This window comes from Ascaphus truei, chromosome 20, assembly GCF_040206685.1.
Source record: "Ascaphus truei isolate aAscTru1 chromosome 20, aAscTru1.hap1, whole genome shotgun sequence".
NCBI lineage: Eukaryota > Metazoa > Chordata > Amphibia > Anura > Ascaphidae > Ascaphus > Ascaphus truei.
This window is the reverse complement of record NC_134502.1, coordinates 9705337-9777425: the sequence shown is the minus strand read 5'-3', so window position 1 is coordinate 9777425 and position 72089 is coordinate 9705337. Positions and strand designations below refer to the sequence as shown.

The following is a 72089-nucleotide window of genomic DNA, read 5'->3' as shown; positions in this document are numbered from 1 at the left end:
GACAACCTGAGTTGTCGAAATAAGGAGATGTCTTCAGAGAGGGAAGGCAGTGGGGAGGGTGGGGGAAGGGGAGTATATTCATCTTGATGGTTATCATCCTCCAGATCCATGAAATCTGGTAACCTTCCCACTGATATAAATCTTTTTTGATCCTCTCCCATAGCTTCGGGTAATTGTCCCGGTATAAAGCTTGATAGTGTCTTGACACATTAATTCCAAGATATTTAATGTATGAAGAACACCATCTGTAGCTGAAATTTAGTTTTGAGTAGTTTTACTTCGGGATCTGGGAGACTAAGATTTAGGGCCTCTGATTTGTCGCTGTTTATTTTATATCCTGATATCCTTCCAAAATCCGTCAGTTCCTTTTGAAGGTTAGGAAGGGAAGTTTGGGGTTTAGTCAAAGTTAGAATGATATCATCAGCGAATAGGGAAATTTTGTACTGTACTTTTCCAATGATAATACCCTGTATGTTTGGGTTGTTCCGTATTTTGGTCGCTAGTGGTTCGATCGTGAGAGCAAAAAAGAGGGGGACAGGAGGCACCCCTGCCGTGTTCCATTTTTAATTTGGTACCTCTCGGAGCCTCCACCTGGGAGTCTGACCGTGGCAGACGGATTTTGGTAGATTGCCCGGACTCCCTCTAAGAACGAGTCTTTAAAGCCAAATTTTATCAATGTTTGGTCTAAAAATAGCCAATCAATTCTGTCAAATGCCTTCTCTGCATCTAAGCTCAATAACATTGCTTTTGATCCTGTCAGATGGACATGGTCGACTATATTAATTATTTTACGGGTATTGTCTGAGGCCTGGCGACCTGAGACAAACCCGACCTGGTCCGTATGTATTAATCTCGGTAGAATGGGGTTAAATCTGTTCGCCAATTTTTTGCTATACAATTTGAGGTCATTGTTCAACAATGAGATTGGCCTATAGCTCACACTGGGTTGCATCCTTCCCTTCTTTGTGTATTATGGCCAGATTAGCGGTAGACATTGAAGGTGGGATAGGACTTCCTTCCAGAAATGAGTTGAACAAGTTCAATAAGTGGGTGGACAGTACGGGTAGGAATTTCTTATAGTAGACATTTGTGAAACCGTCAGGGCCCGGCGTTTTGGAAGTTTTAGATGCCTTTACAGCTGCCGTCAATTCTTCTATCGTTATTTTTGCGTTCAGCCTAGTGTTTTCCTCCTCTGTCAGAGAGGGGAGCGTGCAATAGTCTAAATAGTCTATAACTGACGTTAGGTCAGTAGTACTTGGGTTAGCAGAACGAGCCCTTAGATTATATAATTTAGTGTAAAATTTGGTGAATTCTTCTGCAATTTTTTTCTCGTTGTATAGTATCTCACCAGAGCCATTCCTGATCGCCGTTATTTGTGACCCTTTTTGTACTCCTCTTAACTTACTAGCAAGAAGTCTATCAGCCTTATTCCCTTTGTCATAGTACCTCTGACCCGTCCATTTGAGAGCCTTTTCTACATTTTCCAATTGAATCTCTTTCAGATCGTTTCTAGCAGTTGTCAGCTGTTTATAAATTCTCCGAGAAGGGTTAGTTTTGTGCTGCTGCTCTAATTTAATAATGTTGGCTGTGCGCACTTTGGTTAGTCTGATTTTAGCTTTCTTCCTGTGGGAGGCAATTGAGATAAAGTTTCCTCGTATTGTCGCCTTATCGGCTTCCCACAGGGTTGCTGGAGACGAGACTGAACCCGCGTTTATTCTGAAATAATCCTTAAGGGAATTTTTGATCTCCATCTCTATCTCGGTGTGATTTAATAAGGAATCGTTCAGTTTCCAGTTATACGAGACTAATTTGACAAATGGGATGGAGAGGGTCAGGTTGATGGGAGCATGGTGATTGGGCCTATATCCGAGTTAGCAGCAACCTCTAGGATATTCTTGGTTGCAAGAAAATAGTCAATACGAGAATAGGTCTGGTGAGGTGCCGAGTAAAAGGTGTAATCCCTTTGCCCCTGATGTTGTGTTCTCCAAATGTCCACCAAAGAAAAATCCCCCATAATATCTTTAATTTTTTTCCCCAATCTTTGGGACTGGGTGGAATGTTGACATCCTGGGGTAATCGATTTGTCTTCGATCGGGTTGAGAGCCATTTTAAGGTCTCCCGCTATGAGTAGCGATAACAGATAAGCTGGGTCAATTTCTTCCAGGACTTTTTTTAAGAACTCTGTCTGATTCTCATTTGGGGCATAGAGGTTAACTAGGGCGATTACCGAGCCCGAGAGTGAGCCATAGACTACAATTAATCTTCCCTCTGGATCCGTCTTTATTTTTGTTAGATTAAATGGGATGCCCTGACGAATCAGAATGGCAACTCCCCAATGTTTACTACTAAATGATGAGAAGTAGCTCATCGGATATGTGTTTTGAAATGTTTTGGGGGGATCTTGAGATGTGAAATGCGTCTCCTGAAGGAAAACAACGTCGCCACCTGACTTTTATATCTCCTGGAGAGCAAGTCTCCTTTTCCTATTATTATGCAGGCCCTTTACGTTCAAGGAGACAATTTTGATTGCCCCTTGATGAGCCATATTATCTAAGTTTCTTACTGAAGTGTAAGAGCTCTCCCTTCCCACTAGGGACAGTCGGGTTTGGATTTATATAAGGCGTCACTGCTGGGTATCGAGAATCAGTGTACTCTTTTGTCAACCTAGGACTAAAAGCGGTCAGCCAGGGTGGGTGGGAGGGGGGGATGAGGGGGGGGCCTGCTGGGACAGTAACAGCGGGGATAGAGAGAGGGAGAGAAAGTCAACCCTATCGGGGTCTAAAAGGTTAAAGTCCGGCCTTAACTGAAGGCCGGCAAGTAGGGTTTAAAACCCTTGGGGGGTGGGACCGGTAACGACCTCCGGCAGGCTCAGGCAAGGTGGAGACCCTTGGGTATCCTTGTTTTCGTCCGGGCCATTTTCATCATGGCGACTATGGTTGTTGGGTTTATCAAGGAAGAGGACAGAGAGAGAAAAGGTTTAGGGCATTCAGTCTCCTGGACCTGTTTCGCTTCTTGTCTAAGGGGCTGGGTCCAGGTCTACACTCTCGGTACTCCCACCTGGGGGGGGCACGGAGTTGTTAGTCTGGGGGGAGGGTGGAGTAAGGGGCCAAGGGGGACTAGGTGGGGTGGGTTGGAGGGGAGGGTATGGTAGGAGGGGGGGGCAAATGAGGGGTGGTGAGGAGCAGAGGGGGAAATGTCGGGGGGGGGGGGACAGTAGTGAATCAAGCTGAGTTGTCCCGACTCTGAGAGGCGGTGCTATAGGGCTAGGGCCTGTGTTAATGTGGGGTGGTGGGTGTCTCACCACCCTCCACCTTGTGTTTTCCCTTTAATCTTTATAAAGCCCATTTAGGATATATTATAATCCTGGTTAGGGGTCCCTCCGGGCACGTCTTGTTTTATCGGAGAGAAATCGTATGAAGGTGGGGGGGAGAGGGGGAGATGGAGAGAGGGGGGAGAGGGAGGGAGAGGGAGGGGGAGAGAGAAGGAGGAAGGGTGGAAGGGGAGGGGATATGAAGTACATTGCTTATAAAAATACATTTCAGGCCTTGTATACATTGCGCATGGTTGTTTGCATATATTTCACGTATTTCAATTGGAGGGCTCCTTGGCCTCCTGCACTAAACATGCTGGATTGCTTTTCAGTGTCTTGACCCGGTATTTGGACATAAACCTAGGGGGGGGGAGGAGGGGGAAACGGGGTGGGTGGGAGGGGAGAGCGGACATGGGGTGGGGGAAGTGTTGTAGAGAGGGTATCCCCCCCTTTTTTTTTTGTGTTTGCACGTTTATAGCCGTGGCAGGGTTCACCCGTTCATAGCTGGGCTAAGGAGCCTTATTACAATCTGTTCGTGGACCGTTGCTCCCTTAGGTGAGTGGAGGGAGAGGGAGGGAGTGGGGCAGGGGGGAGCGGGGAGGGGCGGGGAGAGGTAGATGACAGGGAAGGGAGAGGAAGGGAGGGGTTGGGGAGGGGGGGAGAAATCTGAGACAAATTTTAATAACTTAAGATAACTTAATCATTTCTTAATCATTTCTAGCTAACTGAGCTTATGCATAGCTCCCCACTACAGACCCTGTCGGTTAGATGTCATCTTTGAGTGTTCGTGGGGTGCAACAATCAGGGTCTCAAGTGTCCTGGACTGTCCTTCTCTGTGACGGGTCCCGAGAAACACAGTAGCTGTCTCTCTGCATCTCGAGGGTAGAAACGCCAGTTTCCCCTCAGCCGAGGGGAAGGGAGAGGGGCCAAGTGTAGTCTGCATCATGTCAGTTGCCTGGGCATTCCTTGTGACAAGGCCTCTCAGTATCTGGTTGTCCGCAGCGGTTAGTCCCGTGTAGGATGGTGCGGTGCTGTCAGACGGTGATGGATCATGCTAGAGGGCATCGTCAGCCTCTCCGAGCAATACTAGGGCACCTCTTGACAAAATAAGGCACTCCGTGGCTCCGCTGTTCTGGCACGAGGGATTGTCCGCGTCTCCAGGAGAACATCAAAACAGGTGAGTAGCGCGGGAGTTGTTTCACTTGTCCCGTGTTTGCCTCTGCTCCTCCAACCTCTCTGAGGCTCTTACTGGCGGGTCTTCCATATCCCTGGACCGGTTCCGGGTTGGTTCGGAGGCTCGGGGTAGCAGTAGGGTGAAGCCCAGGGCTTTCGCCAGCTGTTCCATGTCCTCGGGGTAGCGAATCGTGAGGAATTTCCATTTATTATTTATAACAAGCTTGAAGGTAAATCCCCACTTATATTTAATGCCCTTCTCCCGCAAGAGCAGAGTGAGGGGGCGCATTTCTTTCCGGCGATTGACAGTCAATGTCGACAGATCGTTGTAGACCTGGAGTGGCTCTCCACGGAACAGAACTGTGTCCCGCTCTCTGCAGGCTCCGATGAGCTTTTCCTTGGTAGAGTAGCTGTGGAGCCGGATAATCACATCGCGTCGGCGGTTCGTATCATCAGACCGCGGCCCCAGCGCTCTATGTGCCCTGTCGATCTCTAGGTCTCGCTGATCCAGGTCTCCACAAATTGAGGTAAACAGGTCCGTTAGATATTCTTTTAGGTGACCGGGCAGGACCGCTTCTGGGATGCCGCGGATCCTTAAGTTCTGGCGGCGATCCTGGTTCTCTTGGTCCTCTAGCCCGTCCCGTAGTGAGTGGATTTCGTGACCCAGACGGATTATTTCCTCGTCTGCGTCCGATTGATGTTTCAAGGCCTCTTCAAGCCTATTCTCCTGCATTGTAGTCCGTTCTTGAAGGCCTTGTATATCTTGTTTGATCTCAGACACCGCGTCTTTAAGATCAGCTTGGAGGGATCTATGTAGCTTGGCATGTAGCTCCTCAATAAAAGCTTTTGTAATTCCCCCCGTCCGGGGCCAGCTGGAGTGGTCGTCCGTCAATGGCCTCAAGGCCAACAGGGCTCTTCCTTCTACCGTATCAAAGACTCAGAAGGCCGGGTAAAGGTAGGCATAGAAATCACCTCCTTCCCATACCTCAAGTAGGGGATAACGAATTGGAGGTGCCCACTTTTTCGCTGGATGGAGAGTCAGATGTTACAGAGGATGGTCCAGAGACTGTAGTTAATACCACCTCTGAGGATCCTATGGAGGGAACCTCTCAAAGGGGCCTTCCGACCGCGGGGGCATCTCCCGAAGGAGATACGGGTAAAGGGCCTCTTGGTCCAACGCCAGATACGCTGACTCCAATGAACCAGCCTTTAGACCCACAGAGCCCATGCTTTGTGCCTCAAAGAGACTGTGTAGAAACATTGAGCCCCTCAAGGGAAGAGACTGAATTGCCAAGCGAGATTTGTTACTCTCCAGAGGGAGTAACGGAAGAGCACCTGCGCAGAAGCCAAAGAGCTGGTCAACCTCCCATGAGAATGACTTACGATCAATTCGGGGCACCCCATTATGAGGCTCAGCAGTGGGCTCGCAATAGAGTGAGATCTGTGATTGGAATGATCAATGAAATGTATAACCTCATGTAGAGTATACATGGATAAGTTGTATTTCTCATGTATGCATTTTTATTGTGTAAATATGTGTTTTGGTTACGTTCCAAGCGGGGTCGTTGGATTCCACGAGGGGGAGAATGTAGGGGTGTCTGTTTTCTCGCTGCACCTCCGCTGCAGGGTACTATCGTGGGTGGTGCCGTGAGGGAGCGTTCGGAGGTTCCGCGGCGGCCCGGTAGCACAGGGCGCCGCCATGTTGTTGGGCATTGTGCAATAGCCAGGCACAACTGAGAAGGAGTGGAGAGAGTTCGCGCATGCGCAGTGCAAAGCATGCGAAAGGCTGGCCAAATCACCAGGAGGCTCTGAAGTTAAACTACAAGTCCCATGAGCCTCAGCAGAGCCACCTGACACCAGGGAACGAATAGGAGTGCAGGGATTGCTGGCAGGCAGGAAAGGGAAGCGTGGGAGAGAGACCACGCTAGTCAGAGGGCACCGGAGGAGCACTGGGTTGAGTGACCAAGGGACTGAGTATATATATATTGGACACGGTGTGGGGTGCACGCGGTGGTGGGAAGTGACATTACTTTAAGGAGAGTGGCCGAGCCACCGGTGTATATTACTACATGTCAGCCATTCATATACGGTAATATATGCGTGTTATCCCTAATGGGTATAAGCTAAGGTTATGCAATTACGTATCAGTAAATGGTTACAAAGTTGAAGTGTGTTATCATTATTCTTACATAGGGGAATCTCACTTATTGGGGATCCTGGGTAAGTGGAGGCACTGCCAAGACCCTAATAATACCCCAGGCTCCCAGTTAGCGGAGGCCCAGATCTCGCTGAGCCAGCAGGTACATGCAGCACTAGTAGTCACTCTAGATCAGCAGGAAAGAGGGCTACACATAAAATAATAAACCACGTGTCGCCGGCCATCTTTGTTTTGATGACATCATCTTAAAGGCAATTGAAACTCAGCCATTCTGATTGGTTGGCATCATTGCCTTTAAATGACGTCATCATTTTTTATTTTATTTTTACAAATCACATGTTTTTCACGGACCAATCAGGACCGTGGGAAACATTTGACCAAAATGTGACGTCATAGGCCTATAAAAGCCTATGTCGCCTCATTTTGAAGCCAGACGCCGAGGAGGGAACACCACCCCTCCTAAGAAGAAAAGAAGGGCGTGGCAGAAGAAGATGGAAGAAGATGGAAGAAGACGGAGAAGACCCCAAAGAAGAAAAGAAGACCCCAAGACTGACGGAAAGGATTACAAATAGAAGAAAGAAGACACCGTTGTGGATTGTAAGGGTTTATTTTTTTAGGGTTACCTGTGGATTGGTTCCAGTGCTTCCGGGTCGCCTGGATTTCGGTGAGTGGGCATCTAATGGTAATTAAACAAAAGAAAAGTTAATTATTTTTACTTTTACAGGTTTTTGTGATTTTTATTCATGTCTTTTATTTTTTTAAGTCCCATTTAATGCCCCTGAATGTATCTATGTACCTATGGATATACATACATTCACGGACAATTGTGTGGCATTTCATATACATTTGTGTAGCTGCTGGTTTGTTGTTTTATTTTTACAAGTGCTGCTGGATTAATTGTAACATGCAATGTGGTGATTTTAAGATTAAGAATTCATGTTTTGATTTATGCATGTTTTATGTGTTTCATAAGGGGCAAATAATCTATTATCCATATCTGGATAATAGTTATTTTGCACATTATTGTACTGTATGTGTTGGGGGGGGGAGGATTGATGTATTTAATGTATAGGTCAGGTTTATTTTTTTTACATACAGGGTTGGATCCTTTTGGTCTGTGGGAGACCTCTGGAGACCACCTGCGGTCTCCTCGGGCTTTCTACGGGTTGCAGGCTGCCGGGTCCACGGGGGACACCTGCGGGGAAGAACCGGTGGCCCCACATCTGTGGGGGCACCGCGGACCCGTAAGAACCACCCGTTGGTCCCCAGACCCCCGTGGGAACCACCCGAGGCCCCTCAGACACCTGTGGGTCTGACCTGGGGCCCCCAAGACAGCCACAGGCCTACCCGTGGGGACCCCATTGTGGCCCAAGGTGACACGCGGAGACCACCTGGTGGACCAGGGCGCCTGGCGGGGACCACCCACAGACTTCAGACCCTGTTTGAAACATGGTGCTGGGCTACTGTAGGTCTGTGAGGTGACCCGTCAGTCCCACCGGGGACTCCCATGGGCCTGGGGGATTAACCCTGTATGTAAAATAATAAATCATGTATTTATGGGGGGGCACAGGGGGTGGGTTATGTATAGAATAAATATACTGATGTTTATTGTGAGGCTGTGTATTGTTTTTCTTGTTGGTACTGGGGTTGGGGGAAGGGGTTATTGGCCCCAAGGGTATGTGAGTAGGCCTCCCGCCTGGGTTAGTGGGCTAGTGGGTGAGGGTGGTTAGGCCTCACGGGATGGGTAGTGGGGGAGGGTGATTTGTGTGAAGAAACGCGTTGGGAAGTTAGTGTGAGCTACTGACATATTTTAATATATACTCATTTGCTGCTGGGACGTTGGGACGCTGCTGGGACACTGCTCAACTTAATTATACTTTGGTGAAATTGCGACGCCAAACCATATCGTATTGCGGGGTCACGCGACCGGTTTCTCCCATCCGGAGTTGCTGTATTGAGAGATCTGCATCCGGTTCACATCGTGAGAGGTCGTGGCACCCTGTGAAAGCCCTGTTGGTCGGTGGCTGAGACACTCTGGGACTCCATTGAAGAGCTGGTTGGCGTGTGAGCAGAGCAGGACTATCCCACAGTTGGCGAATGAGTATACTCATTACATGCTTTATATTCACATATATTTGTGAGTTTACATCTATTGAATTTAGGACTAGTTATTAAATGTTTTGTTTCATATTACACTAGGATTGGGCGCTTTCTTTCTTGTCTTTCTATATATATATATATATATGTATCCTGTACACTGGTATAGCATATTCGTTATTTTTTACCATATCATATATATTTCTTTAAAGGTTTATTATTTAATTACCTTTAGTTCAGTATCAATATTTACGGCCGGCCGGCCCTTTTTTCACTGTGGGAACCAAGTTCCCATAGTGATCAAATCATCTTGGATACTGTATAATTCATGCTTGGTTTATAATATGGTAATTTTGCTATTCTTAGGTTTATTTACATGAATATTTTTCTAGTTAGGCAGGCTCTTCAGTCAGCTGTTTGTGTTTTTTCATTATTTTTCTGATTTAATAAATTACTATCATTATTTTGCATATATTTGTCTGAGTGCTCTTTAGAGGTTTTCTTTTCTGTGTTTATATATATATATATATATATATATATATATATATATATATATATACAGTATATATCTTTTTTATTCAGATGCCCAATACAGTTTTTCATGATTACTGAACCGAGTGCAGTCTTTCTTTACCGGACGAGAGAATGGTAATGTTGTTTTTCTATTATTTGAGACTAGCACCTGTCTATATGAACCAGTACATTGAGTGCAAGCTGTGATGTTTGTTTTTATATATATATATATATATATATATATATATATATATATATACCATACTTTTTAAGTTATGGTTGGTGAAAAGGCGACAGAAAACCTCCACCGTTAGCATATAGCCAATAAAGAATATCACTTGTGTGCATATTCACATGTCTTAGACAGGTCTGCAACCCTGCCTTTCAACCATTATCAACTCGCATACAGTGCTCCCACTGCAGCAAGGGATTCTGGGAAATGACATATGGTGGGTGAGAAAGGCGACAGAAAACCTCCACCGTTAGCATATAGCCAATAAAGAATATCACTTGTGAGCACATTCATATGTCTTAGATAGGTCTGCAACCCTGCCTTTCAACCATTATCACCTCGCATACAGTACTCCCACTGCAGCACTTAAAATGTATGGTAAGAGGCGCATGCGCGGCGGCAGGCTGAATGGGAGCTTGAAGTAGAGCTCCGCTCTAGCAGGCACATCAATAGATAATAAACGCACCTTTTACAGCCCGATAACACCCAAACAACGAGACATAGTACCTTGATTCAGCGGCGATGTCGAAAAGGCCAAAAGCAAGAAAAGAGGCGTCGCCCCTTGTCCGATACTTTCGAAAGGGAGATCTGGCGCTAATGAAGATCCCTGAGTCGCCGGCCCATCATGGCGACGGGGATTCTGAAGAAGAATTGGAAATAGCAGGGGAGATACCAGAAATCCCAGGGGGAAGCCGGGTGATGACCCGCGATGACATGGGGGACTTTTGTAGGGAAATAAAGCTAGATGGGTTAGAGCTGGAAGAACTCAGCCTAGAAACGGAATTATCGGTAACAGAATACTGTAGGTATCCCTGGGTTGCGGAGGATCCTGTTTTAATCTACCGGAAGATGTGTGGGAATTATGGCTGGATGTATGGTGTCATGGTACTCTGAGGATGTATGAGGTTATGAGGATGTATGATGTCACGAGAGTGTGAGGTATGATGATATGAGGTTAGGATGATGCTATGATGTTTTACTGTTATGATGTAATAAAGATAAGATATTAGGATGTTAAGATGTAGGAGGCTAGGAGGATGGGATGATATTATGTTGTTAAGAGGTTAAGAATATAGAATAGAATGATATATGAGGTTTTGTTAAGCTACGTGTGTTAAGTTAAGTTAGAACGTTAAGGTGACGCTATGAGGATGAGAAGATGTTATGAGGTTGTGGATATGGTGTTGGGATGAAAGAAGTGAGCATGAGGATATGTGTTTAGGATGTTACAATGGTATGATACTAAGATGTGGTAATATGGGAGGTTAGGTTAAATTCAGTATGTGACGTTCAGTTAAATATGTTCATATACATACCACATGAACTGGATTAGGGCTGTGAACATTTGCAGAAGTGCCGGCGGAGTTTTAGCCACAGTCGTTCGCCGGCGCCCCACTATGAGTGCTCGGGCACATGCTCGACCACCCACCAAAGTCCTTTGGGAGGCTAAACCCCGGGCCATCCCGGATGACTGGTCGCACACTGTTAGGGCACAAGTCTTTAGCCATTTATCAAAGGCAAGGGACCAAGGGGTGTACCCAGTTAAGTTCCCCCTCAGTGTCTTGTCCTCCCCTCCCACTTCCCCTTCTTTACTCCTTATAGGCTGACTCACCTCGGGGTGGTAACCCAACCCAGCAGAGAGATCCTCTAAGGTGACTGCGAGTACAGATAGGATAATCAACATAATAACATGGCCTTAGTAGTCTTAACACATAATGTTAAAGGATTTAACTGTCCAAAAAAAACGCAGGGTGGCTCTAGCAGAATATAAGTGGAAGAAGGCAGACGTGATCATGCTGCAAGAGATGCATTTTAGTGTCAGGAGCCACCCTGGGTTTATAGATAAACATTACAGGCAAATATACATGTCCTCAGCCACAGAGAAAAAGAGAGGGGTGGCAATCCTAATAAATAACAAGCTCCCACTCCTCGTAGAGACAATAAAAAGAGACTCAGAGGGTAGATTCTTTCTACTTGTGGGTTCCATCAACCAGCAACCCATCTCCCTGGCCACAGTGTATGCACCATGTGACCAAGACCCCCTCTTTTTTAGCAAGATCTTTCGGACACTCAGAAAACTGGCCAAGGGAGCTATTAACATGGGGGGTGACTTTAATACGGTATTAAACACCCGAATGATTAGTTCAGGCCCCTTGAGGGCAAAGAGCTCAGAAAAGTCGTCTACTCTAGCTAAGTGCTTGAAGGATATCCAGCTGGTGGACATATGTTGGGAACTTCACCCACTAGATAGGGAGTATACCTTCTACTCTAACCCCCACAACACATCTAACAGAATCGATCACTTCTTTGTCTCTAGTAGACTGGTTCCACAGATCACCCAGGCTGGGATCCACGATATTTTGTGGTCTGATCATGCACCTATAGAGCTAAGGTGCACCCAAATTAGTCCAGATAAACCTGGAGCAAACTGGAAGCTCAATGAGTCCCTCATTAAAATCCCAGAATATGGAGTAAGGTGAATGGGGAGATAGATCAGTTCTTTAGAGAGAATCTGGGAAGCGTGGAGTTACCCCTGACCCTCTGGGAGGCACACAAAGCAACATTACGAGGGATTTTAACTAATATTGCAGCAAGGAGAAAAAGGGAGCAAAATAAAAAAAGTCCTTGAACTACAGTCCATGTTGGGAGTTCTCTCCTCCCAGCATAAACAGAGCCTGGATCAAGAAGCCCTTAGAAAAATGAAAGACACCCAAATAGAACTGAACCTCCTTCTAACCTCCCAGGCGGTGAAATCATTGAGCTGGTCAGAGAGGAAATTTTATGAAAAGGCAAAGAAGCCAGATACCATGCTAGCTAGGCTATTAAAAGAGAAAATCCAAAACTTCAACATTCAGGCTTTTAGACTTCAATCGGGGGGTCGGGGGGGGGGGGGGGGGGAGGGTTCTGCCAATCCGAAAACAATAGTGGGGGAATTCAAAAAGTTCTATGAAAAGCTTTACGACGGGGACAAAGTGGCACATAATAATCTTACTAAGAAAGCGATGAAGGACTTCCTTCAGAGCGCGGGCCTTCCCAGGCTGAGGGGCTTGGATGGGGAAGTGTTGGGGAGAGACTTCTCCTTAGAGGAGATAACAGAGGTCATTAAGAATCTAAAACCCTCTAAAGCCCTGAGGCCTGATGGTTTCTCGAATTTATATTACAAAAAAATTACTAAACAGCTGGCTCCCCATCTCCTCCGTATGTTCAATGCGGTGCTGGGGAGGACCCCTTTCCCGGAACACATGCTCCAAGCGTCTATATCCTTAATCCATAAACAGCGAAAAGGATCCGTTGGACTGCAAGAGCTACAGGCCGATTTCCCTTATAAACACTGATGTGAAGATATATGCAAAATTGCTGGCCAATAGATTGAGTGTCATCCTGCCCAGGCAAATACACCCAGATCAAGTTGGTTTCATTAAGAATTGGCAAGCTGCAGACAACACCCGACTTATTATTGATCTGATAGAGATAGCCAATTCAAGATCAATACCAGTTATAGTGTTAAGCCTGGATGCCGAAAAGGCATTCGACAGGATAGACTGGCCCTATTTAGAAGCTACGCTTGGAGCGTTTGGGTTTGACGGGAAATTGATAAAGCTAATTTTGCATTATATTCGGGGCCATCGGCAAGGGTTACCCACCAGGGTTTCCCTTCGGATCGCTTCAAAATAAAAAGTGGCACGAGACAGTGCTGCCCGCTTTTCCCCCTCCTCTTTGCGTTATGTATGGAGGCTCTAGCAGCCCAGATCCTCACTAGCAAAGACATACAGGGCATCACATTGGGGAATCAGACGCATAAAGTTGCGGATGACGTTTTCCTGACAGTCTCAAAGCCCCTCACTTCTTTACCATATCTGTTTAAGTTAATAAAAGTTCAATAGGATTTCAGGTTTCAAAATAAACCAGGCAAAGTCGGAAGCACTCAGCATCAGCCTTCCTAAGCAGGTAGAAAAGCTGATTGAGATCAACTTCAATTTTAATTGGCAAAAAATATATATCAAGTACCTGGGAGTTCATATCACCAGGGACTACAAAAGTATATATGGCGCAAATTATTCAAACGTAATCCAAACTTTAAGAGACGACATTGGCAAATGGGCCGACAAACGGATCTCATGGATAGGTAAAATATATAGTATCAAGGTGAATCTGTTACCTCACCTTCTATACCTTTTCCAAACTCTACCAGTGCCACTCAGACTAATGGACTCCCTCTCGCTTCAGTCTGCAATATCCAAATTTATTTGGAACGGTAGGAAGGCCAGAATTAAGAAGCAGATCCTGATGAGAGTGGGTAATGGGGGTCTAGCAGTACCTGGCTTGTTACACTCCTATAAGGTGGCTCATTTATGCCAAATCGTCCAATGGCACTCTGACCCAAATTCGAAAAGATGGGTGGCATTGGAAAAAGAAGCTTGTTCCCCATTGGAATTAAGCAACCTAATTTGGCTCCCCAAAACGGCAGAAAGAGTGCCACATTGCCGCTCTCCTCAGTGGCAAATTCTTTCTCCGTCTGGGATACAACAAAATTTCAGGTGCTCACTGACATCCAAGACTTTGCTGATGACCCCACTTTGGGGCAACCAGTTGTTTGCTCCAGGTTTAAATAGCGCTGACATTTCTAACTGGAAACAGAAATTAGTTAGCAGACTCAAGGATCTGGAGGGGCGTAGGGGCATCCAAACATTTGAACAAATTAGAGCAGATAAATTTATACCCCAAACTGACTTCTATAAATATCTCCAGATCAAAGGCTAAATCCAAAGTCAACCTTGACCAATTTTTAAAAGCTCTGTCGGAATGGGACAAACACTAAGGGACTTACATCGCAGATGTACAGAGAAGTGACCGGTTCTGGCCCCGAAGTTTCGGAAAAATTACAATACATCATACAGTGGGAGACGGATCTGGGGGAGATCCCTGGACACGGAGACCTGGTCAAAGATTGTGGGAGCCACCGCAAAGAGCTCTATATGCACGACATTAAAGGAGAACGCATCTAAGTTTCTAATGAGGTGGTACCTCACCCGCTAAAATGATCTAAATTCCTGCCAGGTTACTCTCCATTGTGCCCCAAGCAATGCGGAGAGCAGGCAGACTTGTTACATATGCTGTGGTCCTGCCCCCACGTAGCCCGGATTTGGAACGATATACGAGATTGGCTAATAAGGATCCTTGGCATCCAAATTCCGCTAGACCCCTGGCTATTCTTACTGAACAGACCAGGGGAGGGTCTATCCAAAAGCATGAACAAACTTATAGCGCACTTCACTATAGCGGTGAGAGGGGAGATTGCAGCTATATGGAAATAGAACACGATTCCTTCAATCACAAAAATTCGGCACAAGATTTGGTACGTACAGTATGCCAGATGGAAAAATTGACGAGTTAAGTTAATGACACTGGCGCAAATTTTCTAAAGGTCTGGTCGCTCAGGCTGGCACAGACAGATATCCCCAGGGTAGAAAGGGCCACAATTTGGCTCTGATAGATATAAGTGCGTTCTCCTTTGATAGTGTTGGGCTACGCGGACAGAAATGGGCCCAGAAACATAGAAATTAGTTCCTTAGCGGAAACCAAGAGGATCTCTCGCTTAAGCGGCTTGAACCATGTGATTCTGAAGTCAACTTAGAAACGACGCAGACATTAAGGCGGCCTCCCCTACATGCCCCCCCCCCTCCTCTACCCTCCCCCCCTTGTCTTACCCCCAATGTGTCATTCACCCTTTTATTTATTACCACTTATTGTTCTTATTATGTTACTGTTATGATATGTTTGGAAAATGGCCTCATGTACAGACCAATGTATATATATTGTCTGGCAGCAATGTATGTTGAAATCTGTGTACGGGACTGTAGACGGACGTTCACAGAGGTACACAATTGGAGACTTTTATAAGGTGAAATTATAATAAGGCTTTATTGTGCCTTTTCCTTTTCATAAGGAAATCCATCCAAACACAGGGGGGGGGGGAACAAAGCTTCTATTCACTTGGGAGTATTTCTAGTGAAACACTATGCAATAATTCCCATCTCCCTTAGTCAAGCATTTCTCCCAGCCCCAAACACATAGCATGAAATAAGCAGATATAAGAAGTCTCTTAAGAATTAAAGTCTTATCTGTTTCTTGGAGGGAAAATCTTCTCAGTTCCTGGTTCACTCCCTGGTTCACTCCCTTCTCTCAGGGTGTGTCAGCTTCAGGTTTAGTAGTTTTCCCTGTGTCTTGAAATCAGCTCTGCTGTGTTTTCTGGCAGAGCTCAAGACAGGTCAGCTCCAGAGATCTGTGTTCTTCTTGGTCAGTCTCTCCTGGGAGACTCAAGAACCTCTGCTCTGTCTCCAAAGGTCAGCTCACAAGTGAGCTAAGGAGTCCCTTCCTGTCTCAACAGACAGGCTTTTGTAAGCAATCTAAATCAGGCAGGTGGTGTTTATTAATTGACTACCAGCAGTTAACCACCACACTGCTAGATTAAAGGCACATTACTTGAACAGGGATTACTCCCCTGTTACAGGGACCAATAAAAAACTTATGTTATAAAATAAAAAATAAAAAAGTATGGTATTTGTATGGTAAACCTACCCAGCCTACAAATATTTCAAAGCAAGTATAAACCGACCTCACACTGATGATACCCATCAGCCGGAGTGAGCGTGCTCTGGAGGGGGGGAGGAGAGTGGGAGCGATCTGTAGGAGGGTGAGTGCCAGGGAAGGGTGAGCGCCGGGGAAGGGTGAGTGCCGGGGAAGGGAGAGTGCCGGGGAAGGGAGAGCGCCGGGGAAGGGTGAGTGCCGGGAAGGGTGAGTGGGCTCAAAGGCGTGGAGTGTGTGAGGCTGCGGGTATGTGGTATGGTGTGTGAATGCAACAGTGGGCTAGAGCACTGGCCAATGAGAGCCGTGGGGGGGTGGGACACGGGGGGGGGTGGGCAGACACACCAGCCAATGAGATCCGTGGGAGGGCAGGCGAACAGACGGACCAATCAAATGGTCTCCAGACACTCACAACCAAGATTTTCAATTATATATATATATATATATATATATATATATATATTGTGGCAGGATGGCCGTGGTAAGTGAGGAGACAACACGACTTTTCTGGTGAAATAGTGCTGGTGGATTTATTTGTCCAAAAAAGGGTAACTAAAACAATGGGTACTCTGTCCCTTTAAATGAAAACGTAAACTAAAAACCTAACCCCGGTCGGGGCACTGACTAAACAAAAGTGCAGACTATCTACCTGGCTGGCTAGCTAACCTAGTCCAGCCCAACAATGTTCAAAAATACCAGTTGGCTCCTTACCTGGGAGCTTTATTCCCCCCCTTGGGACAGGATCAATCTGAGCAGCTTGTGTCTGTCTGTCAAAACTCCTCTGTCTTCTCTCTGTGCCTGAGAGAGACTGCCGCCCCAGAGGCATTTCCTCTTCCTGTTTTAAAGCAGGTAAACTAGTTTAATTTGAATCACCTGTTGACTGCTTAATCAGCTGGGTTAACCCCTCGTCTACTGGAAAGAATGCATACTGCCATCTCCTACTAACATAGTCAATGACCCTGTCACATATCCCCCATATATCCCAGCATAACGTTACAGAGTGGAGCGGCCTGTGCACCGAGACTGTGCACCCTAGAGAGTGCATCAGCATTACCGTGCAGTATGCCTGGCCGATGTTGGACTGTGAAGTTGAAAGGTTGCAACGACAGAAACCAACGGGTAACTCTCAAGTTCTTTTCTTTATTTCTATGCATCCACTGTAGGGGTGCGTGATCTGTAACGAGCGTAAAAGACCTGCCTAAAAGGTAATACTTCAACGTGTCTGTTGCCCACTTTACGGCCAAACACTCTTTTTCTACTGTGGCATATCTTTGTTCGCGGGGACACAATTTGCGACTTAAATAGAGGACCGGGTGTTCCTCTTCTCCTACAAACTGGGACAGTACTGCTCCGAGACCTACATCGGAGCAGTCCGTTTGCAGAAAAAACTTCTTCGTAAAATCCGGGGCTACCAAGACTGGGTGACTACAGAGCGCTGTACGTAGGTCTAAAAATGCGGTCTCTGCATCACTGTTCCATTTTACAACATCAGGTGCCTTTGCCTTTACTAAATCTGAAAGCTGTGCAGCCCGGGTTGCAAAATGGGGTATAAATCGCCTGTAGTAGCCTACAATGCCTAGAAATGTCCTAACCTGTTTTTTTTAAAGGGACGGGGCCAATTCTCAATGGCTTCAACTTTATTGACCTGAGGTTTTACTGTCCCCCTCCCCACAACATAGCCAAGATATTTTGCTTCTGCTAGGCCGACTGAACATTTACACTGGCGACACACTTTATTCGAGCTCGGCTAGTCCCACGAATTCGGGTATACCCGGGTGTATTGAGGTTTGTGACTGTTTTCTGCCCGAGTGCATTGAGTTATTTTCCAGGCAGGGATTGAAGCATTTTATTCCCGCTGGCTGCAATACTGCACAGTATATATATATATACTGCATTACAATTCATGAATTTATGCCATCTGGTAGACACGCGAAGCATTGCAGCCTATTAAATCCTAATCATTATCATTTAACAGATCAGCCGCCCATCAGCCAGGCATGAACCCAGGCTGGGAAGGCAAATGCAACGGGGCTTGTCAGAGGTGAGGAGCGGCGCATTCCAGGTATCTGCCAGGTACATACCGGGTATTTGCTCGAATAAAGTGTGTCGGTGCAGTAGCTGGGTTGGCTGTAAGACCCACCTCCCGAAAGGTTCTCAACACTGCCTCAACCTTTTGTAGATGTGAGTCCCAATCTGGACTATGAATTACCACATCGTCTAAGTACGCTGAGGCGTAGTTCGAGTGTGGGTGTAACAACTTATTCATTCACCCTTGGAAGGTTGCAGGTGCCCCATGAAGGCCAAAGGGTAAGACAGTATACTGGAAAAGGCCATCAGGTGTGCAGAAGGCTGTTTTCTCTTTTGCTGAATTTGTTAAGGGGATTTGCCAATAACCATTTGTAAGATCTAAAGTAGTTAGAAAACGGGCCCTCGCCAACCTCTCAATTAACTCGTCTACCCGCGGCATAGGATAGGCATCAAACTTCGAGACTTCATTGACTTTTCTAAAGTCATTACAGAACCGTACTGACACATCTGGCTTAGGTACCAAGACAATAGGGCTGGACCATTGACTATGGGACTCTTCAATTACGCCTAATTCAAGCATCTTCTTTACCTCTGACTGAATAGCCCCTGTTCTGGCTTCTGGGATTCTATAAGGTCTTATCTTAACGGCTATGCCCGGCTTGGTGACGATATCATGGGAAATCACCCTAGTTTTCCCTGGTACGCTGGAAAATACATCCCTGTTCCTTTTTACCAAGTCTACAGCTTCTCTGTATTGTTCAGGAGTGAGTTCTGCCGATATTCGAACGAGTGGATCCTCCCCTTTCCCGGATTTATTAGCTACAACCGTCAGACATACCTCTCTATCCTTCCAGGAATTTAATAGACCATGCTGAGTATAACGTTGGTTTGTGACGCTGCATCTCACTGCATCCAGTACCCTGCCTTGCCTGCCTCTTACCCTTGCTTCCTGACCCTGCCTTGGACCTTGGACTCTGTGATACTCTCCTGCACTGACCCTGGCTTTGGAATACAATGATCCTGTTCTCTCCTGCGCTGACTCTGGCTTTGTCTTTACGACGACTCTACTCTCTCCAATCCTGACCTCGGCTACGTACCCCAATGATCCGCTACTCTCCGCTTCTAGACCTGGCAAGTACTACGTTTACGCTGTCCTCTATAACCCTGACCCGGCTTGCAAGACCATCCTACACTCTAGATGCGCCTTCGCGATTGTGGTCGGCGTTCTATACAAATCCCTACCTCAGCCCCGCGGTCACGCCTCGTTTGTGGTAAGCTACGCGTTACAGTCACGCACGAAATGCGTTGGAGTGTTGCACCCTCCACCATTTATTTTTTTAATGCAGCTTCGATAAATATATTTTTCATTACCAAGACCTGTTCTCTGTTGCTGTGCGCCACGCAAGTATTTTTTGGGGATATCTCTGGACCCTGGACATGGCTGCACGCTTGAGGAAACCACAGGGGAAATACAGTGAATACCTTTATTTAGTTATGGCCATCTCAATGAGGAGGAGAAGATATCATAACATCACTCCCAACCTTCAGGGAATTATGGAGCCTAACTGAAGACTGGAATATTAATTACCGATTATAATCCCCATATATTGTTACCTCTGTTGATGAAAAGAACATTATTATGGGACCAAGCACTTGATCACCCACCAATTACCTATATACACTGCATATAATAGTGCATGTTTTGGGCTGGCAACCAGCTTAGCTGGCGGTCTGGTTAGAAAGGACAGGAGTGTTTAGCTAGGTTCCCTAAAGGGAAAAGGATTTTATTTTATGCTTTGTGCTTTGCCTTAAATGGGCATTGACCCCAAATGTGTTGTTGTTTTGTGGAGAAATAAAACCACTCAATGTTATGGTTTACCCTGAAATGTAGCTTGTGGACTCTTAACTGACTTCACCTACAAGCCATGCCGTCACAACTCTCCTAAAGCACTGTCAACCCCCACAGCCCTGATTGGTCCATCTCAGGTGAGCCCTCACTCTCTGATTGGCCAGCAAAGACAATCTCTTTGCTGACACTCAACCTTCCAAAGAAGGCTAGAAAAGTATGTAAACCGACGCTGATCAGAACTCCACAGATAATTCTTGGTTAAGATCTAGTCTGTGTTTAAGAGACTAGCACGAGATTTGAACCTGCAAGCAAGTGGCTCCAGTTCTGGTATTAATAGTATCAGCTCCGGGGACCCCCGGCATCAATCCGAGGCAGGGAAAAGGCCAAAAAAAATCTAAGTGCTGTCTCGCCGCTTATCCGCCGCCTCTACCCACCTTCATGCTAACTTTTTGAGTGGGGATGGTTTGGAGAGGAACTAGGCATTTTAGAGCGTCCAGAAGCTGCTCAGGGCTTTTAGAATGCAGCGAGTTTAAAAAAGTGGCGAACAGCGGTGAAAAGTGGCTTTTCGCTGCGTGGCTGCCGAAAAAAAATTTCTGTAAAAAAACTGGCGACTTTTGCTCTTTTTGCCAGCTTCTTGGGGCTTACTGAATCGCAGCAGGCATTTTTGATGAGAAACTGGCGAAAAGTGCCTTTTCGCTGCTTGCTGCATGAGGCCCTTGGTTGGTTATAATCTGTATGGATTCATCAAACTTTGCCATTGGAACCAATCAGTTGACGCATTTGTAGAATCCAACCTGCGGATTCAGCAATCATTGGCGGATTCTTAAAATTCCATCATTGGATAGCTAAATCCATGCTGTATTGGTAGTAATAATAACAAATCTGCAAAACCCAAATCACCCTTTTTGAGATTGATCCAATGAAATACGCGGGCCAAAAGAACAGGCTGATCCGCTGGAGATCCAAATCTGCCCCAAAAAATTGCCCTTTTCTACTTGCAGTCCCAGTGTAATCGACTTCTCTTCTGTGACAGTGACTGCTAGGACAGATGTGACCTCTAGGAATGGACACTGAACTCTGACACATGATATGTAATGAGGTATCATCACCTTCTGAAGTTAACTCTGCATATTAGAGCTTTCGGAGTGGATAATTCCATAATGTGTTGCTGTCATCTCGAGCAGTGTAATAGTTAAGTGATGGGGAGAAAAAAAGATGCAGATTTTCTTGCGTACCTCCTGAGATTAATTCCCCAGAGTGGAACTTGTTATTGGAATCCTATAAAATAGCAGATAATTTATTAATTTGGGCTCAGACTGGTAGTATTCCCAGGCATATCGCAGGTCTGTATGTTCATTATTCTACAGTATCATAATTACAACTATGACAGCTTATGAATGATCAGCGAGGGGACTACACCACAAACACAGAATTCAGAGATACACAGAGTTTCACTTTGAAATTCCTGTTCTTTATTTGATACTACCTAATAAGGAAGTATTCTTTATTTTAACATCTACAGAATATTTTTCATCTTGGGATAAGTATCCTATACAGTTTGAATGAATATTTATTAATGGTATAGGTCTTTAGAAAATACCCTAATAATCATTATAACCTTTTCAAGACATCTTTAGAATTGCCTCATCAGCCTTTATATAGCATATAAACCTGCTCAGTAAATATTAAGCATTACAAATGCTGTTAAATAGCTCAGTGCATAGGTAATTGGCAATGCCCATTTAAATATCTTTTTGACAATATAAATAATATGTATTGATTAGTTTAACAGAGTCTTCACACTCTGCAAAGGTATTTCATTTGAAACAATACTGAATTTTTATATATCAATGATACAATTTGCAAAAGCTTTTTTTTTTTTTATCAAAATTTTTTTATTGAACATTTCAGTTTTTGGGGTACAGAAAAAAGAAGGATGGGGGGAAATCATTGTAACAAAACATCAAATAATATTTTACAAAAACACACGAACATGAGGGATCCAAGGGTCGCTTGCCCCCCACCCCCTGGCCGCCACTGTCACAGCCGGGGGAGTCCCGTCGTGATGGAGAGGTGAAAAGGCGCCTCCGATCTCCCCAGATACTGCAATAAAAAAACAAAACAACATAAAAGACATCCAAGGGGGGGTGGGGTCATCTTGCCAGCCTCCTTCCATCCAGCCAGCCGCGATATGTGAGGGGTCCAGAGCTCTTCCCCCTCTAGTCTTATCCATATCCTCCTAGCCCTACGGTCTGAACTCGATTCCTTAAAAATGGAAGCTATCCTATCGAGATATAGTCCATGGTTCCCAGATTTTGTCATGTGTCTTAGTTATGTGTCTCAAACATGTTCTCAGTCTGACCATTGTCCTGACCTCATTTATTCTTTTTATTATCATGTTCATGGATGGAGCCTCTACCTTTTTCTAGGCTGCGGCCATTGAGCATCTGGTGGCAGTGAGAATATGGGAGCTGAGTTTGCGTTGGTGATGGCTCAGTGATTCAATTGGCTTGGCTAGGAGGAACGCCAAGGGGTTTAGGGCTATTCGTACCCCCAACAACTCCTCCAACCAGTCTCTTATCTTGGACCACAGTTTCATTATTTTTGGACACGTCCATCATATGTGTATCATGTCACCCACCCTTCCGAATCCCCTCCAACAGAGATCTGGGTAACCTGGGTAACCTTTGTGGTGTCAAGTACCATCTATAGAGTATTTTGTAGGCATTTTCTGTCGTTTTAGTACAGATGGATGTCTTAGACACTCCTTCCCATATGTCACCCTAGTCCTCACCCGAGATCTCCGTTTGTAGATCGTGTTCACAACCCTCTATGTATTTGAATTTATTTACTTCACCAACTACTACCAACTCTTTATATATTGAAGAGATGAGACCTTTTTGACCTTTTCTGTTGCTACATAGCTGTTCAAAACCTGACGCTTCCTTAAATTTTGTTCCCTGTTCGACTTGCCTTATAAAGTGACTAACTTTAAAATACCGGAATACATCCTTGGGGGGCATATCGTATTTTTTGACTACCTCTGCAAATTCCATTTTTTTCCATTATTTTTCCCTTCACTAGGACATCTCCTATTTCTTTTATGGTTTTCCTTTCCCAGTGCTTAAAATTGTTATTTCCCAGGCCTGGTAAAAAGTTTGGATTTCCCGATAAGGGGATTAAGCTAGAGGGGTACGGAGTTAGTGCGTATTTGGCCTGAGCCGCTCTCCATATCTTTAATGTGTAATATATTATATTACATGGTGGTCTGAAGACAAGATTCTGTTTCTTTGTGAGCTACAGTCTCGCTTGAAGTGAAATGTCTCCGGACAGATCACTTTCAATCTCTACCCATTTATGTTGGTGCCCGACCACATGCCACATTATTATTTGTTTCAAGTGTGAGGCTAGGTAATATTTGGTGATATTTGGCACCGCTAATCCACCTCTATCTTTTGAGGACATAAGTACTACTCTAGCTATTCTTGTTTTTTTGTTCTACCATATGAACCCAAAGCACTTGTTTTGTATCTTGATCATATCTTGCATCAAATGGGCAATGGATGGAAGGGAAGTAAACATAATTATGCCCCTTTACAAAACATTAGAAAGACCACACCTTGAATAGGGAGTACAATTTTGGGCACCAATTCTAAGAAAATACATTATGGAACTAGAGAGAGTGCAGAGAAGAGCCACCAAATTAATAAAGGGGTTGGACAATCTAATTTATGAGGAGAGACTAGCTAAATTAGATTTATTTACATTAGAAAAGAGGCGTCTAAGAGGGGATATGATAACTATATACAATATATTCGGGTACAATACAAGGAGCTTTCAAAAGAACGATTCATCCCACGGGCAGTACTAAGGACTCGGGCCATCCCTTAATGTTGGAGGAAAGGAGATTTCACCAGCAACAAAGGAAAGGGTTCTTTACAGTAAGGGCAGTTAAAATGTGGAATTCATTACACATGGAGACTGTGATGGCAGATACAATAGATTTGTTCAAAAAAAGGTTGGACATCTTTTTAGAAAGGAAAGATATACAGGGATGTTGATCCAGGAATTAATCTAATTGCCAATTCTTGGAGTCAGGAAGGAATTTATTTTTCCCCTTATGAGATATCATTGGATGATATGACTCTGGGGTTTTTTGTTTGCCTTCCTCTGGATCAACAAGTAAGTATAGATAGATATATGATAAAGTATCGGTTGTCTAATTTAGCATAGGTTGAACTTGATGGACGAACGTCTTTTTTCAACCTCATCTACTATGTAACTATGTAACTATGTATGTCCCCTAGGGTCTTATAGGACACTGGGATCAGGAGTGTTTGAAAGTAGTATAACAGTCTGGGTAGGATATTCAATTTTAGGGAGCACACACGACACAGCCAGGAAACCTGGTAGTTGTGCCATGAGGCCAGGTCTTTCTTGATCTGAGTTATTAGGAAACTTATGTTTGAATAATGTTCTAGGTGAATTCGTCAAATATATGCCTAAATATTTTAGCCAGGACTCCAACCATCGGTACTTAAAATTCAGTTTTATGAGATTCAGCTCGCTACTAGGGAGTGTCAGGTTTAGGGCTTCCAATTTGTCTGAGTTTATCTTGTATCCTAAGAGGGATCCAAATTTTGTCAGCGTCGCATGTAGGTTAAACGAGGTCGTCAGGGGCTGGGTAACTGTCAGAATTATGTCATCTGCAAACAATGACAATTTGTATTCTTTGTCCTCTATTACTACTCCCTTGATTTCTGGGTTCCTCCTTATTTCACAAGCCAGGGTTTCGATTGTCATGGCGAACAGAGGTGGTGAAAGAGGACAGCCCTGTCTTGTACCATTTCTTATTTGGAACGCTTTGGCGGTTACTCCTGAGTATTTAAGGGATGCAGAGGGGTTACGATATAGGGCCATGATTCCTTCCTGGATGGGACCTTTGAAACCGAACCTCTCTAGGGTTGCCCTCAGAAAGGTCCAATCTATTCAATCAAATGCCTTCTCTGCATCTAGGTTAATTAGGATTGCTTTCTCCTTTTTTCTTTGCACTTGATAAATAATATTGACAAATTTTCTTGTGTTATCCGAGGCTTGTCTATTGATTATACAACCCACCTGATCTGGGTTTATAAGTCTCGACAGCACCCGATTATTTCTATTTGCCAATATCTTGCTGTAGATTTTGAGATCACAGGCATAATAAACCCTGGAGTATAATTTTTTTAATGTGTGGGGGGAGGGGGGGTTCGGGAGGGGGGGACCAATGTGTTAAAGTGTGTTTCCTGCAGCATTACTATGTCTGCATTTTGAACTCCACGAGGGCTAACTTTCTTTTAGAGTTTGAGTTCAGACCTTTCACATTCATTGAAATGATTTTAATTTTAGTGTTTATCGCCATAAATTACTCTTGTGGCTAGAAGTCTCTTCTATTGTGTGGCTGTGGCTGGATGTACTTGAAGACGATAACCCGTGGATTTGGAAACATGGAAGGGGAAAAGGAAAACACAAATAAGTAGTTAGACAAAACAATGAAACATTTGTTGTGGTACCCTTAGTACCTTCCCTTTTTCGCCCCGCCGGAGAATAATTCCGGCATGTCGAGTGATGAGCTCAATAGGAGGGCATGTAGACTATGCATGTACAGTAGACTATGTAGACTATGTACTATGTAGACTATGCCTATGTAGACTATGTACTATGTAGACTATGTAGACTATGCCTCCTAAATGGACCGTCTTCCCACCCCCCACTACTGACCCGCTAACTGCTGTAAACATCCTTAAAAAACTAATGTTTTAACGGCCAAGAGTATTAAACTAATGGCCCAGAGCCCAACTGAGAACCCTCGACAGCTCCAGTTTTTAACCTTTATTGAGTCCTATGTTAAAACTCATTGTTTTTAAAACCCTTTAACTGAACTTTTGAAGACGTAACACAGCCTTCTGTGAAAGCTACAAACTGGGGCCCACTACTTCTGGACAGGGTGTCCCTGTTCATCATTCCCCTCGCCTTCATCCCACCTCTCATCCTCTCCCCCCCCCATCACCCCACCCCCCTCGATCAACCCGGCGGGCAAGGGTAAGGTCCCTCACGGAGCCCGTTACCGTCCATGATTTAGTCCGAAGTGGTTAAGTGGCATTCCTCATGGGTCTTCCTTGTCCCGCTGAGAATTCTGCCCCTCCTGCTGTCTTGGAGGATTTCTTCCTGGGCTGTATCCAAGGCTCTCGATCAGGCCATCTGTCTCCTCCAATGTCTTGAAAGATAGCTGCCTGCCCTCCCTCATTATTATTAGGCAGAAGGGGAACCCCCATCTGTACCGGATTCCCTTGCTTCTGAGGGCTGCGGTCACTGGTCTCATTTCCCTTCTTCTATCAATGGTGATGCGTGCCAGGTCACTAAAGATCTGTAAAGAGGCCCCTTCAAAGGTCATTTCTGTTCCTCCTCTTTTCCTGCAGGCATTTAGGATCAGCTCCTTGGTTGCGAAGTAGTGCATTCTTATGATAACATCTCTGTTTCTGTTTGGAATGTTGCTCCGTAGAGCTAGGGCTCAGTGGGCTCTGTCCATCATTAGAGTATCCTCTTTGAGGTCTGGGACTAGGGATTTGAACAACCTGCAGATGTATTGTTGTAAGTCCTCCAAAGGAACAGATTCAGGGATATTTCTGATCCTTAGATTTTGGCGTCTTTCCCTGTTCTCCAGGTCTTCTACGTTATCTTTGAACCAGGTGAATTCAGATGAGATCCTAGCAACCTCCTCCTCCAGGTTGGTTTGTCTTTGGAGGGAGTCTTCAATTTTAACCTCCAATTTTCCGGTTTTGGTCCCAAAAGCCGCTATTTCTTGTTTAAGGTCAGAGAAAGCCTTTTGAATTTCTCATTGGATTGTTGGCGTATTTATTTGGAATAATGCTTCCAGATCTGCTTTTGTTATCCTTGTTTCTTCATGTCTTGCGTCTGGGTTTGGGGATGACCCTGAGCGTCCACTCTTGGGACCCTTCTTCTTGACTATTATTCTTTGTGAAGTATTTGGTCACTTCTTGAGTGACTGGTCTCTTGGCTTTCATTGTTGGCATCTTTATAGACAACTTACTTATATTTATTGCATGTGGCTTTAAGGATTATGCTTTTCTTTCATTATATGCTTGTTGGTCCATGTGGGTGCAGGCTGACGGTGCAGAAGCTTTAAGTTGCCATCACCTTATTTAGTATATCTCTCTTAGACTTCCTGAAACCCCCAGCCCAGAACTGGCGGTGGACGTCACCCTCCGCCCACATCAGACTAGTCCTCCCCTCATCCAGTCGTGGGCTCCCCAGCAATATGCACTACTTTTCTGCAACTTTTAGTTGTTTGTTTCATTTTTCATTTATTTTTTGGCAGCAGCTGACTTATACGCTGCTCTTATGCTGACTTGGGGCTTCCAGCAGCAGTTGCCCCTTTTCCCTCTCTCCAGTGACGCTACCAACGAGGCGAATACGTGGAGGGTGGGGCGGGGCAGCAGTGTTTGTCTCCTTACCCTTGTTCTTCTTTTCCCAGCTGCTCTCTCACCTCGCAGTTCTATTGCAACCCTGATTTTCTGAGTAGGGGAGTGCCCCCCCGGACCAGCTTTAAGCTTTTTTAATGAAATGAAGTAATGTTAGACAGTGTATCTTTGTTTATAAGGGTGTATACCTGGAGGGGACGTGCAGGCAGTGCACTGCTTGGAGGTGCATATGGAAAAAAGATGTGATACATGCATTTTCTCTGAGCACAGATACAGAGCTTGTCTCTAATATTGCCTTCTTTGTCTATAGGTGGGAGTTTGCCAAATTGTAAGTATTGCTGTGAGACCTGAGTCTTTATTATACTTTGCGAGAGATTTTTGTGAAGATATTTGCCCCTGATAGTTCTGAGGGCCTCTGTCCCCAAGGTCAGCTCTTCTCCTTGAATAGTCAGTCTCTGGCTCCGTGATTACGCTGCCTTCGCACTCCAGGGCAGGATCATTGGTTTTATTTTTAATGGTGTAAATCCCCTTTGCTTTTGCAGGATGGGGTGTTTTTTTAAACTTTTTTTATTTATTTAAATTCTTTATCTTTTCTTTTTCTCTGTGTAATTATTACAGTATAGTTCTTATGTTTTTTGACTGTCTTTATTATTTATTTGTTGCAATCTTTTGTATAATGTGGTATCTTCCCTCCTGGACAGCCCTTAACAGCCTGTGCACAACTCCAGAGCTCCCTCAATGGACAGGCAAGTGGCAGGTGTGTGTGCTCAGTTTCCTCAAAGGCCCCCAGACCTCAGTTGGGCTCTGCCGGTTCTCAGGGTTGTGAGGGGCAAGTGTATGCGACCCGGGGAGGGGGGAAAGGGGGAGGGAGAAGAATTGTACCGCTTACACCCAGGGTTAGCAGGCTCCTCGGAGTCAGTGCAGCTGCCCCCCCCTCTCTCCGCACCGGTACTCCCCCAGCAGGGTGTTTTTAACGTTCTGTGGGTGGTAGTTTTCTCCCGACACTGCAGACCCCCCCACCCCCAGCGGTCCCCAAGCTCACGCCTGATAATGCAGGGGGAGAGAGACAAGCAGTACCCTCTGGAGAGCATGGAGTACGGAGCTCCGCTCCCCTCTCCTCTCAGCCGCCTGCCTCGTTCTCTCCCCGGCCGATGGCGGCAATTTTGGAATGCGGCCGGATCAGGACTCTGTCAGGGACTCCAGCACCAGCCTAAGGCTGAGTCCCCGCAGGCGCTGAGCGCGCTCATGCTTAGAGCATGAGCGCCGGGTGTCCTGCAACTTGCGTGGGGGGAGGAGGGGGGGTGCATTGCAGGCTATCGAGCGAGCGCCAAAGTTTAAAATTTTATTTACTAAAGCGCCGAGCGTGTGTGCCCGCGCATTTGCGCGCGGGAACATGCATATATATATATATATATATATATATATATATATATATATATATGCATGTTACCACTCCAAGCGCCGCAGCGCTCAGCGAGCTCAGCGTTAGCGGGGACACAGCCTTACGCACTCTTCAGGGGGTCTTCCACGGTCAGGGGGGGACCCCACTCCACCTCAGGCTCAGTCAAGGACACGAGCCCGCTATGGGAGGAGGGAAGCACTCCTCTGACTCTCACTGCTCCCGCATATAATAAGTGCAATTAGCGCTTGTGTGAACAATAATATACAGTGATGTACAAACGATAAACCAAAACCTGTGATACAGTATACGATGGAGGTAGTCCTTGAGCTGCCTGAAAGGTTGATCCGGTATCTTCCAACCAGATGAGAAGTTTGTGTGGAGTAACCTCCTATGGCGCTGAGGCTGGAAATGGAAATAGAGTTTTGTGCAAGAGTTTTCTTCTTGTACTGGTAACCTCAGAGAGGGAGACAAAAGATATACAAAAAACACCACAATAGTGTATTACCCTTGGGACAATAGATAGTATGGTGAATAAGGTACAAAGAGCATTTATTGATTAAAACAATTGTTACTACAATTGATGTAAAATGTATTAATAAAACAGTTGATCAATCTACTGATAGATAAATGAAAGAATGACTTCCAAGCGCTTGTGCTTAAGGAAGGTGAACTGCTCCGCCGTTGGTAAAACTGAAATCCTACTCACCGTCCATGATTAGGACATGTGCAATGGTTCGGGGTCTTTTACTCGCCGTGGGGGGCAATCCTCGTGGTCTCGTTGCCGACAGAGTTTCTTCCGAACGTCTCCTCCGCTGACGTCACCGCCTGGTTAGCACTGCTACGGTGTCCCTGGATGGCCAAAAACCTTCCTACGCGTTTCAAAACTCCAATTGATGGGTTTCTTCGTCAGGGAATCCTCTTTGTACCTTATTCACCATACTATCTATTGTCCCAAGGGTAATACACTATTGTGGTGTTTTTTGTATATCTTTTGTCTCCCTCTCTGAGGTTACCAGTACAAGAAGAAAACTCTTGCACAAAACTCTATTTCCATTTCCAGCCTCAGCGCCATAGGAGGTTACTCCACAGAAACGATATGTGGTTTGCTGGAGGGGGAGGTTGGGGGCTTTTGGTTAAACTTTATTATGCGCTTGATTTTTTAAATTGCTTTGTGTGTTGGCCCAGGGGAGCATGCGATGGCTACCCAGTGACTTATGAGCACATGGCCTCCCCGGCCCTCGGCTGTTAACCCGCCACTCACCCCTATTTCTTGGGACTTGTCCTTCGACAAGCGTCTCTCCTGTGGTCGCCTTTCCTGATGAATAATCCCTAATGGAGGGAGGGTTTTTTTTGTTTGCTTAGCGTTGTTATCTGGTGTTGGTAGCCAGGGGCAGAGGTGCGTGGCCCCAGTCTGCTAGGCCTCCTGCTGCATCGTTTGGTTTTTGGGCTAATTGATGATCGATTAGATCAATCTTGGGCTCAAAATTGTCCTCTTTTCGAGTAGCCCCTGATTTTAATAGAAGTTATTTATTTTATTTATTATTGAACTAGGATTGCTCTGGATTCACATTCTTTTTTGAGGAGCTTCAGATAACAGCGGCCATCATTGTCAGGCTCCAGACCACGCCCCATTTACAAAGGCTTTTGATACGGTTCCACACAAGAGGTTGGTGTACAAAATAAAGAAAATTGGACTCAGTAATCATGTATGCACCTGAATTGAAAACTGGTTGAAGGATAGACAACAGAGGGTTGTCATAAATGGAACTTTTTCAGGTTGGGCTGAAGTCATGAGTGGAGTACCTCAGGGATCGGTACTGGAACCCCTGCTTTTTAACTTGTTTATTAAGGACCTTGAGGTTGGGATCGAGAGCAAAGCCTCCATCTTTGCTGATGATACTAAATTGTGTAAGGTAGTAGAATAAGAGCAGGATGTAATTTCTCTCCAGAAGGACTTAGAGAGACTTGAAACGTGGACAAATAAATGGCAGACGAGGTTTAATACAGATAAATGTAAGGTTATGCATTTGGGATGCAAGAATAAACTGTCGAATTACACATTAAGGGGCCTATGCAGAGAGCAGCGCTATTTCGAAATTCGCCATTTTTTGGAGAAAATCGCGCAGAAAGCAGCAGAAAATGGCGAGTTCCGAAAAACGCGCCAATTTTTCTTTTCTATTTGTAAAACTCGCCTCGCGGCTGGCGAGAACCTCAATCTCGCCAGTTTTAAAAATATCCGTATGCAGAGAGGCGCGAACGGCATCTAGCGGCTGTTCGCGCCAATAAAATGGCGCGATTGTCTCCGTTTTGCCTCGCCAAAAAAAACTGCCGCTCGCGGCCATTGCAAAGGGGAAAAAAAAGGCGCGAATTTGTTTTAACACATTTCTGAAGCGCGCATCTCGCCAATTTAAACTCGCCACACGCATCCATGTTAAACATAGCAGAATTCGCACTTTTCTGCATATGGAGATTAAAACTCTCCAAAAAAGCTACTTTTTAATAAATTCGCCAATTTTAAAATTCGCTGCTCTCTGCATAGGCCCCTAAATGGGGATAAATTGGGGGAATCCTTGATGGAGGAGGATTTAGGAGTGCTTGTAGACAGCAGGCTTAACAATAGTGCCCAAAGTCATGCAGTAGCTGCAAAGGCAAACAAGATCTTATCTTGCATTAAACGGGCAATGAATGGAAGGGAAGTTAACATAATTATGCCCCTTTACAAAGCATTAGTAAGACCACACCTTTTGTATGGAGTACAATTTTGGGCACCAATCCTAAGAAAAGACATTATGGAACTAGAGAGAGTGCAGAGAACAGCCACCAAATTAATAAATGGGATGGACAATCTATCTTATGAGGAGAGGCTAGCTAAATTAGATTTATTTACATTAGAAAAGAGGCATCTAAGAGGGGATATGATAACTACAGTATATATAAATATATTCGGGGACAGTACAAGGAGCTTTCAAATGAACTATTCATTCCAAGGGCAGTACAAATGACTCGGGGGCATCCCTTTAGGTTGGAGGAAATGAGATTTCACCAGCAACAAAGGAAAGGGTTCTTTACAGTAGGGGCAGTTAAAATTTGGAATTCATAACCTATGGAGCCTATGATGGCAGATACAATAAATTTGTTCAAAAAAAGGTTGGACATGTTTTTAGATGGGAAAGGTATACAGGGATATACCAAATAAGTATACATGGGAAGGATGTTGATCCAGGGATTAATCCGATTGACAATACTTGGAGTCAGGAAGAAATTTACTTTTCCCCTTAATGGGGGTTTTGTTTGCCTTCCTCCAGATCAACAAGTAAGTTCAGATATAGGATAAAGTATCTGTTGTCTAAATTTAGCATAGGTTGAACTTGATGGAAGTACGTCTTTTTTCAACCTCATCTAATATGTAACTATTTAGCTATGTGGTCCTACATGGGACTGACGTATAACCCAATAAACATGCCACTACCACTAGGTTACTTGTATCCTACAGTATGTGAGACTGACTGTAACAGGGGATTTGTCCCTGTTCAAAAAGGTGCCTCTAATCCAGCAGTGTGGTGGTTAACTGCTGGTAGTCAATTAACCAACACCACCTGGCTGATTAGAGGTTGGTTAGAAAAGCATGCCTTTGAGACAGGAAGAGAGATTCCTTAGTCCACAACTGGGCTGACCAAGGAAACAGACAGAGCAGAGGTTCCTGAGTCTCACAGATGAGAATGACAGAGGGATCACAGACGTCTGGAGCTCACAAGACTTCTACATCTGAATGCTGAGATAACCTGAGGATAAGGCAGCAACCCAGAAAAATAGAGAAGCCTTCCCCCTACAACTACGAGACAGATAAGACTTTTCTTATAAGACTGATTATCTATGTCTGTCTATATATATATATATATATATATATATATAGACAGACATAGATAATCAGTCTTATAAGAAAAGTCTTATCTGTCTCGTAGTTGTAGGGGGAAGGCTTCTCTATTTTCCTGGGTTGGAGTATATTTACACTTGTAGTCCAGCGATTCACCAGCCCAAATCATAGAGACATTTATATATATATATATATATATATATATATATAAATATATATATATATATATATATATATATAAATGTCTCTATGATTTGGGCTGGTGAATCGCTGGACTACAAGTGTAAATATACTCCAACGTGGAGCAGATTTTGATTGATTGTGTATTTTCACATGTTTGCTGTGTTTAAAACAACCGGCGCAATAAAGCCTTATTTAATTTCACCTTAAAACCAGTCTCCATTGCGTACCTCTGCACATATCTCTTACATATGGTGTCAGAAGTTGGGATGAGAGGTGGCCCTTGAAGTTAAAAGGGGCCCCGGAGATTGCCTGTGAAATTTGTTGTGCTTTTTGCCTGCATACAATCTTAGAAACAGCCTGAACAACATAAACAAAGATTCACCTGCAGCAGAGACCAGAATTAAAGGGATACACATTAAGGCAGGAAATCTACACTACACTAAAGAAAGCCACAAAACCACAGATGGACTCTTTTCCCCAATCCCAAGAGGAGAGAGAGAGGCTGCTGAAGCAGGTAAACATAGTTACATAGTTACATAGTTACATACTTATTTGGTATAACCCTGTATACTTTTCCCATCTAAAAAGATGTCCAACCTTTTTTTGAACAAATCTATTGTATCTGCCATCACAGTCTCCATGGGTAATGAATTCCACATTTTAACTGCCCTTACTGTAAAGAACCCTTTCCTTTGTTGCTGGTGAAATTTCCTTTCCTCCAACCTTAAGGGATGGCCCCGAGTCCTTTGTACTGCCCGTGGGATGAATAGTTCTTTTGAAAGCTCCTTGTATTGTCCCTGAATATATTTGTATATAGTTATCATATCCCCTCTTAGACGCCTCTTTTCTAATGTAAATAAATCTAATTTAGCTAGCCTCTCCTCATAAGTTAGAATGTCCATCCCCTTTATTAATTTGATGGCTCTTCTCTGCACTCTCTCTAGTTCCATAATGTCTTTTCTTAGGATTGGTGCCCAAAATTGTACTCCATATTCAAGGTGTGGTCTTACTAATGCTTTGTAAAGGGGCATAATTATGTTTACTTGCCTTCCATCCATTGCCCGTTTAATGCAAGATAAGATCTTGTTTGCCTTTGCAGCTTCTGCATGACATTGGGCAATATTGCTAAGCCTGCTGTCTACAAGCACTCCTAAATCATTCTCCATCAAGGATTCCCCCAATATATCTCCATTTAATTTGTAAGTCGCCTTTTTATTCTTGTATCCCAAATGCATAACCTTACATTTATCTGTATTAAACCTCATCTGCCATTTACCTGCCCACGTTTCCAGTCTCTCCAAGTCATTCTGAAGAGAAATTACATCCTGCTCTGATTCTATTACCTTACACAATTTAGTATCATCAGCAAAGATGGAGACTTTGCTCTCGATCCCAACCTCAAGGTCATTAATAAACAAGTTAAAAAGCAGGGGTCCCAGTACCGATCCCTGAGGTACTCCACTCACGACTTTAGCCCAACCTGAAAAAGTTCCATTTATGACAACCCCCTGTTTTCTGTCCTTTAACCAGTTTTCAATCCAGGTGCATATATTATTACTGAGTCCAATTTTCTTTATTTTGAACACCAACCTCTTGTGTGAAACCGTATCAAAAGCCTTTGAAAAATCTAAGTAGACCACATCAACTGCATTACCCTGGCCTAAATTCCTACTTACCTCCTCAAAGAAACAAATAAGGTTCGTTTGGCAAGATCTATCCTTCATAAATCCATGCTGACTATTACTAATAATTTTGTTTTCTATTAGGTATTCCTGAATATTATCCCGTAATAAACCTTCAAGTAGTTTCCCTACTATTGAAGTCAGGCTTACAGGTCTGTAATTTCCCAGGTTGTGATCTAGCTCGCTTTTTAAATATAGGCACCACATCTGCTTTACGCCAATCTTGTGGTACTGAGCCTGTGGAAATGGAGTCCTTGAATATTAAATATAATGGTTTGGCTATTACTGAGCTTAACTCCTTGAGAACTCTTGGATGTATGCCATCGGGGCCAGGTGCCTTATTAACTTTAATTTTTAAAAGTCGCTTATGAACTTCTTCCTCAGTTAACCAATTGTTCATTAATATGGAGGTTGTGGCTTCCTCCTGCAGTACTACTATTGAACTTGATTCTTCCCTGGTAAACACAGAGGCAAAGAATTTGTTTAATACCTCAGCTTTTTCCTTATCTCCAATAATCTGCCTACCCATCTCACACTGAAAGGGTCTTATATTTTCTTTTCTCATTTTTTTGTTATTAAGGTACTTAAAGATTTTTTTAAGGTTGACCTTACTTTCTATTGCAATCCTTTTTTCATTATCCGTTTTTGCTAATTTGATTGCCCTTTTGCAATTTTTGTTACATTCCTTATAATTCTGATACGATGTCTCTGTCCCTTCTGACTTAAAGAATCTAAACGCCTTCCTCTTCTTGTCCATTTCCTCCCTACCTGTTTATTTAGCCACATTGGTTTTGACTTATTTCTTTTATACTTATTACCCAAGGGTAATTACACACTGATAAGTGTGCTTTTCTAACAATGTTTTAAAGACTGCCCATTTATCTTCTACATTTTTCCCTGCATAAACATCATCCCATTGTATTACTACTAGATTAGACCTCAGTTTATTAAAATCTGCCTTTCCAAAGTTGAAGGTCTTTGTTGAACCCAAGTAATCTGTTTTTTGATAATTTATTTCAAACGAGACCATGTTATGATCACTGTTACCCAAATGTTCCAGGACTTGAATATTTGTTATTACTTCTACATTGTTTGATATGACCAAATCCAAAACTGTCCCTCTCCTGGTTGGTTCCTCAATAATTTGGGTCATATAATTGTCTTTAAGCACCCCCAAAAACCTGTTCCCTCTTGTTGTAACGCTAATCTCATTGCCCCAGTCTATGTCTGGATAATTAAAATCCCCCATTATGCAAACATGACCCAGTTTTGATGCCTTCTCCATTTGCTTAATGCGTATTTTAGCTTCCTCAATCTCACAGATATTTGGTGGTTTATAGCATATTCCCACAAACATTTTATTTATACTTTTACCTCCACTACTAATTTCTATCCACAAAGTCTCTACATTTCCATCATTCCCTTCATAAACATCATCCCTTATAATAGGTTTTAGATCCGGTTTAACATATAAACATACTCAACCTCCCCTTCTATTTGTTCGATCCTTGCAAAAAAGAGAATAACCCTCTAAATTAACTGTCCAGTCATGAGTTTCATCCCACCATGTTTCAGTAATGCCTATGATATCATACTGCTCCCTTGCAGCTATTAACTCAAGCTCCCCCATTTTATCTGTCAGGCTTCTTGCATTAGCAAGCATGCATTTCAGGTTTTTTTCAGCCTGTACTATTATCTTATCTGCTCCTTCCTTTCTGTGCCCGCTTGGTTTAGTCTTTAGAAGTTTTCTAGTATTATCTGTTTTTACTATGGGTGTCTCACTGCTTGTCACACTTGCACTTGCCCCCATTCTACCTCCATACCACCTTGTATCCTCATCTATTCCATTTAGTTCATTATCTGTTTCATTCCCCTCCCCCTCCATCCTAGTTTAAAATCTCCTCCAACCTTTTTAGCATTCTCACCCCTAGCACAGAAGATCCCTCTTCATTGAGGTGCAATCCGTCCCTAGAATATAGATGGCACCTCTCAGAAAAGGAGTCCCAGTGCTCTTAAAACCCAAACCCCTCCTTCCTGCACCACTTTCTTAGCCATGAATTAACCTCCCTGATCTCTGACTGTCTCCCTGCGGTAGCGCATGGCGCTGGTAGTATTTCAGAAAATACTACCTTGGAGGTCCTTGCCTTAAGCTTTTGGCCTAGATCCCTGTGATCCTTTTTTAGGACCCTCCATCTTTCTCTAACTTTGTCATTGGTGCCAACGTGTACCAAGACTGCCGGGTCAATCCCAGCCCCCCTCAACAATCTGTCTACCCGATCCGTAATGTGCCGAACCCGAGCATCCGGGAGACAACAAACTGTTCGGTTCATGCGGTCCTGGCAACAGATTGCCCTATATACCTTCCTAATAATGGAGTCCCCTACCACCACAATCTTTCTTTGTATCTGAACATCCTGAGTCCCCACTGTGCTGGAGGAACTATTCCCCTGGCTGCTATTTACGCCACCTAACGCAACTGCAAGTAAAACATGGCGGATACAGTGAAGCTGCTGAAGTTTCAAATAAAGACGGAGACCCCAGTATCCCTGATGGGACGGAGTCGTCAAAAACAAAAAGGCGGAAAACGAAAAAAGGGTCTTCACTTACCGTGGAAGGAAAAGACACATCTGCAGATCCCGCGGAGGAAAAGGGGGTCCAAACTGCCATACAGCCTACAGAAAATGGAGAATTTGTCCCGCGGATGACCGAATATCCAGAGGGCCCAAGGCAGAAGTTGTGTATCCCAAAGAAATGTCTTTCCGGTGCTAATAGTGAGAACCTCAACCAACCATACCAGGGAAGCGGAGCCGGAACCAATGAGTGACGATCCCTTGACCAGCCCTGAAGATGCCCTGAAAATTGCCAGGCGTGACTGTGATCTGCTCTGGGAACAATTGAAACTAAAGAAAGATGATTACGCAGAGCTACTGAAAAATAACATGAAGCTACAGAAGACTGTGCTCACGATGTACTTTTGGCCAGGACAGAATTGGACGATCTCAAGACTGAGCTAGATGCTGCAAACACTACTAATACCACCATGGTGGAAAAGCAGAGCCAATCTGATAAAATGATGGCTAAGCTGAAGCAGAAGTATGAGGAGGCACTGAAGGAGATTAGTCTTTCAGCAAGAGGTTCACACTCGTCGTGTACAACTAAATGCCTCACAACAGGAGGTCAACAGTGTCCGGACAGAGGTGGACGTATCTAGAGGGAGGTTCATACTCTCCGCTTAGAACGGGATGCCTCACACCACAAGATCGGCACCTGCCGCACAAAACTGGAAGTCTCAAAAAAGAAACTTCACAGTCTCGCTGAGGAGCTGGACAATTCTAAGAAACTATTGTCAATCTTAATACAGATCTCAAAGTCTCTCAGAAGGAGCTTCAGACCTTCAACCTAAAGAAGGAAATCTCACACCAGGAGACAGTCAAACAGAGGTGCGAAATTGGAAGGCAGACTACAAGGAGACCCTGAATAGTACAGAGACTGAAAAAAGAGAAAATTTAAGATTAAAAAAGGAAAATTCTGAGTTGAATGAAAAGCTGCACGAGCTTGAAAAAATAAAGAAACTGTTGGAAGATGAGAAGTTTGAAGCAGAGCACCGACTGCAGAACCAACTGCAAGGTCTGCATACACACCTCCAGAATGCCAAGGAGAAGCAACGAACTCTGCAGGAAGAAAATCTGCAGGCTGCTAATGACATTCAAGTGCTGCAGGAACATCTGATTACCCAGTGTGTCCTCGCAAAGCAGCATGAGAAACTGAAGGCTACCCTGAGCATCACCAAAGCATCGCTAGAGGCCAAGCTTAGAGGCCAGGTGTCTCGATACAAGAGGGAGCGTAAAAAGGTCCAGAAACTGAGACGAGTATCGGCGGCCCAAGCGAAGAAGTTCACAGTGCTCTTCAAAATAATGAATGATAGGTGGAAGCAAGCTCAGAGAAAGCACAGGGAAGAAATAAAGACCCTGAAAGGAGAATGGCAGGATATATTCAAGAAACAGAGCGAGTCTCTGCAGACCAGTAACTTACAGTTGCTTACAATATGGAAAAAGGTATTGGCTCTGCCCAAGCATTGGCATCCCACAGTAACTAATGCCCATGAGGACAAGGGTACAGTGAGAGCTGGGGACACCACTCACCTTCAAAACAAGATTACGAAGTTTGAGCCACCTAAGAAAGCACTAGCCAAACCTGCAGCCGCCCAACAGGGTAGAGGTAGGAGTGCAGAATCAAAGCCAGAAGAATCCTTAGCTGAGGAAGCTGAAAAGATAGGACGTTCTCTGGAAATGGAGCTGAAATCGCAACTCAATCCCAAAGAAGCTGAACTGGCAACTACATTGAATGGGAAAAGTGCAGGAAGACAGCTTCAAGAACTGAGAGCTCAGGGGGGTGTTCTTAGGCGCTCTTGTGATACCATGAAGTGGACATTTGGTGCTAAAGTGGAGTACATGGGAAAGATGGCAAAAGAAAGTGATTTGCAAAAACGCTCTACGACTGTCGCCATACAGTCTGCCTACAAAAAGAGGAGTGCCAGACACAGGGGAAAGCTCATGACCACGTGGTCAGTAGAAAGACTGGACTTGGAAAAGATTCTCCTTAGGCAACTGAGGACTGCTGATCTCAAGCACCTTCTAGAGGAGACACTATTAAACTGGAAGAAGGGCTCCAATCCCAGCGGGACTGAGGGTTCTCCTTCATCCACTCTCATTCAAGTCACTGAGATATCTCGAATGAGAGTGGAAGGATGGGCTTTGGTCGTGGCAAGCCCGAGCTTCCCACAAACAGGGGAGAAATGTAACAGGGGATTTGTCCCTGTTCAAAAAGGTGCCTCTAATCCAGCAGTGTGGTGGTTAACTGCTTGTAGTCATTTAACCAACACCACCTGGCTGATTAGAGGTTGGTTAGAAAAGCCTGCCTTTGAGACAGGAAGAGAGATTCCTTAGTCCACAACTGGGCTGACCAAGGAAACAGACAGAGCAGAGGTTCCTGAGTCTCACAGATGAGAATGACAGAGGGATCACAGATGTCCGGAGCTCACAAGACTTCTACACCTGAATGCTGAGATAACCTGAGGAAAAGGCAGCAACCCAGGAAAAGAGAGAAGCCTTCCCCCTACAACTACGAGACAGATAAGACTTTTCTTATAAGACTGATTATCTATGTCTGTCTATATATATATATATATATATATATATATATATATATATATATATATATATATATATATATATATGACATACACAAAAAATGAATACCGCATCAACAACCAACTAATAGATGCATATCAAAACCTAACTTAACAGAAAAAATAACTGAAAAGAAATCACAGAATAAATTAACTGTTTAGGCGGTACTAGAGGAATAAAGTAAATATAAGAACACAGAGAAAGAAACCTCTAAAGAGCACTCGGACAAGTGTTGCAAAATAATGATAGTAATTTTATTAAATCAAAAAATAATGAAAAACTAAAACAGCTGGCTTGAGACCTGCCTGACTAGCAAAAAATAAATAGATAAACCCAAGGAAAATTAAATACCCATATAAAACCCCAAACAAAATAAGAACAGTACCCAGAATAATTGATCACAATAGGAACAAAGTTCCCATGAAGATCTAAAGCCGGCCGGCCATATATACAGATACTGAGCAATTCACCCCCCAAGGCAAATATAAAATAAACCTTAAGGGAAAAACATGGGATAGGGTAAACAGGGATAGACAAACATGCTATAACAGTATGCAGAGTACTAGATAAGATAGACCCATAATCACAGAGCTATGCATGTAATACATGAAATAAAGAAAACATTCCAATAAGAGTACTTCAGTGACCCAAACACAGATGTCAATAAGATGGGTAAAAGAGGAAGATACTCAGCTCCTTGATAATACAGTACTGCAGTCTCTGGTAGGCATGAACACAGTCCAGAAAGGATTTCCAGACTTCCAGGAGTTAATGACAGGAAAATAATATCCAAATAGAGTGCTAGCAGGCAGGGCCAGCAGTGTAAAAGTCCCACCAACGCGTTTCGCCCGCTAAGGCTTCTTCTAGGGTGGTCATATATATATATAAATGTCTCTATGATTTGGGCTGCTGAATCGCTGGACTACAAGTGTAAATATACTCCAACGTGGAGCAGATTTTGTTTGTGTATTTTCACATGTTTGCTGTGTTTAAAGCAACAGGCGCAATAAAGCCTTATTTAATTTCACCTTAAAACCAGTCTCCATTGCGTACCTCTGCACACATCTCTTACACTGACCCTATAACCTATTCATTATGTCACAGTCCTATGTGGGACTGTCCATTTTAACCATTAAACACGATACTGTCACTGGGCAACTTTGCTCCCACGTGGCACTGGCCCTTTAAACCTTTAAACATGTTACTTTAAACTTTTAAACATGATATGCCACTCTGTTCTTATGTTGGACTGACTTTTAAACCCATTAAACATGTCACTATAATTAGTTCACATAGCACCTTCATAGGACTGACCCTTCTACCCATTAAATGTGTAACTGTCATTGTACTATTTCTTTAGGACAGTTATTATAAGTTTAATTTAATAGTCTTTAAATCAGTATACAGATAAGTTTCCAAAAAAAGTCACATATTAAATATACACTAAATTACATAAAAATAAAAATATTAATTAAAAATTAACAAATAGACAGCAATATGTTTACAAAGCTAAATTTATTTGTAATAGGCACATATCAAGTCAGTTTTATAAATAAAGAGCAATAGTTGTATTACATAATTACATTAAAATGCAGCCCTTTAGACCTGACAGTTTAATTTTTGTGCAAGAGGCACAAGGAGATAAAGTGAGTTGCTCAAGGTCACAAGGAGCGGATACTTGGATTAGAACAAATTCCATCTACTGTACTTAACAGTAGTACTACTTCTGGTATATTAGGGATATCATTAAGTAATAATCCCCGAAGAACAGGGCCAATAATGCCCTGGCTGGAAGAGTTGAAGGCCCGAGGCGAAGCCGAAGCCAAAGCCGAAGCCAGTAATGCCCTGTTCTGAGGGGAGTATTATTGGCTTAATGTAGGCTTTTTCATAAATAATAGACACTTTTGTATAATTATATAGATTTTTAAAATTAAAATAAAATAGTAAATACAGTAAAGCACCCCTATATACGCTTAAACTGCAGCTATCTATATTCACACACTGCCGCCCCCTCTGTACACCCACACACACACACCCATACACACTGCAGCTACATACACACACTGCAGCTACACACAAACACACACACACACACTGGAGCTCTACACTGGAGCCACACATACACACACACACACACACACACACACACACACACACACACACACACACACACACACACACACACACACACACACACACACACACACACACACACACACACACACACAGTAGTTATACACACACACACAGTGCAGCTACACACACACACTGCAGCTACACACACACACACACAAACTTTAGCTGCAGCTACATACACACACACACATTCACAGAAACTGCAGCTACAAACAAACTGAAGACAGCCACTTACTTTGCAGCTACACAAAAACTCTCGGGGGAGGAGTCACTGCCTGCTGCTGCTATCTGGCCAATCCCCTGTCCTGTCTGAGAGCTGTTCCGTCCTCCTGACCAATCCCCTGCCCTGTCTCAGAACTGTTCTGAAAGCTGATTGGCTGTAAAGAAACACATTGGAAATAAACACATTGCAAGCTGCAAAAATTCCGGACATTACTGAATGAATAATGCCCAGAATTTTAACCAATCAGAGAGCAGGGATTTCAATAATGCCTGGAATTGTACAGCTTTAACCTATAATTAGAGGTATAACTAAACCAAAGAAGGAAACCCAGTACCCTCAAACTAGTGGATCTCAGACCTAATATTACAGAAGGACAGATAGATATATAACTATACACACTTAAAACATAACTTTGAATTCCTTAGTTTTTAATAAAATCCCACTAGAATAGGTAGGACACAGAAGCTAAACATGTGCTAAACAGCCACATGGTTAGCAGAGAAAATGCTAGTGTATGCAATGCCTGTAGTTAAATTACTGATGTCTACATGAACAATTTGTTAACACAGCCATTTACTTGAAAATAAAAAGTTACTTTAATCAATGATTTAAAGGTGATGAGCATAAGTCATAAGGTAATAAGTCATAACCTTTTCTAAATATTGTGCATCAAAAAAACCTTTGTGAAATGAATACAATTCAGTGATTTGGTACACTTTCATTAAGCAGTAGCTGTTGGCAGTTTTATGGCCAGTCAGCAATGTGGCCTTAACCTTTCTATAGTTTGTGTACAGCAAATACAAATACCACTTGTGGTGCATTTGCATGTCTCAGACAGGTCTCCCACCCAGTCTTTCCCAATTATCGATTAACAAACAATGCTTACACTGCAGCTAGGAATTTGGGGTAATTACATGCAAATGAGTACTCACAGTTGGTCACTCTTTACTTCATATTCATTTTAACATGGACCCTTCTAAGCTTATGCCTGCTATATTACACAGATTTTCAGCACAGCCTGGGTTAAAGAAGTTCATAGTCAGTAAACCTATTCACAGACAGCTATTTCAACCTTTTGGGTCTCACCAAGACGAGGTTGGTTGATGGCTAAGCAACGTGAAGCTTCGATGTGGATATAACAATTAATTACAAAAGTTATGGTGTGTAAAAAAAGTGGCATACCATGCACCATACAGTGTACAGCCATTAAAAATTATGCCATGTGTCGGGCAGATCTGAGTATTAGTGGTCCGTTTCTGATGCTGGAAGGAGGGTTAGATGGTCCACCAGACAGCTGGCATATACTGTCTGAGAAACCAGGTGGTGATGAGGCTCTGGTCAAAATAATGCGAAGGTGGGGGGCATGATGGAGGGAGCATAAGGTTACTATACATACTGTACTGTTTTGACTGGGACACTCAATACAAAAGTAAGGATGTTTGCTGCACACCAAAGAAAAATAACAATTACTTGTGATAAATTTACCAGTGCTCCTTAGCCCAAGGGAAGACCTGCATTTCATCCAATATATCCAACGTAATGCTCTCTCTAACACTTTCTTTCTATCTCGGCCTCTCTTGCTTTCATAGTGGGAAAGTTTAATTTATTTATTAGATGCACATAAGTTAGTTTTATGAATTAAGAGCAATAATTCCATTGCATAATTAAATTTAAACAGAAAAAAGCAGTTACAACATATATTAGTATTAGTTACCAATGTTCAATAACTTGAAGAGAACTTCTAATTTCATCAGTCTTGTATATTTAATGTTTTGATATTTTTATTTATTAGACCATGGGTGACTGTAGGTAATAATTGTATTATTAACTAATAATATTATTATTACTATTATGTTTTATGACATGGCATTTACATTTTATGCAGCACTGCACATAAAATGTTTCAGACCCATGCCCCATAGATCTGACAATCTAACTTTTGTGCCAGAGACACATGGAGATAAAGTGGCTTTTCCAAGGTCTACTAAAATTGGTTTTTGAATGGGGTTCATCAGAGCACTAATCAGCTTTATTAGTTGTGCTTCCTTATGGATGGTATCTATAAGGTACAAACGTAAAACATTTTCCAGCATATAAACGTAGATTTACAGGTTAGGCTCTGATCCTGGAGGGTTGTGATTAGGGTTAAAGGTCAGACTTCGAGGCTTGTAGGAGGGAGATGTGAGCGAATTCTTCTTCAGTGAAGGCTAGTGGGTCAATGGTGTAGTTTCCCAATGGAGGCGGTAGAGACTTATACAGCACAGGAATTGGAATATGGCATGTAATGGGGTTGAGGCTTTACAAGAGCCATTCAGAGTGTGTGGGCCACAGAATTCTAATCTGCAGCCCGCTCCAATAATGGTGACATGGGTACAGTAGCTGTGTAAAGTCTGTCGCTGTCCATGTTTCAGGGAACATGCCAAGAGCCGATGATGGAAATCAAAGCGTGGCCTCCTCCTTCATAATTGTGGGGTTTGAGACCCTGCGTGAGGTACAATTGTTCCTCTTCTCTCTTTTCTCTGGCATGTACCTCCTCACAGTCGTGGCTCATCTTCTCGTCATCATGCTGGTGGCCCTGGACCACCGACTTCACAAGCCCATGTACCTGCTGCTAGTCAATTTCTCCCTGCTAGAGGTCCTGTACACTACAGTGACTGTCCCAAAGATGCTTGATGCCCTGCTGACCAACCACAAGGAGATATCCACCCCTGCCTGCCTTGCTCAGTTTTACTTTCTCTTTAGCTTTGGGGCAGCTGAGAACTGCCTCTTGGCTGTCATGGCATATGACCGCTATGTGGCTATATGCTGGCCTCTCCATTACACCTCCGTGATGACCAGAAGGACTAGTGGGGGCCTGGCCCTGGGTGCCTGGGGTGGAGGGATGCTTGCTGCTACCCCTCCAGCTATCTGGATCTCCACTCTGAGGTTCTGCTTTCCTAATCGTATTGACCACTTTTTTTGTGATTATGCCCCTCTTCTCAAACTCTCCTGCCAGGACACCTCGGTGGGAGAGTTTACCTTTATGATTATGTCTTGGAGCGTCATCCTTGGCTGCTTTCTCCTCATTATGGTGTCCTATGCCCTCATCATCCTCTGTGTCCTGAGGATACCCTCCACTGAGGGACAGAGAAAAGCATTTAGCACTTGTGCATCCCACCTGACTGTTGTGTCCATCTTCTATGGGACAGTTATCTTCATGTACATCAGGCCCACCTCGCACATCAGGTTCCCAGTGGACAAGGTTGTGTCGGTCTTCTACTGCGTGGTGACCCCTCTCATGAACCCTGTCATATACTGTCTGAGGAACCAGGAGGTCAAGAATGCTCTGGATAAAGCCATGCAGAAGTGGGGAGCATGATGGAGAAGAAAGATATATGTGTAGGTGTATTTAAGAGAGCTTTATGTAGGAGAGATGGAGGTGGGGAGTGTGATGGAAGAGAGAGGGAGAAGGGGAAAATGCATCAGCTGCTTTGAGAGGAGGAGGGACTGAATGCAAACGACACCCTTAAGATCTTAATATATGTAATATCCCCCTCCCTCTCTTGTTCCCTCTCTATCCTTTTTACTCTCTCCCCCTTTTGCTCTATCTCTTTTCCTTTCTCTCTGCATCTCTAACTCCCTCTCTCTCTGACTCTCTTTATGTGGCTTATTCTGTAAACTCCATTAGCGCTTTACCGTGCGTTCTGCATGGAAAGCCCCATCTAAGTCAATGGGGCTTTCCATGCAGATCGCTCGGTAAAGCGCTAACAAAGCTTGCAGAATAAGCCCATATGTCTCTCGACCTTTTTCTCCATCCCTACTATCTCCCTTTTTCTCCCTTCCTCTTTCTTCATCTCTCTCACTTTCTTTCTTTCTTTCTTTCTTTCTTTCTTTCTTTCTCTCTCTCTCTCTCTCTCTCTCTCTCACTCTCACTATCTCTAACTCTCTCTCACTCTCTCTTATTCTCTCCTACTCTCACTCTCTCTCACTCGCTCACTCTCTCACTCTCTCTCTCACTTTCTCACTCTCACTCACCTCTCCCATCTCTCAATGTTGTCAGACAGAACTTTCACAACAGTATCTAAAGAGGGTGAAAGTTAAACTGTAAATTCCTTTCTAATTGTCCCAGTGTGTATCAATCTGATTTCCATATTACTCTCTTAATTTATATCAGATTATTCATCACCCTCATCTTGTTGTACTGTGCTATGGAATATGTCAGTGCCATACTATATAAAGAAATAGAAATATTAACGTTTTTGCTACATAAAACAAAATATGTATTCCGTATGGATCCAGATTTGGGTTTCAAGGGGTTAAAAGAAGCAAATAAAGTGAATTTCTTATCAAATATATGTATATAATTGCTCAAGTAAATATACTGTCTACTTTGTGTCCTTGTTACATTTCAGCTCTACTTTCTCATTCCGCTTACAACAGTTTCCTTTCTGTAATTATATCTGCTCTCAGATCACTCCCTCTCTGCTGAGACATGTGTTCTCTCTCTCTCTGCTAAGGGTTGTCTCCTTTCTGTCCTTTCTACTCTCTGCTCAGGGCGGTCTTCTTTCTGTCATTATATCTCAGCTACAATTCTTTCTGTACATATATCTTTGCTCTGCTTAAGGGTCTCTCCTCTCTATCCTCATATCTCAGCCATGCTCTCTTTCGTCTCAGGGCTGTCTCCTTTCTGTCCTTATATCTCAGCTCTGCACAATCTCTGCTCAGAGCGATCACATTTCTGTCCACATACTGTATTTCCACTGTGCTCAGGTCTATATCCTCGATGTTCTTATATCTCAGTTATGCTCTCTCTCTTGCAACTCAGGGCTATCTTTCTTTTATCCTTTAAACTCAGCTCTGCTCTTTCTCTCTCTGCTCAGGGTTATCTCCTTTCTGTCCCTCTATCTCAACTCTGCTCTTTCTCTATGCTCAGGGCAGTTTACTTTCTGTCTTCATATCTCAACTTTTCTCTCTCTGCACAGAGCTGTCTTATTCTCTCCTTATATCTCATCTCTGTTCAAAGCTGTCTTACTTCTGTCCTTATAACTCAGCTCTAATGGTTGTCTCCTTTCTGTCCTTATATCTCAGCTCTACTCTCACTCTCTCTTTGCTCAAGGCTGTCTCACTTCTGTCCTTAAATCTGAGTTATGCATTCTCTCTGCTCATAGTTGTCACATTCCTGTCTCCTCTATCTGCTCAGACCTGTCTCCTTTCTGTCCTTATACTGTATAACAGCTCTGCTCTCTTTCCACATAACTGTCATATTTTTATCCTTATCCTTAGGGATCGGTACTGGAACCCCTGCTTTTTAACTTGTTTATTAATGACCTTGAGGTTGGCATCGAGAGCAAAGTCTCCATCTTTGCTGATGATACTAAATTGTGTAAGGTAGTAGAATCAGAGCAGGATGTAATTTCTCTTCAGAAGGACTTGGATAGACTGAAAACGTGGGCAGGTAAATGGCAAATGAGATTTAATACAGATAAATGTAAGGTTATGCATTTGGGATACAAGAATAAAAAAGCGACTTACAAATTAAATGGGGATACATTGGGGGAATCCTTGATGGAGAAGGATTTAGGAGTGCTTGTAGACAGCAGGCTTAGCAATAGTGGCCAAAGTCATGCAGTAGCTGCAAAGGCAAACAAGATCTTATCTTGCATTAAACGGGCAATGGATGGAAGGCAAGTAAACATAATTATGCCCCTTTACAAAGCATTAGTAAGACCATACCTTGAATATGGAGTACAATTTTGGGCACCAATCCTAAGAAAAGACATTATGGATCTAGAGAGAGTGCAGAGAAGAGCCACCAAATTAATAAAGGGGATGGACATTCTAACTTATGAGGAGAGGCTAGCTAAATTAGATTTATTTACATTAGAAAAGCGGCGTCTAAGAGGGGATATGATAACTATATACAAATATATTCGGGGACAGTACAAGGAGCTTTCAAATGAATTATTCATCCCACGGGCAGTCCAAAGGACTCTGGGCCATCCCTTAAGGTTGGAGGAAAGGAGATTTCACCAGTAACACAGGAAAGGGTTCTTTACAGTAAGGGCAGTTAAAATGTGGAATTCATTACCCATGGAGACTGTGATGGCAGATACAATAGATTGGTTCAAAAAAAAGTTGGACATCTTTTTAGAATGGAAAGATATACAGGGATATACCAAATAAGTATATATAGGAAGGATGTTGATCCAGGGATTAATCTAATTTCCAATTCTTGGAGTCAGGAAGGAAATTATTTTTACCCTTATGAGATATCATTAGATGATATGACTCTGTGTTTTTTTGCTTGCCTTCCTCTGGATCAATAAGTAAGTATAGATATAGGATAAAGTATCTGTTGTCTAATTTAGCATAGGTTGAACTTAATGGACGTACGTCTTTTTTCAACCTCATCTACTATATAACTATGTACTGTAACTATGTAACCTCTTGTGTGGAACCATATCAAAATATTTTGCAAAATATAAGTACACCAAATCAATTGCCATACCCTGGTCTAAATTCCTTCTTACCTCCTGGCATGATGTATCCTTCATAAATTCATGCTGACTATTACTAATAATTTTGTGTTCCATTAGGTATTCCTGAATATTATCCCGTATTAAACCTTCAAATAGTTTCCCTACTATTGAAGTCAGGCTTACAGGTCTGTAATTCCCCAGTTGTGATATAGCTCCCTTTTTAAATATAGGCACCACATCTCCTTTACTCCAATCTTGTGGTACTGAGCCGGTGGAAAAGTAGTCCTTGAATATTAAATGTAACGGTTTGGATATTACTGAACTTAACTCCTTAAGGACTCTTGGATGTATGCCATCAGAGCCAGATGCCTTATTTACTTTAATTTTATCAAGCCGTCTATGCTTCTTTCTCAGTTAACCAATTGTTCGTTAATATGGAGGTTGTGGCTCCCTCCTGTGGCACTACTATTGAAATTGTTTCTTCCCTGGTAAACACAGAGGCAAATAATTTGTTTAATATCTCTGCTTTTTCCTTATCTCCAATAATTTGCCTGTCCATCTCACACTGAAATGGTCCTATGTTTTCTTTTCTGATTTTTTTGTTATTAAGGTACTTAACTTTTTAGGGTTGATCTTACTTTCTATTGCAATTATATTTTCATTGTCCATTTTTGCTAATTTGATTGTCCTTTTGCAATTTTTGTTACATTCCTTATAAATCATTTACGATATCTCCGTCTCTTCTGACTTCAAGTATCTGAATGCCTGCCTCTTCTTTTCCATTTCCTCCACTACCTGTTTATTTAGCCACGTTGGTTAATTATACTTATTACCCAAGGGTATAAACTGATGTGTGCTTTTCTAACAATGTTTTAAAGACTGCCCATTTATCTTCTACATTTTTCCCTCAAAAGCATCATCCCAATGTATTACTTGTAGATTAGTTCTCAGTTTATTAAAATCTGCCTTTCTAAAGTTTAAGGTCTTTGTTGAACCCAAGCAATCTGTTTTTTGATAATTTATTTCAAATGAGAACATGTTATGATCACTGTTACCCAAATGTTCCAGGACTTGAATATTTGTTGTTTCTTCTACATTGTTTGATATTACCAAATGCAGTATTGCTCCTCTCCTGGTTGTTTCCTCCAGGGCCGCCAACAGAAATCATGGTATACAGGACAAATGAAAGGAGCAGGCCCCCCCCCCAACCCATAGCACACCCCTCCCCCCCAAACCCATAGCGCACATACCACGAAAAAATATCTTTTAGCGCGCAACTTTTACTTAACTGTTTTCTTATTGTGATACAGAACAAAAACATTACAATGCAACCTGTTTATTTTTATATTTTCAACAAAAGACATGTGCCTGTCTGCCTGGGTGCGTGGGTGGGTGAATGACGGTGGCTGGGTGGGTGAATGACGGTTTGCTGGGTGGGTGAATGACAGTGGCTGGGTGGGTGAATGACGGTGGCTGGGTGAGGGAATGACGGTGGCTGTGTGGGTGAATGACGATGGCTTAGTGGGTGAATGACGGTGACTGGGTGGGTGAATGATGGTGGCTGGGTGGGTGAATGATGGTGGCTGGGTGGGTGAATGACCGTGGCTGGGTGAATGACGGTGGCTGGGTTGGTGACAGTGAATGACGGTGGGTGGGTTACAGTGAATGACGGTGGGTGGGAGACAGTGAATGATGGTGGGTGGGAGACAGTGAATGACGGTTGTTGGGTGTAAGGTTAAAAATTGTATCTGTCAAGTTTTGTTCCCTTCAGGACCTGAAATGGTTAAGGTGATGTATGTCAGCTTCATTCTACTCAGAGACTTAAATAGTTACATATTTTAGCCTCCGTTAAGTTTTAGATCAGCTGGCTCTACATGTCCTCTGCCCAAGAAGCACGACCAACCAAAGCCTTATATGACCGCACTAAATAGCTGTTACTCAGCAGTAAATGTTTTAAGGTTTACAGAAAAGGCAATATGTAAAGGTTACATGTAAATTTAGATGTGTATTCATATTTGTAACAGATGACAACGGTATTTCTGTCCTTGCCTCTTGTATAAAAACTGCTCTCTTTGTATTAAATGTCAGTTGTGAGAACTCAGCATGCATCCCTTGTGTTACTGTTGTTCTCTCACTCCGAGCTCGTCACTCTCATATCTGAGACAAAATAAGAATATACCAGAAGCCGTGAAAGAAGATACCTGCTCTAAGGTCTAGTCAGGTAGACTGGACCTAACAAATGGTGTCAGAAAAAAGTGGGATTTGCACAGAAAAAAGGTGAGAAAAACGTATTTATTGTTTCTCACCGTTTCTCTGCGAAATCTACAGAACCTAAATTTTATAGGGCAGAGGAATCGAGGGTTAAAGTCCCTATTGTTTAATTAAAAATTGAGGGTTAAAGTCCCTGATTTATATAACAAAGGGTTAAAGTCCCTATTGTTTAATTGAGAATCGAGGGTTTAAGTCCCTGAGCTATATAACAAAGAGTTGTTTAAGTAAAACGGACGGTATATGGTGTCTAAGATATGATGGTAATTTAGGATAAGTTATTTAAAACCAGAGACATAACATAAAACACAGACAAAGCTCAGTGCACATCCAGAAAAACTTATATACGGTACAGTGCCTAAATATACATGTATAAATAACTAATAAATAAAATGGTCTTTTAGTTTAACATTTTGGCCAAATTGTTGTAAGCCCTTAAGCCAAACTTCACGGCAGACCACGTTTCAAGGGTCCCTACACTAATATAAATTCTTAATAACCTGTGCATTGCCAGGAAGAATGATTTATAATAAATCTGTCAATATAAGTTGCAAAAGTTCTAAGTCTGATTGAAGCTTTTATTAACCTGTACATTACCAGGAAAAGCACTCTGTAATAGATTTGTCACAATCACACTGCATGCAGGCAAGTTCCCCTGATAGTTGGAGATGCCATGGAGTAAGCTTTTAACCATTTAAATGTGGGAGGGAGTGAGCTTCAATTGGATAGGAGGTTGCCACCCTCCAAAACAGCCAAGACTAGCTGCACAAGAATTATAAAACATACAGAACACCTACAAGCTCAAATTGAACCCCCAAAATACCCACAACATATATATAAGCATATAAGTTTCACAGAGGAGTGCTACTGAGCATGGCAATATGTATTTAAAACCAGAGACATAACATAAAACACAGACAAAGCTCAGTGCACATCCAGAAAAACTTATATACGGTACAGTGCCTAAATATACATGTATAAATAACTAATAAATAAAATGGTCTTTTAGTTTAACATTTTGGCCAAATTGTTGTAAGCCCTTGAGCCAAACTTCACGGCAGACCACGTTTCAAGGGTCCCTACACTAATATAAATTCTTAATAACCTGTGCATTGCCAGGAAGAATGATTTATATGCACAGGTTATTAAGAATTTATATTAGTGTAGGGACCCTTGAAACGTGGTCTGCCGTGAAGTTTGGCTCAAGGGCTTACAACAATTTGGCCAAAATGTTAAACTAAAAGACCATTTTATTTATTAGTTATTTATACATGTATATTTAGGCACTGTACCGTATATAAGTTTTTCTGGATGTGCACTGAGCTTTGTCTGTGTTTTATGTTATGTCTCTGGTTTTAAATACATATTGCCATGCTCAGTAGCACTCCTCTGTGAAACTTATATGCTTATATATATGTTGTGGGTATTTTGGGGGTTCAATTTGAGCTTGTAGGTGTTCTGTATGTTTTATAATTCTTGTGCAGCTAGTCTTGGCTGTTTTGGAGGGTGGCAACCTCCTATCCAATTGAAGCTCACTCCCTCCCACATTTAAATGGTTAAAAGCTCACTCCATGGCATCTCCAACTATCAGGGGAACTTGCCTGCATGCAGTGTGATTGTGACAAATCTATTACAGAGTGCTTTTCCTGGTAATGTACAGGTTAATAAAAGCTTCAATCAGACTTAGAACTTTTGCAACTTATATTGACAGATTTATTATAAATCATTCTTCCTGGCAATGCACAGGTTATTAAGAATTTATATTAGTGTAGGGACCCTTGAAACGTGGTCTGCCGTGAAGTTTGGCTCAAGGGCTTACAACAATTTGGCCAAAATGTTAAACTAAAAGACCATTTTATTTATTAGTTATTTATACATGTATATTTAGGCACTGTACCGTATATAAGTTTTTCTGGATGTGCACTGAGCTTTGTCTGTGTTTTATGTTATGTCTCTGGTTTTAAATACATATTGCCATGCTCAGTAGCACTCCTCTGTGAAACTTATATGCTTATATATATGTTGTGGGTATTTTGGGGGTTCAATTTGAGCTTGTAGGTGTTCTGTATGTTTTAATTTAGGATAAGCTAATAATTGTTTAGGTTAAGATGATATTAAGAATGATAAGACTAACCTTATTGTATGTTGTTAAGATAAAATTCCTTTATAAATTGTTTATGGGATTATAAGTATATGAAGAAATGTACTGTAGTATGAGTTAAAATTACCCTTATGGATGGAAAATGTTGCTAACTGAATTTCTTTACCATTTAAAAAAAATGTATTTCTATCTCCTCCCCATATGATATCGGGACAATTACCTCCATATGTTGCCCCCATTTACCCCAGTGTCTCAATTCCCAAACCCCCTCAGCCCCTTAACCCTTTCTGGGTCACAGGCACTGAGGCAATCTTCAACTAAGAAGTTGTGTTGAACAAACGGAGAATGTTGGGGAAATAAGATAACTCCAAATTATATTAATAAGGAAAATAAAGGGTTTGTATCCAAATATGTCAAAATCAGCTGTCTTTCTCTCTCACTTGCCTGCATGTACTGTATAAGCAGCTGCAAGTAGCCCCCACCTTTTCTCCTCCAGCTATTTCTTACAAAGGCATAAGAATGTTGTACAAAATCGTGAATAGTAGCAGGGCTCTTAGGAAAAACAAAAGACATGCAAACCCAAATTATTTGTGCAACATTAACCGAGTATGAGTGTATATTAAGTTGAAATTAATAATATTTTCCCGTCTGAATTGAAAAGTGGAAAACAAGAGTATAACAGGTATAGGTTTCTTTTCCCCTCAGAATGTTTTATTTTTAAGTATGGATATGGTAAAAAGGTTGATTGATTGAGTAATCCCTGTGTGTGTGCTTGTAAGTGTAGCCCTTTTTCTGACACGCTAAAGCGACGAGGAGATCTGAGCCTCCGCTAGCTGGGAGCCTGGGGTAACACATAGCGCAGCGCCTCCACTTACCCAGGATCCCCGTGATGTGAGATTCCCCTGGGCAAGAAACATATACACACACATGTATGATGCAACCAACTTTACTATATGCACAATAACCTTAGCACTCTATCATATTAATACACACGCAGCATATAACCCAACACATAACCTATAATGCAATATAACCTTAACGCAGCTAAATGATAATGTCCTTATAACATGAGAGGCTCGGCCACTCTCTTAATGAGTATTGTCCTGTACAGTAGTGGCTCAGCCACGCTCTTAATGAGTATGTCCGGGTCCCGCCACCGCGTGCCCCACACACCGTGTCCTTGCGTTATTAGCTAGAATAACTCCGTGTATTAGGTCTTTGGTCACTCACTAGTGTCCTCAAAGAGTTACGCCTAAGGCGGGATCAGCGCCTGTTGACCGGTGTTGGTGCACTTAACGTAAATACCTTCCGGTCACGGCAGTGACCGGTAATGCTTCGAAAAGGATCAGCTGAATCCTTGCTTGTCTTTGATGTCCACAGTGCAGCTGTCTGGTCCCAAGCAGCTCACCAGCAAACCTGCTCCGCACGCTTGTCCCTAACTGTCTACACAGTAAGGTGACTGATCGCTACCACTATGGGCGTCCCTGCAGCACAGCAACCTACTGTGGCTCAGGGGTTTCTCCTAAGGGCCTGCGGGTTAAAGCTAGCCTATGCAGATGAGTCACGGACCCCCTGCATGCATACACCCTCCTCCTTTACCTTCCAGAACCCCTCTGACTAGCGTGGTCTCTCCTCCACGCTTCCCTTTCCTCCTCCTGTAATTTTAGCCTTCTGATTGGCTCCTCAAGTCAGGTGACTGCCCAGGAGCTCATTTGAGTTGTAGTTCCTTAACAGAGCCTCCCTGCCTTGAGCTGCACAGACTCACGGAGTCAAAACACCAACTGAACACACATATGAGGTTCCTACCACATCCCTACATAAGAATCTGAGTGAATTCTATTCATATAAAAGTGTTATTTGCATTGAATAATAAGAATACCGGTTTATTGTATGTATACAAAATTACTATTCAGGGACTTGCAAATGCTTCTAAACTAAGAATATAATTAATTGCTCATGTTGAAATCTAATTTTTAAAAGGTGTACACCCCCACTATAATATAAACTAATTAACACTGGGCAGTGGAAAGTTTTGGTATCTGTGGAGAAAAAGAAATAAAGAAAGGATTAATTATTTTTGTAAACAGTCCAGTCACTGGAATAATAAGAATGTTTATCGTACTGGCCAGGAGATTTATTTCCTTAAACAGAATAACAATTCTTTTCCTCTAAATCTTCACAGATAAAATCAGGTGAATATGTTATATAGAAATAACCGGCGGAATATATTCTAGATACAAAGCTAACTAGAAGCTCAGCATTTTAAAATTAGTTTAAAAAAGTTCATTATGATATGAAAAAAAAGGATATCTTTATTAATTTAGTCTGCAGGATCAAACTGTTTTGTTTTCCTATTTATTAGAATAGGTGAGAAAATATGTGCCTGTTATTTTTGTAAAAACTGGTTGAATGTGTGAAAGAAGCGTAAAATTCTGTTTGTTTTGTGTCTGCACTCTGTGCTCTTTTTGGGTATAACCAGTAACTAAACTGTCTAAAGTATATGTTAAGCCTATAATTTTCTGTTTAACAAAGATCCAATTTTAATTTTTGAATACCAGTAACATTATCGGGCTGTGTGAGGAGCTGCATATTTCAAGCTGTCCCAAATTGTATTGCAGTAACCAGTAATTAACTTTTTTTTTCCTGTTACAAGGTTTTGGCAGGAAGCCCAGAAAGTTATTTGAGCTTGTTATATGGCTTGAAATGGAAACAGTTGTAAATTGATTAATATAGAGTTCAAATGAACTGAGGACAGTAACCTAGAATGAGCACTCTAAACACCTGGTGGGTGGGTAATGAAGTGGTTAAAACTTAAATCTTTAATATCCGTGTAAAATAATGGGGATTAAAACAAATATTAAACGCTCAGATCCTATAGTATGAACACAATGTAATGTTCCGGATCACTAATGAACTGCATAGAATCACTAAACTAGTGTCTTGCAGTGGGAACAAGTGGAAAAAGTAACCACTAGTCCAATGTAATCAGCACAAAAAAAAAAAACTCTAGTGCTGAGGTACGTATAAGTGTGCCTGAAATAGCAGTAAAGCAACGGACAAGGAAAACGGACCCTAGCCAGGTCTGCCAGTATACTAGAGGGTTCTATATGGAATTATTTTTCTGCAAAGTTGATCAAATATTTAATATTTTATCATTTTAAACCATCTTTTTCTCTCAAATGTGTCCCACCTTTAAATCTGTGTCTATAAGTTTTTATGCTACAGGTTGTTCTTTCAGCAAATCAGATGCTATTTTGTTTTCTAAAAGTTTCTGTCAGAAGACTATAGCAGATTATATTTATATTCAGTAGGTTTTTTTTGAGATTTTTAATGTAAATTTTATACCCAAAGGTTTCAGGTTAGTTTTGCTATACATCAAGCAATTCCATTAAGGTTATGTTTTAAATGCTGTTATCCTTTATGTGATATTGTTCACATGTAATACAAGTGAACAAAAGGAGGGTGTTATTGCTGTTATTATTGTTGGCTGCCCCTGAAACCGTATGGCAAGGGCTGCGAGTGTCAGCTCTTGGGTATAATATTGTACCTTACTATGTTGCCTGTATTTTTTCCCTTTTATACCCCCATATGGGTATAAGCTAGGAACTGTGTATGTAGGGTTAACTGTGTAAGAAGAGTGGGCTAGTTAATGCATTCTCTGTGTATTCCCTTTGCCTCATGGGCCTGCAGCTGCCTGTGCGAGCTTATAAGTGGATTGCCTTGTATGGGTGGCCCATTATGAGAAATAGCTGCAGAGCAGAGTCTCCTGGCACATGGGGGAAAAGGGTGGGGGGGATATTTTGGCCTGTATTGCCTGCCAACAAGGTATTCTTAGCTGGTGTCTTAGAGAAGAGAAGGGTTTAGAACCCCACATGATAGGTGGAAATGGTGGAGTGCAAGCTCTTGTGTCTACATGTTGGTTTTATGTGTTTTAAACCTGCAATGCATTGTGTTTGTCCTGTGATTTAAACCCAGGTTGGTGAATTAGCATGTGAATTAGCATGTGAATTACATGTGAATAAGCATTCCAATGCGCCAGCTCATATATGGATGGCCTGAAAGTGAACTGACCCTGTTATTTCCTATGTCATATTCCCTTAGCGGAACTGTGAAATTTCTTGTGTGTCAGTTTTAGGGGGATATTTGGGTGGAAATATAATTATTTTGGTTGCAGGATTTGGGGGGCCAAAGTGCTGGTAGTCATTTAATTTTCCCCAGCAAGCAGGCATGATTAGACGGTGAGCAGGGTGAATTACACCAGGGCTTACCTGTGTCCCCCAGACTCCTGGATTTAGAGCCGAAATCTCCCCAAGTTATTTCCCTAATAAGTATAAGTTTCCCCAAAGTATATTCCCTTTTTCTTGTATTGTGTGTTTTCGAGGTCTTATCCGAATAAACCTCAGTTTGTTTTTCTGTCTGTTTTGCCTTGTGACTGATCCCTTAAATGTAAAGGTGTATTTGGCCTGGCCTAATGTGACAATCAGAAATATATATTTTTCTCATGGGAAGACCAATGGTCACCCTAGGTACCTTGTAGATTTAATGTTGTATGATTACACTCTAAGGGCATCATGCAGTAAGCAGCGAAAAAATGCATTAGCCAGTTTTGTAATTAGCCATGTTTTGGCGTGTTAAACTCGCTGTATGCTGTAAGGGCCGAATCCCTGGCGAATGAATGCACCACCACCATTTGATTAAATGGCTAGTAACCGGTGGCGAGACGGCTGCCTAGCGAGAAGCTGCCGAGAAGCCGTCCCCCGCCGCTCTCTCTGCGCAAACATCGGCACATTAAAAAAATTTTTTTTTACCATTTTTATTCATAGTGTACATGTGCAGGGGGTCTCCGGAGCTGAACCGAATTGGTTTCAGGTCCGGGGACCCCCTGCTTCCCGAGATACAGGTCCCTTTATGAGGTGCCGGTATCCCTCTGCATTTAAAGGTCCCGATCACGTGACCGCAGAATGTGAACAAAGCAGAGGGATACCGGCACCCCCTAAAGGGGCCTGTATCTCGGGAAGCAGGGGATCCCCGGACCTAAAACCAAAGCGGTTCAGCTCCAGAGACCCTCTGCACATCTACATTATGACTAAAACACACATATCAATAAACACTCGTTCCTTACCTTTGCGGCTATCTGCTATGGTAGCGAAGCAGCATGAATATTTTTTAATAATACTGTACAGTGAGCAGGGGGTCCCCTGAGCTGAACCTCATAGCTTTGTGGACCAGGGACCCCCTGCTTCCCGAGTTACAGGCCCCGGTATGTGTGATCGGATGGGCAGTGTCGGCGCCATGTTTATAGCGTCCCATACGCTACGTGCCCGCAATAAATATGGTGTCGACACTGTAACCGATGCCCCAAACCGGGGCCTGTAACTCAGGAAGCAGGGGGTCTCTGAGCCACAAATAAATGCGGTTCAGCTCAGGGGACCCCCTGCTCCCGCACAATATTATTAAAATACATTAATGCTGCTTCATTACCATAGCGGATAGCCGCTAAGGCAATGAAGGGGTTAACGCATAATAGTATGTTTATTGGGAACAATTGCCCCCAATAAACATTGCAATACACAACATACAATACAGTAATGGGCAACAATACTATTATCCACAAATGGATAATAGTGCAGTTGTCCATTTAAAATACATACAGAACAATAAATACATTAAATACATATAGCACTCACCCATGTCCGACTGCCACGATGAAGGCCATCCTTATCTTCATCCTGCTAATGCCCCATCTGCTTCTGCAAAACAGACACAAGAATAAAAACATCCAATGTAATGTCCCCTAACCCCTTAATCACCATAGCGTTTATTAACCGCTACAGTCATTAAGGGGTTAACCCACCATCACCCACATACCCTCCCCCACTACCTCCCCACCCACTGAGGCCTAACCACCCTCACCCACTACCCACAAGGGAGTCCTACCACATACCCTTGGGGCCAATCCTCCCTCCCCCCACCCCAACACATACAGTACAATAATGTGCCAAATAACTATTATCCAGAAAGGGATAATACATTATTTGGCCATTATTTAACACATTAATTAGCATATTAAAATAAAGAAAATTCTACTGACCTCATCAATAAGAAGGCCCCGTCGCCATCATCATCCTTGTGGTCCGTTGCCAAAATAATACATAGCCAATACATTGCAATGACATTCACATATCAATGAACCCCTTAATCACCTTCTCAGGTACTAACCGCAAAGGTAATTAAGGGGTTAAGCCATCCTGGCCACATACCCACCCTTCACACATTCCTTTGTACAGTGGCTTCATCATGAAAAAAAAAACAAAAAACAAAAACAAAAAAATATATATATATATATATATATATATATACATACATATATATATATATATATATATATATATATATATATATATACATACATATATATATATATATATATATATATATATATATATATATATATATATATATATATATACATACATATATATATATATATACATACATATATATATATATACACACATGATGAACCAATATACAAATAAATGTGTCAGGGTTAACAAAAACATGCTCCAATAAAAATACCACTTATCCATAACATCCTCAATGAAATACAATGCGATTTCCTAAACAAATCAAATGTAATCATCCAATCTAAAGCATCAAATGCCAATCCAAAGCCTCAAATGCCACTTAAAACATTACATTTACATTGTATATGTAGCCTGGAGCTCCCGTGGCTCCTGGAGACCCTCCTCCCTTGGTGCAGCGTGGTCACGGGTGCCGACAGACCCGACGGCTGCTTCCAAGGGTGGGGGCTGGAGCAGGGAGCAACGCGGCTTTCCCCGCATGCGGCCGGTTGCCGGGGACGCGATCGGGCCGTTGCTAAGGCCGCTGTCGCGTCACTAAGGTCCCGGCGGCGGGCGAAGCAGGGCGCCGCCATGGCTATGCGTGTTGCGCATGCGCAGGGACCCGATGTTACGGAAGGCCCCCAGATAGCTCGCGCATGCGCGGAAGGTAGTGCAGGGGTAGGAAAAAGCCCGCGAAGCCCTAGCCTGCCAGGGAAGGCTCTGAGCTGGGACTACATATCCCAAGAGCCTTTGCGCGCCCCACGTGATGCCAGGGAGCCAATAGGGCTTAAGCTGTCCCTGCAAAAGAGATACATTTGGCGGGCTTGGAGCACGTTAGGTGTTAGTCAGAGACCGGAGCAGCCCAGGGAAGGAGGTAGGGTACAGGAGTCCAAAACTCACTGTACTAGGCCAGCACCCCCAGGGTCTGAGGTAGCTAGTTACTCCAAGAGAGAGAGTGTTGCCAGGGACTGCTCTAGAGAGAGGGACCCTGTCACTCAGGAGTTGCAGTTGGAGCAGGGGAGCTGTGAGGGAAGGAAGGGTGCGGGGAGCGTGTGCAGCTCCTGCGGCCCTATAGGTACCCACACCCCAGGTAGGACCCAACCCCCCACTAGGGTAGTGGGTAATTGCTGAGGGAGGCCCAAGATAGGGACGCTGCCCTTAGTGTTAGAGTGCTGCCTTGTCAGAGTCACGGCTGTCAGTGCGGTGAGGTCTGACAGGCAGGCACCTTGTTGCGCAGCACGTTGGCTGCCAGCACCCAGTGAGCAACAGCTTGCTGCTGTAGGCGCTGGGACTCGGTAGGTAGTAGTGAGGTTGAGGGGACTTGGTTAGTTAGGGGAGTGGGACAGGTCATTAACCCCTGTAGGCCCCTAGGAGTTTCCCCAAAGCCACTACAGGTTGCTGTGCTATAGGGACGGCCTATAGTTTAGTGCTTGCCACTTAGATAGATAGTGACACAGCGGCTGCTGCTGTTCCTGTGAAGCAGTTCGGACCCACGTTGGGGTCCGCAGAGACTGTTCCAGAGTGGGACCGCCCCAGCGGTCCACGTGCAAGGAGTCCGGTTGGGGATCAGATGACGTCATCCTACTTGACCCTTTGTGAAGAGTTGCTGACCCGAGCACCGGAGTGCTCGGCAGGTATCACACATTTCTAAGTGCACCACCGGGCCCTTAGCTTAAATAGTGACTGCGCAGTCACCCATTGACTCTCTGCAAGAGTGCGGGACATAGGGTGGGGGTTCTTTGGACACTGGGTGGGATCACTTGGTGTTGGGGAATCATCCTGCGAGACGTCACGGTTAGTGTCTCCTCGAGAGAGGGACACAGGTTATATTATGGTATTGCCGTGATATGTTATCTTGCATGATAGTAAAGTCCTTAGTTATATTACTTCATGTCTATGTGATTATTGTGATTGTCCTGCGAGGAACCACTCCCCCTTTGGTGGGAGCCATCGCAGGTGGAGGCGCTGCACCGAATGTTAGTGGTTGTCCATAGTATAATTGCCCCAGGTTCCCCGTGGCGGAAGCTCAGCCCTCCTGTGAGCCAACAGGTATAGCACCAAATACTGAGTAACACTATATGTTCCTGCACCCACACAGTATAATCTGCGATTGGGGGGGGGAAACCCGTTACATTTGGAGGCGCTGCTGAGAGAGACATGGGGTGCCCTGTTCATTTTTTTTCAATTTGTACAAGTTCTATTTTTGTTATCATGGTTGTAAAGTCCGGACACGAGGTCCGCAACTGGGCCATGAAGTTGGGAGTGCCACCGCTCCACACGCTTTGCGGTATGCCGTGTCCCTGTAGATATTCCGTCACCAGATATACGAGTGGCCCTGGGGCAAAACCCTCATCTCCGGGGGGCTGCCCCCATAGCCGTGGTAGATTTACACGTGGAGGACGAGAAGTATTGCTCCGTGTTAGTAGGTTTCGGGCAAGATATAAATGAAGGCCAGGGTCCGTCCAGCTTGTGGTTGGACGGCTCGGCCGGTTCAGACTGTCCTGTAGTGTACCCTGAACTGCCAAAACAGGAGAGCGCACGTGCTGCTGACTGCACGCCGGCACAGGAAAATATTGCAACAATCTGTCCGGGTTTGGCGCGAGAACCTAAGCCCCACCCCCGCCACCTGAGTGACAGAGTGCAGAGCCAGAATTACTCCTTGAAAGAGTGTGCTGCCCCTCCTTCACATTCCACCAAGGGGAGAAAGCCTTGCAATTTTCAACCAAACGTGGATGAGACAGACTGTAAGGGGGTACACCCCAATGTGTATGTGGCCTGGTATGTGCCAGGAGTGAAAGCCCTTACACTAATGTGCACTTGCCTGCAAAAAGCTTATGTCCAGGGAGCCGACCTGTTTCAGCTACCGCTGGAGTGCAAGACCGGCACAGTGGACGGAGAGCTGAGCATACAGTATTTTAGCCCTACCTGTGACTGTTCTAGGGAGGCATTGGCGTGGGAGCCTAAGTGTGACTATTGCGGTGCCCGATTATTGAAGCCTATTGTGCCCCAGTTTGCAGAACCAGCAGAGGACGAGGTTGAAGTCCCATCGGTGGCGATGCGCCTACCGGCTAACCACCCCAGCGATGATACAGAGGAATCACAGGGTAAGGTGTATATACCCCCACCTTCTTTTAGTGAATCCAGCAACCAACCACTTGTGGTGATGCGCCTGCCGGCGGACCACTCTAGTGAAGTCAACGAACACACTATCTCGGCGGATACAGAGCCTGCTGTGGGCCCGTGTGCCCTAGAGGAAGTGTATCCTGATGTTGCGGACACTGCGGTGGGCCCGTGGGCCCTACGATGGCCTGGCCGGCGTATTCCTATGATACCATCGGTCCTAGAATGGGGACCAGTACCTACCGACGACAAGGGTGAGTTGACTGCCCCAGGGGTGTTGGGGGTGAGCCTCCAGGTGACCGCGGAGCACGATGGCTCCTTAAGTCTGGTCACCCGGGCGAAGGGCTCCCCTCTGCATCGCATCCTGGCAGAGGTGTCCTCCTTAGACGGTAGCTGTCCAGTGGTGCGAGTGGACCAGTACCCACCGCCTATCGTCCCAGATGAAGAGAAACCCATCGCAAGTCAGCCGAGTGGTAAGGAACCCCCTTGCTCCCCACAGGCTCCGATGGAGGTGGCCGTGAAAAAGGCCAGAGTTATGGCTCCTGAGCGGAGTGTGAGCCTGTGTGCTCCGACCCAAATGGTCCCAGGACTGGGATCCAACGCTCCCGAGTTCCAAGTCAGTGATTGGACTGTCCCAGAAGAGTTGTGGACAGGTCCCCAGACAGCCGAGGTGGGAACTGACAGCGTCCCCGAGGATCTGTTGGCCACCGTGAATCACAACAGTGGTAAGGTATCTACCCTTTACCCCCTGTCAGGTGAAACAGAGACGTTGTTCATTTTTCGCTTCCCAGTGGAAGCCTCACAGGTCCGTAGGGACAAGGACTGTGTAATGAAAATTTTCTCCTTGGAGCCCAAAGAGGAATGCTCCATTCACCACGTAGTGGACCGCGGGAAAGGTCCTGGCCTCCTGGTCTACCGCGGATGACCGGGTAAAGGCCTGCTTAAGAGACATGGTGCTATTCCGTCCACCAGGGGGAGTCCACTCCATACTCGATTCTCGTTGGTCCAGAGGCAGATTGCAATTCCTTGTTCATTGGAAGGGAAATGGGCCGGAGGAACGTTCTTGGATACCGTCTCACCACATTCATGCCCCAACGCTCCTTAGGCAGTTTCGCCGGAAGTTCCCTCATAAGTCGTGGGAGGATCGTCTGAAGTCCGATCCTCAAGGGGGGTATACTGTAATGGATCGGGGGACTCATGCTCCCCAGCGTGTCCCCGTCACCTCTGTTCCCACAACTTCTAGCTCTCCCTCTTCCCTGCGTCCTCACTCTCTCCCTTCCTTTCCTCGCGGCCGTTCCTCTGCGGCGCGGTTGGCATACCCTGACGCGCGTTCGGCTCACGTGTGCCCCTCCCCGCACTGTGCGCACACGTTCCCGGTCACTCACTCCCCTCCACGGCACCCACATCCCTCGGCGTGCCTCTATTCCCCCAGCCTCTACATTACCTTGCTCCTCCGCCTCTCCTTCCCCCTCACTTTCGGTGCCGAGCGTTCCCACGGCAGCACGTCCCTCGCGCTTTGTGACACGTGCGGTGCACGCACATAGTACTCTTACAGAGGGCGCGCGCACCCGCTCCAGTTATCTGCCGCTCCTGTTATCTGCTGTTCCGTTCCGTGGCTTACAAGGATTGTGTTATTTTCTTTTATTTCTGATTTACTGCACCGACACACTTTATTCGAGCAAATACCCAGTATGTACCTGGCAGATACCTGGAATGCGCCGCTCCTCACCTCTGACAAGCCCCGTTGCGTTTGCCTTCCCAGCCTGGGTTCATGCCTGGCTGATGGGCGGCTGATCTGTTAAATGATAATGATTAGGATTTAATAGGCTGCAATGCTTCGCGTGTCTACCAGATGGCATAAATTCATGAATTGTAATGCAGTATATATGTATATACTGTGCAGTATTGCAGCCAGCGGGAATAAAATGCTTCAATCCCTGCCTGGAAAATAACGCAATGCACTCGGGCAGAAAACAGTCACAAACCTTAATACACCCGGGTATACCCGAATTCGTGGGACTAGCCGAGCTCGAATAAAGTGTGTCGCCAGTGTAGTTCTTTCTGAATTAGTCCTTTATACGAGTTCTTTTTTGTTGTACTGCATTCACTCCATACATTTATTTATAGCGGCTAGCCGCTAAGGTAATGAAGCTGCTTACATTTTATTTGTATTTATAGTGTATGTGAGCAGGGGGTCTCCTGAGCAGAATAAAGTTGATTTCAGCCTCGGAGACCCCCTACTTTCTGAGTTACAGGCCCCAATATGGGGTGCCAGTATCCATCTGCCTTGTTTAGATCTCCCGTCACATGATATCACGGGAGACCAGGCAAAATATACCCTTTTACCCGGATCATTTCATTGAGCAAAACGAGTGATTAAATAAATTGTAATTTATTCACTTAAATAGGCAGACACACAATATTACACAAAATACAGAAGAAAGAGACACTTACTTTGGGAATCTGGGGTAACACAACTACCTTTCCTAGTTGCAAAACAAACAGCAAAATAATCCAGGCAGTTTTCCTTCAAGTAGCCTCTGAGAATCTTAGATGACTTACTCAGAGCTCGGAAATCTTGGAACTTGGAAATCATGGACCACACATTGAATCACAACTCTGGGATGGTGGCTAGCTGTCTTATATACTTTGGGACAGGTAGTCCCACCAACCCCTGGCGTGGAAATTTCATCGCTGACCAATTACACTCTTTGCCAGGTTTGTGAAAGCTGGCACCTATGGCTTCAGAAAATTAAGAGGGCATGTTCGCAGATCGACATCTTGCTCACTTACTATTCTAAGCCCCCCGCAGGCTCAATGCCCGAAAGTCTGGGGCAGGTGACAACATGCCAGGATGGATCTTCATTTACCCCTCCTTGCTAAAAAAATGGTTTAACATTTCCATATCCTGGATTGCCTTTGAAGCTTAGAGGGCGGAGTAGCCACACTGTCTACCATGCAAATGCATTTTTATCCATACTGGATGACCCCCTCTGAACATTACTTTAATAAAAATATAAACATTGGGGACTTTCATATTTATTCCACAGTTCATTCACAGGTTACAGCATATATACGTATTAATGTAAACCTTTAATAAAATATACTTTTCCCTGTGTCTGATGTTTTGTGTAAAACTGTAGATGTTTCTCTCTCTGGTGTCAGGGATAGAATAAGATGAATATACTCCCTCATCCTAATAACCTTATACCTTAACCCAGTGGTTCCCAAACTTTTTCGGTTCAAGGCTCCCCAAGCGATCAGGATTTTTCTGCGGCGCCCAAAGTAAAAACAAATGTGTATATACATACCTAACAGTTGCAGTGCGCAGTTGGTGTCTCTCTCAGACACTAACACACTCTCAATCTCTCTCTGACCTCACTCTCTCTCTCTCGGACCTCACTCTCTCTCTCTCTCTCTCAGACCTCTCTCTCTCTCTCAGACCTCTCTCTCAGACCTCTCTCTCTCAGACCTCTCTCTCTCAGACCTCTATCTCTCTCAGACCTCTCTCTCAGACCTCACTCTCTCTCTCTGTCTCTCTCAGACCTCTCTCTCTCTCTCTCTCTCTGTCAGACCTCTCTCTCAGACCTCTCTCTCTCTCTCAGACCTCTCTCTCTCCTCTCTCTCTCCTCTCTCTCAGACCTCTCTCTCTCTCTCTCTCTCTCTCTCTCTCTCTCAGACCTCTCTCTCTCTCTCTCTCTCTCTCTCAGACCTCTCTCTCTCAGACCTCTCTCTCTCAGACCTCTCTCTCTCTCAGACCTCTCTCTCTCTCTCTCTCTCTCTCTCTCAGACCTCTCTCTCTCTCAGACCTCTCTCTTAGACCTCTCTCTCTCTCTCTCTCAGACCTCTCTCTCTCTCAGACCTCTCTCTCTCTCAGACCTCACTCTCTCTCTCAGACCTCACTCTCTCTCTCTCTCTCTGACCTCTCTCTCTCTCTCAGACCTCTCTCTCTCAAACCTCTCTCTCAGACCTCTCTCTCTCTCTCTCTCTCTCTCTCTCTCAGACCTCTCTCTCTCAGACCTCTCTCTCTCTCTCTCTCTCTCTCTCTCTCTCTCTCAGACCTCTCTCTCTCTCTCTCAGACCTCTCTCTCTCTCCTCTCTCTCTCTCAGACCTCTCTCTCTCTCTCTCAGACCTCTCTCTCCCTCTCTCTCAGACCTCTCTCTCTCTCTCTCTCTCTCTCTCTCTCCGACCTCTCTCTCTCTCAGACCTCTCTCTCTCTCTCTCTCTCTCTCTCAGACCTCTCTCTCTCAGTCCTCTCTCTCACTCTCTCAGACCTCTCTCTCAGACCTCACTCTCTCTCTCAGACCGCACTCTCTCTCTCTCTCTCTGGCCTCTCTCTCTCTCTCAGACCTCTCTCTCTCTCTCAGACCTCTCTCTCTCAGACCTCTCTCTCTCTCTTAGACCTCTCTCTCTCTCTCTCTCTCTCAGACCTCTCTCTCTCTCAGACCTCACTCTCTCAGACCTCACTCTCTCTCAGACCTCTCTCTCTCTCTCTGACCTCTCTCTCAGACCTCTCTCTCTCTCTCTCAGACCTCTCTCTCAGACCTCTCTCTCTCTCAGACCCCTCTCTCTCTCTCTCATACCCTCTCTATCTCTCTCAGACCTCTCTCTCTCTCTCACTCTCTGACCTCTCTCTCTCACTCTCTCTGACCTCACTCTCTCTCTTTAGTCTAATCTTTTGCTCCCTATACATTGTGTATATGATATTGGGAGGATCCGAGAACCATTTGGACGCGGATTTCCATAGAAGAGTCAAAAGCAAAGACAAGTAAAGACAAAGACAAGACAAGATAAAGATACCTTTTGTTGTGTATTTACTTACACATGGCCGTGTGAGTAGTAAGATCTTATATTTGTGCTTTTTTCCCTACCCCCACTGGTCGAGATTGCATATATATTCATATTTATTATTATTCATTATCTAATCTTTTGCTCCCCCTTTTATGTGTTTTTTTCGGAGTTAATGCAGTGTCAGGAAAGGGAAGGACCAGGGTAAGGGAATGTGGGAGGGAGAAGGGGGGTGGAGTAGAGGGGAAAGAAAAAGGGATATAAAGGGGGGGCAACATTTCGTGGGGTGAGCTTGTGACAGTGAAAGGGTTAACCAGGCTCACTAATAAAGGTTCAACCCACTTGGTTACCCCTGATCCATGTGTTGAGGTCCTAGAGTGTCAGCTCTTGGACCCAGATGTCCTAAATGCATTACTGTGACTGGAAATTATGTGACATTAAAGATTTATGTGTGTTTTGCCTTTCCTGGGGTGCTGGGACTGGGAGATTTCTAGGCTGTAAGTTTCAGGGGGGGGAGGGGGGGTTGCTGGGGAAAGTCTTTACAGAATGTGTCAATGTAACAGGGTTCCAAAGTTATGGGATACCCCAGTAGTTGGATCCGGGGATCAAGTGAGATTCTCAAATGTAGTCAAGCACATTGCTCTGGGCAAACTCTGACTCTGAAAACACTATTACGACTCAACGCCAAGATTCCTGCTGCAGCATATTCCAGACAAGGTAACAGGCATGAAGGGGTTAATGTATACATGCAATCCTACATGGGGTCCATAGTATAAAGAGGGGTCCCTAGTATAAGGAGAGGTGCCCAGATACATGCCCAGGTACTCTGAACCTGGTATAGCGGTTCAGGGGGTGCTCCAGCTAAGTGATAAAGCTGAGAGTGATTTCTTGTGTGGAAAAGTTTTATAAGTTATATCTAAAATGTGCCAAGAATGAGGCTAGTGAGGGTAGGCAATATATACTCTCACTCCATCACTGACACCAGAACAGGGACTTATATATTTGTATCACACAGAAGACAGGACACAGTATATTTTATTAAAGAGTTCTATTTAATAGGTATATGTACTGATAACCTGTGAATGAACTGTGGGATTTCCAAGTCATGGATTCTGAGGGACCAGATGGCTACCAAGCTTGGTGCCTATGGGTCTGTGCGGAGTCCGGACTTGTAAGCCTCAGGGATGCAAAGGTGTTAGAACAGGAGGGGTACTGCAGTTCTGCCTGAGTACCAACATCCTGGGCTAATACAGAGCTATCCGGCACCATTTGCCAGAACCCAGACTCTGTGGAGCCTGGACAGCGGGTGGGCTCAGTATGCAAAGAGGCAGAGGTGCCAGGTTTGCACATGCCCCTTGACAGACTGAGAAAAGGTACCCACCCGGCTTAACAATACCGGCAAATCAGTGATTGGCTGGCAGGAGAATTCCCACGCTCTGATAGGCAGTAGAGGTTTGTGAATGGGACTCCGAAACCCATAAGAAACCTTGCAGCCAATGAGAAGCACAGATTCCAAGCACCAAACCAACTGCGGCATTGCATGCCGAAATCAGTTCCAGGACTTTCGTGACTACCTACCGGCCATTGGAAAGGGCTCCTACAGAGGTCGTTTTTGTGAATTTCGTTTTAAAGGATACATTTATTTGTTAGTCCCGTTCCCAGTAAGTGTGTTAACTGAGTAACTTGTGTTACATTGTGTGTACAGTATGTCTTTTCCAGAAATACTTAAAAACTTCTGCATAGATCGAGTCTACAAAGTTCCCTTTACAATAAATTGGATAAAAAAATTATTTGGGTTTAAATGGGGTATGGATTATACTTGTGTCTGACAATAAAGTTTGTTCTGCAGTGTCTCATAAAATGTGTGTCACTAAGAACTATGTGATTGTCCTCAGATTCTCCTTAAAAGGAAATAAAATTAACAAGGTGTACAAGATTTTGCATATCAAAAATAGGTGTTTTTTCTATATTTTTCTTGAGAAAGTGTCTACAGTATGTAAAGTGATCTTCTGAACTAAACAGTTAAGATCTGTAAAACCCTGTTCCCCCCCCCCCCCTCTCCGATCTCATGTTGGGTACCCTGAGGGAAATGGTGTACTGGTTACTTGGGTGTATGTGGTGCAAACCTGCTGGTAACAGGGGTCCTGAGTCTCCCTCGGTGGTAAGCGGGATGTCATCAGGACTGGCTTTCGAAGTATGGCTGAACCAGCGTGGTAGGGAGTAATCTCTGAAGGAGAACCTCTTTGTGCAACTTCTCCCTGAATGACTCCAGGCTCAGGCGAGAAGGGTTCTTTAGCAAAGGTATACTTTATTTCCTCCACACGCAGACTGCCCATCATGCAGCCCGGTCTCTCAGCCGCTCAGCATTGGGTTGTCACCCGAAGGAATTCCCTAAGTCCCTGGGCACCACTCCTAGTAAGGGATCTAGAAGCTGTCCTTACTCTTCTCTTACTCCCTGGTGGAGTAAAAGGAATAGTCTCCCTCACCGCTCCCAGGCGGAGGGCCACAAAGCCTGCCAGAGCCCTGGCAGCTTGCTGGGATTGACTATCCTCTCTCAAGGGTGGAGAGGAACTGTTAAATTCAGGAAATGCTATGCAATAAGTAGCTCCTTATACTGTAGGCACCACCCTTGTGTCACAGTAATTGGACACAGCCTGATTACACTATCTTCGCTGCCTTACTGCACAGCATAGGTGTGTGGGGAAAACTCATGATTACTCCTGGAAACCTGCCCTTACCAGGGATTATTGCACAGGAGGAGAAAGAACTATAGCCCCAAAACTACCCAAGGCTACAGATCTAAAAATAGTTCCAATTTATTTAGGCCACAACTGGCAGCAAATGATATTCCCTTAGTTAGAAAACGTTCTTGATCTTCAGTGTAAACTGTAAAAGAAGAAACATTTAAAAATATATATATTTTGGATTTGGGAATTTTAATTTTCTTTCATTTTTTTTGTCAATTTTCTTCCTGCTCTACATCCCATTCTTGACTCCCAACTCTTATCTTTTTGTGGGGTAATAGAGAGAGTCTCTTTTTTTCCTTCTGTCATTTAGAGGATATGGGTGAATTTATATAGTTCTTTTTTTTCCTGGTGGCAACCCTAAAAAAGACAAAGATGTGGAATCTTTGGGTTTTGCTCCCAGATGTAATCTCTCTTTGTATGAATGGGAGATGTAACTACTTTCTTCACCACTGTTCTCTATTTCCAAAATAGGGGAAAGGGGATTATGGGAATGATAGTCCTTTCTTTCAAATTGGTGAGACCTGTAGGAAGAATCAGGTTTGGAAACCCTCATGTTGGGAGACCTAGTGGAAGAAACAGGTTAAAAAAAACCTTTTTTTGAGGAGAAGTATGGTTAAATCTTATATTGTTCCTGTTTTCAAAATCAGTAAAATCATTTGGGCCTTTGGTACTATGAACCCTGTTGGGTTTATTTGAATTATCTTTAAAACCCATAGGTTTCCTGTCGGTTTCCAATTCATGAATTTATCATTAGAATAATCTAATTTAGCACAATTAAATTAGTTTTTTTCTTTCAATTTGCTCCTGCTCAAATCTCTTTACTTTTTTGTTTGTAATAGAATCAAGTTCCTTAAATTCTTTTGTATCAGAAAGAGTCTTCAAAGAAGCATGTATGAGGTCAATCTCACTTTCTATATTTTTACGTTTATCTTCTCTGAACTTGATAAGTAGAGCCAAAAGAGAGAAGAAGCAGTAATCTAGTGTGAGGTTTCACTTACGCATACCCTCTTCCATATCATTAAAAGTGTAAAGGTGAAAAAAAAACGGAGCCTTGATCCAAGCAGGAATCACAAGGTGGCCCTGTAAAACCCCATTATAAGCCATGCCATTGGCAATTTATGCACAATGTACATGAACCCTTTTATCTCATCCCCCTCTAAGAAAGATAGGGGGTGCTCTCCTTCTGGGTTACTACAAGCGGTGTGGGTGCTGCAATCTGCTGGCAACAGGAGGGCTGAGGACTTCACGGTGGTGTGGGGGGATCCAGGACAGAGAACAGGGGGACAGGTTACCTTGATCTCTGATGTCTTCTGATGGTGCAGTGCCTCCAGCCAGTGAGGATCCTCTGGGGTCTTCAGAGGATGGACCCCCACTGACACTCCTTCATTCCCAGAGACAGGAATCCACACAGCAATGTCTTTTCAGTATTTATTGGTGGCAGCTCCAACACAGAGAATAAGTAGTAGCATATCTCTCATTCCTCCTATGCCTGCACAGCATGATTTTCTTTCCCCCCCCCCCTTCCCCTCAGTATGAGGGAAGGGAGAGACAGGTTTCTTCATATCTTGTCTCCTCTCTGACTCTTTCTCAAATACCACTAACTGATCATTTAGGAGGCATGTCCCAATTTGAACATCTTAGGGGAGAGTCTCTAACTCTGACTCATTACAAGCCAGAGCCAGATGCAGATTGGCCCACACGCAGCAGGGGTGTTCCAACCAATATCCACTCCTTAGATTGACAACCTCAGAGTTGCAAGGCCGGCCCTCGAATATTGCTACAACATTCAAGGCTGAAATGCACATACAGGCCTAAAACTGGATTTAACCTTTCCACTGCCTGCACTAACAGGACTGACAGAGGAAAGGCCCAGAAACAGAAGTAACTGCCGGGAGGCTATGTTACTTACAGTATATGCAAAAAAAAGTGTATAAACCAATTTTTGTGCCCAAAAGTGGTTGAGAAGCAGAGAACCATTTTTTTATTTCTGGACTGTACTGTACTTTATCATTAAAAGTGGGCTGTTTTTAAATTCTTAGTCCTCTCAGGATCCATTTTTTTTCATCAACATAATGCTGTAATGAAACCATGCCAAATCAGTGAGTCATCCCGTTTTTGAGAAGTTTATCTAATTCTTCTCTAATGTT

The 72089-nt window shown here is 43.8% G+C and overlaps 1 protein-coding gene across 1 annotated transcript; it reads left to right on the top strand.

Annotated features, from left to right (window-relative positions):
* Window positions 1-44639: 44639 nt before the first annotated feature.
* LOC142470902 (olfactory receptor 11L1-like) lies at window positions 44640-45473 on the top strand. Its single transcript, XM_075577711.1, has one exon. The coding sequence runs from the start codon at window positions 44640-44642 to the stop codon at window positions 45471-45473; it is 834 nt and encodes a 277-aa protein (XP_075433826.1).
* Window positions 45474-72089: the final 26616 nt, after the last annotated feature.

Excerpts from the sequence above, each read along its gene's own strand:
- LOC142470902 (XM_075577711.1), top strand. The coding sequence starts at position 44,640 with ATGTACCTCCTCACAGTCGTGGCTCATCTTCTCGTCATCATGCTGGTG.